This window comes from Lissotriton helveticus, chromosome 8, assembly GCF_964261635.1.
Source record: "Lissotriton helveticus chromosome 8, aLisHel1.1, whole genome shotgun sequence".
NCBI classification, from domain to species: Eukaryota; Metazoa; Chordata; class Amphibia; order Caudata; family Salamandridae; genus Lissotriton; species Lissotriton helveticus.
The window spans coordinates 239,647,974-239,720,062 of NC_136069.1; positions in this window are offsets into that span (position 1 = coordinate 239,647,974).

A 72,089-nucleotide genomic window follows, 5' to 3' on the forward strand; every position below is an offset into this window, starting at 1 on the left:
CCCGACGGCTGCAGACAGGCTCAGCTCATGCTAGAGCTCCATCTCACATAAAACCATGCACCCAGCCTCCAGGATTGGTGAGGCCTGACTATAGGAGTGGCTCACAGGTTTACATGTGTCCAGATATAGGTTTAGACATAGGTATACTATATCTAAGCAAGGGGTGTGTACACCACCTTACCCCAGCTGAGTGATCAGCCAGTTGTGTCAATTTAAGAACCAGCCAGGGGTGGCAAAAGATATGCTGCAGCCCCTGGTAGGCCTTAGTGGCTCCTGTGCCCTGTGCACCTATAGTGCATTCTACAGGGGCTGACAAGGAGTCCATTTCCAATTGGTATGTGCCTATAGCACATGTGTAATTAATTTAGTGAGAGAACAGCAGGCTGGGGGTCTGATTAGCAGGCCCACAGCCTCAGTTGTCGAAAACCAGTGAAGCAAAAAGCAAAAATTTGGGGTGACCATAGGATAGCAGACCCTACTCTCCTACACAACCCCCCCCCAAACGCAGGGACATTAAACTAACCTTGACCAGATAAGTCTTCATGTTCTAAGTGGAAGTACCTGGAGAGACCATCTGCATTACCATGGTCAGTCCCTGGGCGGTGCTCCACTGTAAAGTCCATCCCCTGTAGGGAAATGGACCACCTGAGTAGTTTGGGATTTTCACCCTTCATCTGATTAAGCCATAAGAGGGGCTTATGGTCTGTCTGCACCAGGAAGTGAGTTCCAAACAAGTAGGACCTCAACTTCTTTAATGCCCAAACCACAGCAAAGGCCTCCCTCTCAATGGCTGACCAACGTTTCTCTCTGGGAGTTAGCCTCCTGCTAATGAAAGCAATAGGCTGGTCTTGACCATCTTGATTAAGTTGTGAGAGCACAGCTCCCACCCCCAACTCAGAAGCATCTGTCTGAACAATGAACTGTTTGGAGTAGTCAGGACTCTTTAGGATAGGTGCAGAGCACATGGCCTTCTTCAGGTCTTCAAATGCCTTCTGACAGCTAACTGTCCACTGAACCTTTTTTGGCATCTTCTTGGATGTCAAGTCATTTAATGGTGTCACTATAGACCCATAGTTTTTCACAAACTTTCTGTAATACCCAGTCAGGCCCAAGAAGGCTCTGACTTGTGTCTGGGTAACTGGAGGAGCCCAGTCCTGTATGGCCTGGATTTTGCTTTCCAGTGGCTGAACCTGGCCCCCACCTACTAGGTGGCCCAGGTATACAACCTTACTCTGCCCTATCTGGCACTTTGTGGCCTTGATAGTTAGGCCTGCCTTTTGCAGGGCCTCCAAAACTTTCTTCAGGTGGATCAGGTGATCCTCCCAGGTGGAGCTAAAGACAGCAATATCATCTAGATAAGCTGCACAAAAGTCATCCAACCCAGTAAGGACTTGGTTCACCAACCTTTGGAAAGTGGCAGGTGCATTCTTCAAACCAAAGGGCATTACCACAAACTGATAATGTCCACTAGGGGTAGAGAATGCTGTTTTGGCTTTTGACTCCTCAGCTAGTCTGATTTGCCAGTAGCCAGCTGTCAGATCAAATGTGCTCAGAAACTTGGCAGAAGCCAATCTGTCAATGAGCTCATCTGCTCTTGGAATGGGGTGAGCATCTGTCCTAGTGACAGCATTGAGACCCCTGTAATCCACGCAAAACCTCATTTCTCTCTTACCATCTTGGGTATGAGGTTTTGGCACCAGGACTACTGGGCTGGCCCATGGGCTCTCTGATGGCTCAATCACTCCAAGCTCCAACATCTTTTGCACCTCAGCCTTGATGCAATCCCTGACATGATCAGGTTGCCTGTAGATCTTATTCTTGACAGGCAGACTGTCACCAGTGTCCACAACATGGGTACACCAGTCAGTTTGGCTGGGTGTGAGTGAAAACATTTGCCTGTGAGCCTGCAAAACTTGTCTGCAGTCCCTCTGTTGTTGGTCAGTGAGGCTGCCTGCCAAGGCTACTCCATCAACTGAACCATCATCAGGGTTCTGAGAAAGCAGGTCTGGGAGAGGGTCACTCTCTTCCTCCTGTTCCCCATCTGTGGCCATGAGCAAGCTCATGTCCTCCCTGTCCACAAATGCTTTCAAGCGGTTCACATGGATTACCCTGTGAGGGCTCCTGGGTGTTCCAAAGTCTACCAAGTAGGTGACTTCCCCTTTCTTTTCAATAATAGGATAGGGTCCACTCCATTTGTCTTGGAGTGCTGCTGGAGCCACTGGCTCCAGTACCCATACCTTCTGTCCTGGTTGGAACTCTACCAGTACAGCCTTTTGGTCATGCCAAGCTTTCTGTAATTCTTGGCTGGCCTCCAGGTTTTTGGATGCTCTTTCCATGTACTCAGCCATCCTGGAGCGGAGACCAAGTACATAGTCCACTATGTCTAGTTTGGGCTTTTTGAGAGGTAACTCCCATCCTTCCTTCACTAAACACAATGGACCTCTCACAGGGTGGCCAAACAAAAGTTCAAAAGGGCTGTAGCCAACCCCCTTCTGTGGGACCTCTCTGTAAGCAAAGAGCAGGCAGGGTAAAAGAATGTCCCATTTCCGCCTGAGCTTCTCTGGTAATCCTTTTATCATGCCTTTAAGGGTCTTGTTAAATCTCTCCACAAGCCCATTGCATTGTGGATGATATGGGGTGGTAAACTTGTAGTTTACTCCACATTCCTTCCACATTGCTTTTAGATAGCTGGACATAAAATTCGTCCCTCTATCTGATAGTACCTCCTTAGGAAAGCCCACTCTTGAGAAAACTGCAATGAGGGCTTTTGCCACCACAGGTGCTGTGGTGGTCCTTAGGGGAATAGCCTCTGGATACCTGGTGGCATGATCCACTACCACCAGTATGAATCTGTTCCCAGATGCTGTTTGGGGGTCCATTGGACCCACAATATCAATTCCAACTCTCTCAAAGGGGACCCCCACCACAGGTAGTGGTATTAGGGGGGGCCTTTGTTGTGCCACCTGACTTACCACTGGCTTGGCAAGTGACACAGGAGCGACAAAACTCCTTGACATCCTCTGACATGTGAGGCCAGTGAAAGTGTGGAACAAGCCTGTCCCACGTCTTGTTCTGACCTAAGTGTCCTGCAAGGGGAATATCATGGGCCAAGGTAAGAAGGAACCCCCTAAACTGCAGAGGTATGACCAACCTCCTGGTCATGCCAGGCTTGGGGTCTCTAGCCTCTGAGTAAAGGAGTCCCTCATCCCAATACACAGTATGGGTACCTTTAGCATCCCCAGCAGCCTCAGCAGCAGCCTGCTGTCTGAGGGGTTCAAGGGAAGGGCAATCTAATTGAGCCTGCCTCAGGTCTGCCCTTGAGGGTCCCCCTGTCCCCAGAAACTCAACCTGGTCAGGTTCAAGCTCCTCAGAGACAGTCTCCTCTTGGACTGCAGAATCAGTTTCCTCTGAAACTGGATCCTCAACCTGGGGCAAGGTGGAAGGCTGGGCCTTTCCTCTCTTGCTCCTTCTCTTGGGTTGTGGCTGGTCTATTGTTTCAAGATCCACCACTGGTTCAGGAAGGCACCTCTTAGCCTGAGCCCTTGTCATGGCAAGGACATGCTCTGAAATCCCTAGCATTTCTGCATGAGTCCTGTACTCCACTTCTGACCATGCTGAGCTTTCAAGGTCATTGCCTAACAGATAGTCTACTGGTAGGTCTGCACTCACCACAACTTTCTTTAGGCCATCAACCCCTCCCCAGGAGAAGTTCACAACTGCCACACTATGGGAGGTAGTGGAGTTGCTGGCGTTGGTTACTAGGTAGCTCTCTCCTAGTACAATCTGTCCAGGGTCCACAAAGTCAGGTGTCACCATGGTGACACTGGCACATGTGTCCCTGTATGCTTGAGCCAGTTTCTCATTAATTAAGGGAGTCTGCCTGTATTTGCCCAGGTTAGTGGGGCTTACTGCAGTGGGCAACTCAATGTCCACATCATACAGGAGAACTGCCTGTGTAGGGATTCTGACTAGGCCAGATCCTACTTCAATACCCAGGGTCAACCCAGCTACACCCTTGGACTGTGTTCCACCACTGCTTACTGTACTTGGGGTTGCAGTTGCTTTAGGAGCTGTAGTGGTGGGAACTGGATTTGCCTTGGTGCACTCACTGCCCCAGTGTGAAACTGATTTGCAGGTATTACACCAAGGTGTCTTTGGACCTTTGTTCTTCTTCTTCTTGTTACCATTTTGGGAACCACCCTCCTTACTATTAGTTTGGGGGCCTGAAGACTTCTGGTCTTTTTCTTTATCTTTCTGATTCTGGTTACCACCCTTCTGGTCTGTTTTCTTCTGGTCACCACCTTGGTTCTGGGGTTTCTGCTTAATCCTTGTTCTGACCCATTTGTCTGCCTTCTTTCCCAATTCTTGGGGAGAGGTCAGATCAGAGTCAATAAGGTATTGATGCAACAGCTGGTTTGTACAGTTATTAAGGATCTGTTCTCTCATCATAAGATTGTACAATCCTGTATAGTCTGAAACTTTACTTCCCTGCAACCAACCCTCCAAAGCCTTAGTGGCACACTCCACAAAATCAGTCCAGTCTTGAGTCTGTGCTTTTTGGGTGTCTCTGAACAACAACCTGTATTGCTCAGTGGTTAGGCCATACCCTTCAATAAGAGCACTCTTCAAAACAGAGTAGTTTTTGGCATCCTCAGGTCTAACTGTGAGGAGCCTGTCTCTCCCTTTCTCAGAAAAGGAGTACCACAAAATTGCAGCCCACTGATTCTCAGGAACCTGCTGTACCATGCAGGCTCTCTCAAGAGCAGTCATCCATTTGTGGATGTCATCCCCTTCTTTAAAGGGGGGCACAATTTTGGTCAGGTTTCTATTGTCATAGGCCCTGTCTTTTTCTCTTGGAAAATTGCTGCCACCAGTGACATCTAAGCCACTTAATTTCTGCTCTCTTGCCAAGGCAAGTTTAGCTTGAGCTAAGGTAAGCTTAGCTTGACTCAGGGCTACCTCCTCTCTCTCTATCTGGAGTCTGACAGCCCTCATTCTAGCCCTATGCTCAGCTTTCTGAGAAGCACTCATGCCTCTCTCTGATTCTCTGGAGGCACTAGAAATATGAGAGTCCCCTGAGGGAGATCTCACTCTTCTGTTGCCTGGGAGAATCACATGTTGGGTTCTGGGGAGGTGCTGGCCCTCTCCATTCCCCAGTAGGTCCAAGTTGGCCTGGCTAAGCCTACCAACTGGAACCTGGCTACCCTGATCCTGTACTTCTAAGTCCTCAACCTCTGAGTCCTCATCCATGTCATCATCATCCTCCTCTTCAGGGGGATCAACTGCAGGGGGGTTCCCTCCAGTTCCTGTGTCTAGGGAAGCTGCTTTTGCCTTCTCTAAGTCATCCTGTTCTAGGATTTCTACCAGGATTAGGCAGGTGGGGCTTCTGCCCCTTTTTAACCCTCTTGCTTTGCACAAGGCAATCAAGTCTCTGCGGGTTAGTTTGTCATATCCAAAAGTTGCCTGGGTAGGGTCAACTGTCACAGGACTAGACCCTGAGGCCTTTCCTGTGTCAGACATGGTTACTAGTGAGGTGTAAGTGGTGCACTTACCTACACTAAGTGTTTTCCTACTTTACCTTGCTAGTTAGTTGTAGTCAGGGTGTGCTAATCCCTTCAACCTACAACTACTAAGTTCAGTAGAACTTAATATGCTAAGCTTTTGATTTATATGTACCTAGAGGTACTTGATGTGATCTTTCAATTTGATATAAAGATTGCAATGGTAAAACAACAGCAAGCTCAAATCCGCACCGCTGCTCACCAATGTGAGAAGTTGGCCTGGTAGGGGATGTTTCCAATTCTGGAACCACCTACTACCTGACCAAACAATCCCTTATGGTGTCTGGTTGTAAGTCAACCTTATTAGACAAGCTATCCTAGGGGTAGCATGGACTAAGCAGCCTAAAGGCTTAACTTAAGAGGTCGTGTTAAGCGAGCTGTTTTACCCCATACAATCCTGTAATACCAAATGAAAGGACACCACACAAGTATATATTATAAAAATATATGTGTTTATTACTAAAAACAATCCCCAGTATTCTTTATGAATAAAGGGGCACAAGCGTTAAATCAAAAGCACTGTTTAAACATACAAGTTGCACAATTATGGATGAGGGCGGGTGGCCACTCAAACCATATACTAAACAAGTGGTATAAGAGAGGCCACTCGAACAGTGGTTAGGCCTAGGGCCTAGGGAATCGCTGGGAGCAGTCAGGACAAGCAATGCTGAAGTCGGGAATGGCCCTCGGGATTCGGGAGATGTGCGGAAAGCGCACGCATGCACCAATGTTAACCAATGGTGCGTAAAAGTCAAAGAGTTAAAGTTTAACGACACTTCCGCTGAACCTAGAGGAACAAAACTTAACACACAGACCCTAGAGGTGTGCACCAGTGTGGGAACACCGGCGGAGCAAAGTTACCTCACCCACAGGAAGTGGGTGCACAGGGTCGAAGTGGCGTCGGGTTTTGACACGCAGGCTCTTGGTGCTTGGAGCTGAAAGGGCTGCAGGCGGGTTAAAGATGAAGTGTCCGGTGGAGTCCAAGGGTGGACTCAAGTTGTAGAGTACCTGAAAGCAGAGGGGACAGAGTCTGGGTCACTCAGCAGTGACCAGGGTGGAACCAGGACGGAACCAGGCAATGTCGGGCGCAATCAGGTGGTCGTCGAGGAGCTTCTCTCCGCTGTCACGTGGGCTCTGGGGCATCTGCGACGTCCAGGAGCAGGTCACGATCTGTCCCACGCAGGCTCTCACCGTCGGTGCAGTCGGCTTCAAGTTTGGAGCAAACAAGCCTTGGTAAGAGCAATCCACGCGGGATCGGAAGATTGCTTCTCACTCGGACCAGGAAGGTCATAGTTGGGGCTCCTTTTCAGGGGAGCTGGTGTGGATCTGGAGCAACCAGAATCACAAGTCTTCTTAGGTAGTTCGTCGGCACAGGGACCACAAGCCAGCTGGCAAGTGACCGGGCCAACGCGTTGAGCCAAATCGTGCCAAAGGGCCCCACGCAGCACTCGTCGAGTGTGGAGGGCTGAACTTCGGCTCAGGAGTAGCTCAGGGTGGGGGCTTCTCAAACCCCGGTGCACAGCTTCGAGGGTCACTCGTGGGCTGCACGGTCAGCGTCTCGTGGTCAATTCAAGATGGCGTGCCCCACGCTTCCGGTCGCCTCCACGGGTCTCAGCTTTGCAGGGACTGTGGATCGGGCTGTTAGAAGCTGGGCAGGCTTGATCTCGTTGATCTCAGTCACTCGAGTTCTGGCGGGAACTGCAACTAAGTAGACGTCGAGGGCTGGATGGTGCCTGCTGCTGCAGGGTGGTCACTCCTTGACCACAAGGGAGATTCTTCGGGCTTCCACGGTGAAATGGAGGGCGAAGGGTCCAGAATATCATTTCAAATGTTTCTTCCAGAAAATCTGATGTGCATTGGCACTGCTCCCACTCTTATTCGAATCTGGTGGGCGTGATTACCTGCTAGGTCCCCTCCTATGGGTGGGACCCAGGAAGTGGGTGGATACACCCCCTTCCTTTGATCCAGGCCGCCCTGGCACGAGGGCTGGAGTGCCCCAGAACCGGTTTGGCCGGATTATGCAAGGGGCAGCCTTGTGCGCCCCAGGCAGTGTCTGGTTTCTTTCAAACCTCCCTGCTACAATACACTATCTCCTGTCTGGAGGGCGGTGACACCCTCCTGTGACAGGAAACCCTTTGTCCAGGACCCCCTTGACTGAGTTTCGGTCAGCTCCAGGGGTCCAGACATTTGTCTGTGGCAGAGGCATCCATTTTGTGGATCTTAAGGCCTTTGGAGAAATCAACCGCATTAAAGTGAAGTAACATGTCTTACCCCTCTAGAGGGGTGGAATGCCATCCCCGTCGCCAGAACTGGCGAGGGGATGGTATTCCAAAGCATATGACACCTTACACGACATGTTTTGATAAAGCCAAACCAGAGTTGCTAAATAACCGCGAGGATTATAAGGCACTTAATAGTATATGGTATGGCATTATCCTGAAACAGCTTAGGGATTTGTTCCCGACGGCTGCAGACAGGCTCAGCTCATGCTAGAGCTCCATCTCACATAAAACCATGCACCCAGCCTCCAGGATTGGTGAGGCCTGACTATAGGAGTGGCTCACAGGTTTACATGTGTCCAGATATAGGTTTAGACATAGGTATACTATATCTAAGCAAGGGGTGTGTACACCACCTTACCCCAGCTGAGTGATCAGCCAGTTGTGTCAATTTAAGAACCAGCCAGGGGTGGCAAAAGAAATGCTGCAGCCCCTGGTAGGCCTTAGTGGCTCCTGTGCCCTGTGCACCTATAGTGCATTCTACAGGGGCTGACAAGGAGTCCATTTCCAATTGGTATGTGCCTATAGCACATGTGTCATTAATTTAGTGAGAGAACAGCAGGCTGGGGGTCTGATTAGCAGGCCCACAGCCTCAGTTGTCGAAAACCAGTGAAGCAAAAAGCAAAAATTTGGGGTGACCATAGGATAGCAGACCCTACTCTCCTACAAGGGCAAAGACAGAAAGTATGGGGAGGAACCTGCAGAAAGGGCCAAGTCCAGAGGCAGACCATTTTCCTTACAAAAAGAAACGTTTTTTTTAACTCTAGGCAGTGGTAATCTTTAAAATGTTGTCTCTTGTGAATCAATTCCCTTTTGCAAATGGCTCTCCACTTCCTGTGTGTTGTGTGTAAAATATTAATGTGTTGCGACATGATTACTGTATAAAACAAATAGTTCATATTATATGGAATATATATTTGGAAGAAACACCCTAAAAAAGTCCCTTCCAAATAACATTTTGGTATGATTCAGAAAACCCTTTCTGATTCGTTAAATGGACTTTGTACTTTTAAAAAAGGGTTTTAGCCAATCAAAGGGTTTGGAATGCCCAAGCCCATTGTACATGATGTATATTTGTTTACTCTCGAAATCCATAGGTTTCAACGAACTGAACATAACTGAAAAGAACTGTATTTCTCTAATTAGAATATTGGAATGTTGGAAGCTCCATAGAAAACAATAGAGTGCTCCGGGCTTCTAATGGCCAGAAGCCTGGACCTCCAACATTCCAGTGTTGTCCATCACAGCTGTTGCTGTAAAGAAAGACCTCACAGAGCCTAATGGGATTTCAGTCCCCTCAGGCAACATGAGACCTTTGTTTTATTTGTTCAAACATTCTGCCCTCTAGTGGTGGAATGTTTTAATAGCCTTATTGCAGCTGGGATATACAAGCATTAAAGTCCGACTCCCTTGTTAAAGGTGCTCAGTGAGAGTGGGCCTTTAAAGACTGGTTTAGCCTGCTAATTTGGGCTATAGTGGCTTTCAGACATTTCTTCATTTTACTATGAAAACAGTCGCATTTGACTACGTTTGGATTTCTCTGACCTTTCTGGAACTCTAGCGCTCTGCACAAAATATCAAAGTAATTTTAAAAGCCGAGATGATTACATCTTCTTTGCTTCGCTTGAAAAAGCAATAAAATAGATCCTCTCAGTGTTTTGTGCTTCTGAGCAGCATGTCATTAAATTGAAACATTCACAGAACGGTCCTAAAAATAAGTGTTGTGATTACCAAACAGATATCCTAAAAGTCAAAAAGTGTTCTTTTAAAATGGACAGTAAATAGAGTTCAATTTTCAGAGAAAACACTATTTCAGTCCATTTAGCATTGTAAACATACCAAAACAGGTCTGAAGGCAGGTAATTCCCAGCTTCAATATCCTATAATAATTGAATGTGGAGGAAATGTGGAAGGTGCTATTCAGAACTGATTTTAAATTCAATTTTTTTTAAAGGTGTGAAAATGGAACTTCTCCCGAAGGAAAATAAGGACACTGCAATACACAGATAAAACTATGCGAACTATGTGAACTCTAGTGAACTTCAGAAGCCAGTGAATGTATGCTGTTTACAGTAGTTGACATCAAGTGCTTATGAAAGTCCAAAACTAACGAAATCGTTTAAGTTAGTTTTATTTACCTGTTTCAATAGTTGCAAAGTAAATTTATCTCGTAAATTGTTGAAACTCAACTACTTCTGACGCTACGCATTTAAATTAATATAATAACCCTGTTCGTGTTTCTGTTTCACTTTTTCGGCTGAACTCACCCTTGCATATTTATTCATGTCCACATCCAACAAATGGAGAGGAAGTTCGCATGTTGTAATCTGTGTCATTTCATATACAGAATTGTTGAAATACATTTATAAAAGTCATTTATGTGGATACTAGTGTAAGTAGAGATTTGCAGTAAATCAACGTGTACACATGCCTGGGCTTGGGACTAATTGGGATTTCATTGAATTGCATTTATCTGTATCAAAATAAATCGTTCAGCCACTATATCAATTACTTTATTTGACCAAGAAAGATCTGAAACCAACTAAGTGAAAGCTCAGATGGATATACTGTAATTAGTAAATACTTTTGATTATTAGAATGGCGCATTTATTTTCTTATCCCTTTTGCAATTATTTTTTGCTAATTTCTACCAGTTCATTAATAATGCATTTACTCCAAAATCTCATATTAATTAAAGGACAACTTTGCTCAATTAAGAGGCTGCATACATGCACAGGCAAGGCGAAATGTACAGTAAGAGTTGAGATATAATGTCAAGTGTGAGGATACACTCCACAAAAGCCTGTGAAGTGAGTTTGAATGGAATGGTAGTTACAGGTGTCTGTGTCCTTTTCCAGTGGAACGCGAATATCGTGGATTTCAGAAGATGGTACTAGGAATGTCTGTTCTGTATTTATACTGGCACACTTATGTGTTATTTAAGTGCCAAAGGCCAAAACTAAATGCAAGGCAGTCCTTAAACTGAGTAAAATCAAAATAGTTTACAGATGTTAGCAACATTTTAGAATTACCAAAGATTGAATGTGGCAATCTTTGTGATTTAGAGACTAATATATAGACTCGGCTTTCATGAGGAATATATACAATGAATATTCAACGTTAACATTAAGCTCTATTTTTGGATGAATAGTTTTACGATTGAGACCCTCAAAATGACTGTAATTTCAGAGATTAACACATGAGATAGATGTTACCCAATGTATACTGATTAAGCAACGATATCATTTAGCCTGCATGGCGAACTCTGCATATAAAAATGTAGGGAAGTTTTGTCTTTTTATGTGCGAAGTCTCTTTCACGATTGCAGAGTCTCGCAGTTGTAAAATTACTATTATTGAAGTTAAACTTGTAGTTCTAGAATACAAAAAAACTAGTAAACTTACATAAAAAATATCAGCCTTTACAAAGCCAATATTAGAACTGCACAGGCCAGCTTCTACGAGGGAAAAATCTTAGCTGCATCCAACTCGACGCGAGAGATCTTTAATGTTGTGAAAACCCTCTCAAAACCTCCCCCAAATCCTGCCCACCCCCACATTTCAGGAACCCAGTGTGACAAACTTGCTGAATTCTTTGTCACAAAAATCAACACTATTTTTTCCTCCTTTCCCCCTGTAAATAAAGACATTCCACTTACTCCCCCTGGTAACAGGCAGCCTGGCCTTGATTACATTCCGCCCTTGGAAAGGTCAAAACTGTTCCTCAAAGTTAAAAGTGGCTCTCCCAAAGACCCCGTTCCCATACGTAGGCTCACACAGGTAGCAGATGTAGTCCTTCCGGTAATCCTAGAATTAGTCAACACCTCACTCGCATCAGGAATGGTCCCCCCTGCCTGGAAGGAAGCCATGGTGAAGGCCCTGCCGAAGAAACCCTCCCTGGACCCGTCTGTTTTAGGAAACTACCAGCCCATTTCTCTTTTGCCAGGGATAAGTAAAATTACGGGAAAATAGGTGAACACGATTCTTTCCTCTTTCCTAGAGACCCACAATCTTCTCCCTCACACTCAGACGGGTTTCGGCCACCTTCAGGGAACAGAAACTGCCCTGATCTTGGTAGTAGAGGAAACCAGAAAAATAATTGACTCGGTGACACAACGGTAGTCCTGCTTCTTGATCTTAGCGCGGCTTTCCATACCGTCAATCACCACATTCTAATCCAAAGATTGAGCAACATAGGTATCTCCGGTGCCGCACTGGCTTGGCTCCAGTCGTTTCTAGATAATAGATCATTTCAAGTGTTCCCCAATGAAGTAGCCTCCAAAAAAAAAAAACTCCAATGCAGAGTACCCCAGGGCTCCTTCCTAAGCCCTACTCTTTTCAATGTATATACCCACACCCTCGCCGAAACAGTTCTCCCCTTCGGAGTCCATATTATCACCTATGCTGATGACACTCAGCTGGTGATTGGATTCAACAAAAAGAACAGTAAATCCCCAGGCCTAAACTCCTGTCTTCAAGAAATAGCCTCCTGGATGAGGGACTCCTTTTTGAAACTAAACAGGGATAAAAGTGAAATTATGGTCTTGGGAAATCGCTCCCCACTTGACATGAGAGAAATCTGGCCCACTGTCCTGGGTCCGGCCCCTATTCCCAAAACCCAGGTGAAGAGTTTGGGCGTTTGGGTGGACCAGTACCTATCCTTTAAGTCCCAGGCTCGGCAGACGGCCGCTACCTGCTACGGTCTCCTCCAAATCTCCCGCAAAATTCTCCCAATCCTGCCATTCAGGGCGAAAAAGATCATGGTACAGGCCCTTGTTTTGTCCAGGCTGGACTACGCAAACGTGCTTTATATGGGTACTCCGATGGCCACTATCGCGAGGCTTCAGACCGTCCAGAATCGGGATGCGAGATTACTGCTTAACATACCTAAAATGCAAACCACTAGACCAGCGTTGAAATCATTCCATTGGCTTCCCGTTGAGGAAAGAATCAAATTTAAATCACTTTGTATCGCCCATAAATCATTCCACAACCTAGGCCCCCCCATCCTCAAAAACGTCATCCAGCGCTACCAGCCCAACAGAGCCCTCCGATCCAAAATTCTTAACCTGGCATCCATTCCTAAAGTCAATAAAACCAGAAGTGGAGGCCGTCAATTCTCCCTGCACACTGGCAAACTCTGGAATTCACTCCCGCCCTATCTTCGTGCCGAACCCAACCATCTCTCCTTCCGCAGATCCCTAAAGACACTGCTGTTTCCTTAATGTGTTCTGGTCATCTGCTTCTGTCTATCGTAAGTGCTGGGATGCCTCCGGGTACCCATGCGCTATATAAATACCACTCAATGTCAATGTCAAAGGTGTTGATTTCCCTTTGTGAATCAGGCCCATGTTGTATCAATGACATTATCACATTTAGAAAGTTGTACAATAAAATGCCATTTAATCTGTCAAGGGATCTGCTGCAGATAAGTCTGGTAAGCGTGGAGTGGCTCTTGAAGGTCCCTGGGGTGGGATGCACATGGGAGCAAGAAACTATGGGGCTGATTATGAAAGTGACAGTTGGACCGCCGCCAGGCCATCGGTGGCAGTCCGACCGCTGACAGCCCTTCGGTTCCACTGCTGAAGTATAATACTGGCGGTCAGACCCACAGCTGTTGAATGTGAAACCTCTGCCTCCGCATGGATCATAGATCAAAACGGTTCGGTGGTAGGAGGAGTGTCCCAGAATGGTGGCGGTGCCAAGGCAGGCACCGCGTTTGGGATTTCAATATCCCTTTCCTATAGCCTTTACATGGCAGGACCACTGCTGTGAAAAGGTTGTCTGAAAGGAATCGGGCCCCCAATCAGGGCTCCCAGATGTCAGCGCCCACAGTAAAATGTGTATGGGGGCATATGTGGTGCCACTTCTCCTGGCATAGTAGGGTGTGCACTGTGTACCATGTCTGACATGCTGCATAGTGTGAAGGAAACAGGAGCGAAAACCCATCAACCTTGTTGGGATTGGGGTAAGAAGATATATACTAGAGACAATATCCCAACTGGTATTATTCATAGACAATTAATTAGGATATCTATACAGTATTATCCAAGGGAGACAAGGAGACTCGATTCAGTTATCATATGTATTCAAAACATCATTTATATCAGTTTATCAAAAAGGATTTAAATGGAAAACAAACGCAATTACAGTTAATAGCAGCACTGCAATTATTCAATAACAGATAACAGCCCAAGGTTGTACTAGGTGCACGAGTGCAAAGGTGGGTGGCACAAACCTGCCCCACGTCATCGAAACAATCCTCCTACCAATGGTTATTTAGATGTCAATTGAAGCCTCCGGTTGCCACAGCAACGCCGGGACAGCGCTTTATTCGCCGACTTGGATTCACAGCGGAAGGTAATCCGTTGTGCCGTACTTCCCAAACGGCTTGACCCGACCCAATTGTCCTTGATTTTAATTTCCGTTCCCTTCCCCACAGATTGACTCTCCGTTTACTTCGTGTTCACGCCCAGATTCGTTTCGACTACTTCGAGAACTACCGTATTCACTAACTTGGTGAGTTCCCCTTTTTGAGCCATGCTCTCAATACGAATGTGACCCGAGCACGTTTGTCTTTATCAGCTCCCCTATTGCTTTTTAAAACAGTTCTCATCCCCTTCTCCCAGACATCAAGGGATTCCAGGATGTTACCTGGTATTTCACCACCTACCTGCACCTGATTGCCCCATTGATTCTTACAACGTGGGCATAATCCAGCTGCCAGACGGTAAGCTTTTATTGTAAATACCAACCACCCCCCCAACCCCCCCTTCCCCCTCCCCCTCCCCCTTCCCTTGACACTTCCCTGATGCAATTCGTCCTTGCACTCCCCTCACACTCTGCCTTCCCTTTCCCGTACAGCACTGCGTCCAGCCCCACAGTCCTGATGATGATCCCAATTACCAGGGATCGAAACGCCGTCGACTTCCCAGCGATAATTTAGGCGCCCTTTATCCAGTGGCTGACAGAAAACAGAAAATTTGGAAATTGAACTGTTTGAATTTTATACTGTTTTCATGCACTGTATAGAATTCTTCACATTTCACTTTGCGCCGTCCACGCTGTTTGTTCACTGTCACTTGCGTCGCCGTAGTGCCACCCACCTTTGCACTCGTGCACCTAGTACCACCTTGGGCTGTTATCTGTTATTGAATAATTTTTTGATAAACTGATATAAATGATGTTTAACTGAATCGAGTCTCTTTGTCTCCCTTGGATAATACTGTATAGATATCCTAATTAATTGTCTATGAATAATACCAGTTGGGATATTGTCTCTAGTATATGACATGCTGCATGGCAGAAGGTGCACAGGTGTGTCAGATGCGCTGCATGGTAGCACTATCTGCAGCAGCCCTTTTCTATGGCCGCAGCATGCCCCACCATAGTACCGCCAACTTCTGACCCCAAACCTGGCGGTCGCATTGAAATACGGCACTCAGATCATCCGCATGCCTCCTGACCAACCAGCATTTTAATCAGGCCCCATATGTCTCAGAGTGACACGAACAGGTGGTTACGTTTCTCAGCCAGTTAGCAGACCTAGGATTATCAGCTTTCTGTCAAGACACAGCGATCCTTCCCTTGCCGAGTAATAGAGCTGTAGCCAAAACTGTACGGTACAGTTTAGCTATGTCTCTAACATAACCTAGCAGGGATATCACAGTCCTAAGTGATATACCAATGGCCAACATCCTTCCCAGTTCTTGGGAGAGTTTATTCCAGTAAGCATGTATTTGGCAGCAGTCTTAGGTCATATGTAAAAATTTGTGAGTGGGGGCATTGCATCTCCAGCAATTTTACTTCTCAGCTAGACCATTGCACATGTAAGCTTTTGGAACAGAAACCAATTTCTACATGTTTTAGACGCCAGAGCCAATACACTGGGCAATCGACAACAGTGTCCCAGTGTACACAGTGGTGACCTTGCAGAAAGAGGCACTTTCTTATAAGATGTGTTGTGTGTTTGAGTATATCTACATCAGTGCTGTTCTTAGTCCTATGCTCACTGTGATATCATCAATGCTCTTTGGATTACTTCAACTTGTGCCAGTTGAGAAAAACTCCTTGTACTATGGGACTGAGCGCATTAAAAGCTGAATGATGGTGGGAATGTGTTATGCACATGGCTTTGCAGGTCTATCTGTGTCTTCAGTAAATTTCAGAATATCAACTACAGAATTTTTGTGCTCCACTTATCAGAAGCTTAACACAACCAAAACTGAATTCCTAATATTTTCCAAGAAGAAAAAACAAAATACAGCACAAACCTGGTTCAATGACACAAACGTAGACAGATTTGAACCACCACTCTCACTGAATGGTAAAACACTTGTGTTTACAGTGGACACCGACCTCTTCCTCAAAGAACACATTGCCGAAACACAAAGGTGGCCTGGAACCACCTCTCTCTTCTAAAGAAAGTCTAACAGTTTATTTCAGAAGTGAACTTCAGAACTGCTTCTCAAGCTCTTATACATTTGCATCTGGATGCGGGTAATGCCCTACTCCATGGTCTTGCAGACTCCACACTGGCACCCCTTATAGGCACCCTACTTGCTGCAGCATGTCTTATCCAGGGCCTGAAAAATATGATCACATCACCACCATCCTCATAGAACTCCATAATCTATTTTTTGCTAGTCACCACTATCTTCAAAACCAGTTGAATCATTTACAAAGCAATCACAACCAGCACGCCCAATTATCTTTCAGACAAACTCACCATCTCTGGTGGTTCTTGTCTCACCGACAGCTAGGACACCATCAGAATGCAGACTAAGAAGGTTAAAAAAAGAAACAAGGCAGAAAGCCTTTCCATCCCCAATACTACTCCAATTTAGAAAAAAAAGTTGATGACTCACTTTAAAGAAAGAACAGTAGATCACAATGCATTAAATCCACATCTCAGCATTCTCTCCTATTACTCACTGGCTTTAGGTTCGCTTTTGACCATGTCCTGTGCTCGCTGCCTTTTGGCTAGAATCACGAGATACAGCATTTACAACACAGTCACATATATATCTTCACTCCAAGGGTCTTGTTCTATCAACAAACATTTGCATCTCAGCACACACTAATACGTTTCGACAAAAAGTCTTACTCAAGGTCAGTGAGTCCTTTCTCAGTTTCAACTGATAATTAAAGGTCCTTTGAAGTATAAATATATATTTAGATATAGTATATATGTATATTTACTGAAAAAAAACAAAGGTTACAGGGACGTTATAGTATGGCTCAGATTTCACTTGTACAAAAGTAGTGAAATTCACCAGTTGTTAGCTGAGCTAGCTGTAACTCGCTCCCCCAGAATGCACTGCTCATGATCTCACATATTACATCACTCATGACATGGTCAGTGACATCACTGATGACATCTCAAATTACATCACTGATGACATTATCCAGTGACTATGAGTGTTTTTAAATAGTGTATGTTAAATATATATACCAAGGTTTATTCGTGAATCAGTGGATGTATGAGGGCCTGTATGAGTGATTCAGTGGATATGTGACTGACACTATGAGTGAGTGATTAGGTGTCTCAGTGAATGTATGGATGAATGACTGGCTGTGTGATTGTCTGTATCAGTCTGCCAGTTGGTGTCTAAGTGGCTGCATGGGTGTGTGAGTAGGCGAGTCAGTGCCTGTATGAGCTAGTGAGTATGAGGGGCTTTATGGGTGAGTTTTTGTATGGCTGTGTGGGTGAGTAAGTGGATGTGTCAGTGATATATGGATGAATAACTGGGTATGTGAAAGGCAGTATAGGTGAGTGATGGGGTATAAGAGTGACTGTAAGCATGATTGAGTGAATTTGAAAGTGGATGCATGATTGATTGTGTGCTTGTGTCAGTGACGGTATAGGTGAGTGATTAAGTGTTATTGCCTGTGTGAGTAAGTGAGTGGGTGTGTGTGTATCTGTATGGGTAAGTGGCTGTTTAATTGACTGTATTGGTGAGTGATTAGGTGTGTGTGTAGCTCTATGGGTGACTGACAGTGTATGAGTGACTGTATGGGTGTATGAGTGGATATGTCAGAGTCTGTATTAGTGAGTGAGTGTATGAATGGCTGTATGGGTGAGTGAGTAGATGTTTGTGTAGATCTATGAATCAGTGAGTGAGTGTGTAAGTACTGGTATGGGTCTTTAAATGAGTTTGTGAATTGTTGTGTGGGAGTGAAGTGGCTGCATGAAAGGTTCTATGGGGTGTGAGTGGGTGCATCAGTGATCCTGTAGATGACGAGGGGCCAAGAAGCATGCTTGCAGTGTGGTGGAGAAAGGGGGTGTGGCTTCTGGCCACCTCCCAGCAATCCTGTTGTTTGGGACTTACTGGAGGTAACAAGAGGTCATGTTGGCCCCTCAGCAGCTAAGGGGACTTTATCAACCTAACCAGTAACGCACCAGGAGGTGTGTTTGCAGAGTGGTGGGGAAAGTGGGCAGGGCCTCCGGTGAGTTGCCAGTTTTTTTTTTCTTTTTCTAAAATATTTTAGGTCAGGGTCCAAGGGGTTTACCTCCCGGGGCAATTTTGGCCCAGGGATCTCATTCCCGGGCCGGCCCCCTTTTTTTATTAAAAAAAGGGAGGGGGGCCATGCATTCCCCTTTCCAGGACCATTTTTGAACCTGGTGCCCCCATCCCCCGGGGCTTTCCCCTTTAAAAAATGTTTTTTAAACAAGTGAAGGGGGGCCACGTTGCCCATCTCCTGGGCTGATTCTGGCCCCAGGGACCCCATCCCCCTACTCCCGGTCTCTACTCTGGGTGCCCTGGTCCCAGCCACCTAGAGGCCTAGGGGGACAGGGTGTTTCTACACTCCCCCCTTTTCTATTTAAAAAAAATGTTTTTCCATGTGACTCAGTTCAACCGAGTCACAAGATGGCTGCCCACACTTCCTGGTTCTCAGCACAAGATTGGAAGGGGCTATGGATCCTCCGTGTTCCCAGATATACACCTGACTTATTCGCACATTGTTACCAAGACTGTGCTTAACATTGAAGTACTGTCAGACTGCTTGCTGCCGTTTGTTTATGTAAGTAGTTTGTGCTTTTCCTTTTTTGTAAAGTAATATGACATGCATCCTTGCTATGTTTGCCACGCTTGTAGTAGGGGCTCTGGTGTTCACAGAAGGGGTCGTATGGGGCCTGGGGTTGCAGATGTGGGTTGATGGGAGGGGATAACATGCTGAAGTATACAATGGAGACAAACATATTGCACCATTGTTACTTCCTTCTTAAATCTAAGCATCCGCAATGCCACCAGGTCTGGCTTATGAATGAAAGTGCTGTTTGTGTCACTGATGGATGTAGACATTCAATAGGTCACCATACATGCACTCGGTCATACAACTTTGCACTCATGCTACTGTTCATCAATCACCTGACTCATCCTTACATTCACCCTCTGAACCAACTGAAATAAAATACACACTCTCAACAACTACAACAAGATAAATGAAAAGAATACAAGTATTAAAAAGAAAACATGCTGCCTTCCAATCGTGGCAGGCGGCATGGCGAGCATATGATTGCAATACCAAAATTGAGCCGAGCAGCAGGTGTTCATCATTCAAAGGTATTGTAAATAGTCTATCAATGTTTTAAAGTTTAAGCATGCCCTCCACATTTAAAACCAACATGTTGGCCAATTTGGACCTGTAAAAGAATGATAAGCAATAGGCAGTAGCATTCAATAATCTCCTGGTTTAGATGAAGGGGCTACATGATATGAACACAGCCAGGCCCTGAGCCAATTCTTTACCATGCACAGTGATGAACAACTTGATTTCTGTTAAAAACCGTAGAAATTCACACAAAAAAACAAAGCTCAAAGTGGCAATATAGTTAGGTGACTATGTCAGTTATGAAAATCCATTTAAACTAAAAATAACATCTGAAATTCACCAGTTATAGTTTTCTAAAGTACCTGCAACTCAGGACCTTAAATAGCTGTTGAGTTTCAACAAATGCTTTTTTTCATGATAAACAGAAATGACCCAATGGCAACATAATTGTTTTCATTAGTGACCCAATCAGATCTGTAGCTGTTATCAATGGCTTATCACCATAACCAACCGAGGCTTTCATCACTGAACACAAGTTTTCTCCCAAGGCAACTATCAGGCCTACAGTCACAAAAGTATACACTATACAGAATTACAGTTGGCAAAGCAAAATAATATTTCTCTTAAGAGGGTCTAACCAGATTTCTGCCAAAACAGATCTTCTGTATGCACGGTTTCTCATAGGGGATAATCAGCACCAAAATGCTTGCTTACTTTGGTAATCTGTAAGATATAGAGTAACAACAGTCTACCCTTATATGCCTATTGACTTTAACAAATGCTTTTTACAATCAATGTATTTGACATACTCCTTTTATTGTAACTTTTTATTAAAAAAATATAACCTTTATTATTGACTTCTCATTATAAGCAACTCAGACCAACTGTATCGGTTCATAAGTCTTTCCACAAGGCAACAGCTAGGTATACCGTAATAAAATTACAAATATGTACAAAATACAGTTGTCAAAGTCCCTATTAATAGAGCATAATACAGATTATTATAGTGCAATCATCTATCCCCATGGTTTGTTCTTGTGGTTCCTGTCTTTCGCAGTGATTTGAGAGATTCCACGTAACAAAATGTAACTGCCTACTAGTTTTTAATACAGTGTAATAACAATTAAGCCTTGAAAGCGGTTTGCCTTAAACATAAATGTTTCACAATAATTAACTAAGACCTACTTGATTATCAAATTGTTTCATTATAAACAAATCACACCTAAGGAATCAGATATAACTTTTCCTGGTGAACTGAAAATGCATCTGCCCTTTACTAATGGCTTCACATAGTAAAAAACCCTGGCCTACAGAAGTGTGCAGAAACTGGCAACCATCAGGCATACATTGATACTATTACAAATATGTACACAATTGCAGTTGGCAAAACAATATACATTCCCTTTCAAAAGGGCCTAACAAGAATCATCAAAGTGAAAGTCTAATCACAGGGTTTGTCAGAGTGGTTAGCAATGAATGAATGAATGAATGAAATATGATTTATAACCGCGCAACTTAGCCCAGTGGGCGTCAAGGCGCCTAGCTCAATATCTAGCTGAGTCAACAAGGTGACAGGAACTTACTGGTAGGCTTTACTGAAACACCAGGTTTTTAGAGCTTTCCTAAAGAGATCCAATGAGGGCTGTGATTTGATCTCCAACGGAAGTGTGTTCCATAATTGGGGTGCCAAGATGGAGAATGCCCTACTCCCCCATCTGACCTTCCTAAAATGAGGGACTACCCAATCAGATCTGTAGCTGTTATCAATGGCTTATCACCATAACCAACCGAGGCTTTCATCACTGAACACAAGTTTTCTCCCAAGGCAACTATCAGGCCTACAGTCACAAAAGTATACACTATACAGAATTACAGTTGGCAAAGCAAAATAATATTTCTCTTAAGAGGGTCTAACCAGATTTCTGCCAAAACAGATCTTCTGTATGCACGGTTTCTCATAGGGGATAATCAGCACCAAAATGCTTGCTTACTTTGGTAATCTGTAAGATATAGAGTAACAACAGTCTACCCTTATATGCCTATTGACTTTAACAAATGCTTTTTACAATCAATGTATTTGACATACTCCTTTTATTGTAACTTTTTATATAAAAAATATAACCTTTATTATTGACTTCTCATTATAAGCAACTCAGACCAACTGTATCGGTTCATAAGTCTTTCCACAAGGCAACAGCTAGGTATACCGTAATAAAATTACAAATATGTACAAAATACAGTTGTCAAAGTCCCTATTAATAGAGCATAATACAGATTATTATAGTGCAATCATCTATCCCCATGGTTTGTTCTTGTGGTTCCTGTCTTTCGCAGTGATTTGAGAGATTCCACGTAACAAAATGTAACTGCCTACTAGTTTTTAATACAGTGTAATAACAATTAAGCCTTGAAAGCGGTTTGCCTTAAACATAAATGTTTCACAATAATTAACTAAGACCTACTTGATTATCAAATTGTTTCATTATAAACAAATCACACCTAAGGAATCAGATATAACTTTTCCTGGTGAACTGAAAATGCATCTGCCCTTTACTAATGGCTTCACATAGTAAAGAACCCTGGCCTACAGAAGTGTGCAGAAACTGGCAACCATCAGGCATACATTGATACTATTACAAATATGTACACAATTGCAGTTGGCAAAACAATATACATTCCCTTTCAAAAGGGCCTAACAAGAATCATCAAAGTGAAAGTCTAATCACAGGGTTTGTCAGAGTGGTTAGCAATGAATGAATGAATTAATGAAATATGATTTATAACCGCGCAACTTAGCCCAGTGGGCGTCAAGGCGCCTAGCTCAATATCTAGCTGAGTCAACAAGGTGACAGGAACTTACTGGTAGGCTTTACTGAAACACCAGGTTTTTAGAGCTTTCCTAAAGAGATCCAATGAGGGCTGAGATTTGATCTCCAACGGAAGTGTGTTCCATAATTGGGGTGCCAAGATGGAGAATGCCCTACTCCCCCATCTGACCTTCCTAAAATGAGGGACTACCAGTTGATTCAGCTCTAGAGAGCGAAGACATCTGCTAGGCACATAGCGGGTAAGCAGAGACCCAAGAGCATCAGAAGGGCCTGCCATAAGGGCACTATAAGTGAGGCAAAGGAGTTTGAAAGAAACCCTAAAAGGAATAGGGAGCCAATGAAGGCTCTTCCTTGCCGTAGTAGCAGATGACAGCCATGGAAGGGCCAACACAAATCGCGCAGCAGCATTCTGCACCACCTGCAAGCGTTGCAGAAGGCACTTGTTGGCCCCAGCATTGAGTGAATTACAATAGTCAAGCCTGGAGCCAACAAGAGCGATCACGATCTGCCTGCGTGCCTGGGGGGAAAGGTAATGAAGGATTCTTTTAAGGGTCTTAATAACTCCCCAGCAGGTGGCAACTGTCCTATTTACCTGGAGCTCCATGGAGAGTGAGGTGTCGAAGATGACGCCGAGATTCCTGGCAGATTGGGCGGGAATGGGGCAGGTGCCAATAGATAAGGGCCACCATTCCCCCGACCACACGTCCTGGTCCTTACCAAAGACCAGGACCTCTGTTTTGTCACCGTTCAACTTTAGGGAGTTGAGGATCATCCACTCCGCAACAAGCTGCATGCAAGACCTAAAGTTGGACGCGGATGTACTCACAGAGTGGGCCAGGGACACCATAATCTGGGTGTCGTCGGCGTATGACACCACCTCCATCCCCTGTGATCTTACTAATCTCGCAAGGGGGGCCACGTAGATATTAAACAGGGTCGGGCTCAAGGCCGACCCCTGTGGCACCCCACATTGCAACGATTTAGCAGGGGAGAGGAAATCTCCGAGCATCACTCGCTGTTCTCTCTGATGCAAAAAAGAGTTCAGGAGACTCAAAGCCGACCCTGTTATCCCTGCCTCCCTTAACCGAGATGTTAAAGTAGAGGGAGACAGGGTATCAAACGCCGCCGTGAGGTCCAACAGCACTAGAATGGTAGTTTGGCCAAGATCTACTTTTCGGCGAATGTTATCTACCACCTTGACAAGAGCAGACTCAGTGCTGTGGAATTTCCTAAAGCCATGTTGGGAGCCATCCAAGAACCCAGAAGAATCCAGGAAGATGGATAAATGAGAGTTCATGTGAGCTTCCAACATCTTCAAATTCTTAAGAAGACCAGGGTCCAGAGAGGGCTTTTTAAGGAGAGGCTTTACTATCGCCTTCTTCCAAACCGTAGGAATGGTGCCCTGTTCCATAGCCCCATTCATTATTTCCAACATAGGGGGTAGAACAATATCCCTACATTCCTTAAGTATTTTCAAAGGAATTGGGTCCAAAGGGGAAGCTGATTTAGTTCTATCTAGCAGTCGATTAAGACCCTCCAGGAAAGCGCTGGAAAATGGGTAAGGGTATGGGTAGGATCTCCAGCCCAAGATTCAAAATGCGTAATTCCAGAGGAATCATTGTCATTCAGGGTATTCCTCTGGGATTGTAGAGCAAGATAGATATCAACTATTTTTTTGTAGGAGAAGTCCGAGATGTTGTTGCATAACTCTTGTGAGCTTACCACGGGGTCAGGTGCCTGGAGAGAGCAGAGAGAGTCCACGATCTTGAAAAGCTCTTTAGATGAGGTAAGAGACCTAGTCAGGCTGGTGAAATATTCCTGTTTTTCCTTAATAACTCTGCTTTTATATTCTCGCAGCTGGCAACACCATAATCCCTGACTACAATGGTAATCTGTGAAATTACACGTAACTAAACAACATTATACGGCCAATTACATAATGTTACACCAATCCACTGTTAGAGAACGCATGCTTTTTATAGAGATAAACCAGGCATACTGCCTTTGTAATACCTTTTCATTATAAGCTGGCTAGACCTATGGCATCAGGCAAAGCATTTCCCTGCACATCAATCAAGCCTGAAGTTGTTACCATTGGCTTGCCACAATAACCAACTCAGGCCTACTGTACTGAGCATAAGCTTTGATACAAGGCAACCATCAAGAATTAAATCATAAAATTGAAAATTTATATTAAACTGCTGGGACAGCAAAATAGTATCTTTCCTGAAGGTTATTTTCAAGGATTCTCGGAATTCAAATCTTGCAAACTCAAGGCTTGTCAGAGTCAAAATACGAAAAGCCTTGTCTACTAAGGTAATCTATGAGATTCCATGTAACAAAAAAATCTAGTGGTTTTCATTCAGAGTAATAACAATCTACCTTTAAATGCCTACGGAATTTAACATATTTTTTTCACAATCAATTAGTCAGGCCTACTTCGTTTATTGTTACTTTTCATAATAAACAATCAGGCATATTGACTTTATCATTGGCTTGCCACCATAACCAATTTAGGCCTATTGCAATGAGTGTAAGCTTTCCACAAAGACACCATTCGCAACAAAAATACAGTTGACAAAGTAAAATACTATCTCTCCTAAGAGATTCTAATAAGGATTGTTTTAGTTCATATCTTCTATCTCTACAGTTTGTTCAGGTAGATCGCCAACACCACAATCCTTGCCTACCACAGTAATCTTTGATATTCCATGTAACAAATTACCTACCTGTAGGCTTTAGCACAGCATAATAAGAGTGCATAACAATCAATCCTTCAAATCTATTGTCTTTAGTGCATTATTTCACGTGAAGCCATTATACTTTAACATTGGCTTTAGAGTTTTCCCAATACCAACCTATTCAAGTGCACATAAACAGGCAAACATCATGCATGCATATTATATTACAACATATGTAGAAAAATAAAACTTGTAAAACATACTCGAACCCCTCTCTCACCCCTCTCTAGGTCTATTATTCAGATTTTTCTCCTGTAATTCTGTTGTATAGTTTTATTGTGCCTAGCCGTATACTAGAGAATGTTCTGGTTTTCTGACACCAGCATTTGTATGACTTTCATGCTATGACATTTCACAGCTGTCTTCTGTGATATTTCTATGCTAGCACTAACTGTAAAAAATCTATGTGTAATTTTAAAGAAGGCTTCATAGAGTAGTTTGCTTATGCAACTGCCCGTAAATATGATAACATAGGTTTAAGTATATTTTCCAAATCATTCTGGAAATGGATGCGTTTGATTATGAGTCAGGGAGACAAATTTACTGATTCCATTTAATGTTGACCTGTATGTGAATTTAATATATAAGGTAACCATCTTTGCCCATCAACTGGTTAAAAGTAGTTGCAAATGCTCCTTATAGCTTCTAGGTACTATAGTGTGTGTCACACTCCAAACACAGCATTTAGTGCCAGATGTACGTAGGCTTCCGTTTGCAAATTCCTAATAGAAAATGTTTGTGATTCACAATTAAGAAATCGCAGCAGCTATGTTCAACAGTGTGATTTACACTGTCAATCAATCAATCATCATCATTTGTAAAGCGCGCTACTCACCCGGAACGGTCTCAAGGCGCTGGGGGAGTGGGGTACGTTACTGCATGAACAGCCAGGTCTTGAGTTGCTTCCTGAAGGAGAGGTGGTCCTGGGTCATCCGAAGGTGGATGGGGAGGGAATTCCAGGTCTTGGCAGCCAGGTAGGAGAAGGATCTTCCTCCGGCGGTGGCTCTGCGGATGCGTGGGACGGCGGCGAGGGCGAGGTTGGTCGATCGTAGCTGGCGGGTGGGCGCGTAGAAGGTCAGGCGGTCGTTGAGGTACTTGGGGCCCAGGTCGTGAAGTGCCTTGTGTGTGTGGGTGAGGAGCCTGAAAGTTTGTTTTTTCCAATGGGTTGTGAGGGACAGTGGCGGTGGGTCCATTGGGGGCGTTGGGGCGTTGCCCCCCCACCCGCACCCGCAGCTCCCTCGGTGTACTGCTGCTGTGAACTGAAGTAAACTGAGTTTACTTAAGTTCAAACTGACGCCGAGGCCGAGGGGACAATGCCTGTCAGTCAGCATGATGCAGGACCGCCCACCCCCTTCAGAGTCTGAAGGGGGTGGGCGGTCCTGTGTCATGTTGACTGACAGGCATTGTCAGGGGCAGGCAGCAGCACAGGTGCGCATGAGTGGGGACGGAGGCACATTTTTCAGCCTTGCCCACGCATGCGCACTTGTGCCTGCTCGCATGCCCATTAGAAGAGCGAAACCTCACTCTCCTAATGGGCAGGCGGGCAGAAAGCAACCATGCCCTGTGTCAATCCTGGCGCTGCCCCAGCGCCAGGATTGGATGAGGACGGAGGGCAGGATTTCCGCTACAGTGAAGGCGGCAAGGTAAGTTTTCCTGTTGCGCCCTTTCTTATTCCAAAAGTTAGTAATTAGCCGCTAATGCAGCCGCCTAATCAAAGATCAGCAGTGGCTGTAACCCAACCTGGCGGCAGATCCAGTTACCAGCTCTTATCGCGGAGACGGGGCCAATGTGTGTATACACCACGTATCCGCTGCACAAAGTCATTGAGTCACACTGTCACACGGTGAATTATTGATGGAGCCACGGGCTGAGGAGGTGTCTGGCAGGCCTCGCTGCACAGCTATGCTACACTGCCTGCCCCAGAACAGCACACAGCATGAGCATCTCCTGAGAGGCTTCGAGGGACCGCTCCTCATAATTACCGCAGCTTCCTCGGCGTGGGAGATGGACACCCAGTGACCCAGCCTGCCAAGGTACCTTTAATTAATTATTCCGTGGCTAATGCGTGGCGAGCGCCCAGAGAACGCCGATGCGCCTATGACAGCGACAGGAGTAGCGCCAGGTCTGCGGTAACGGGTTTTGCATGGAAAGAGTGTGGTTGATAATATTGATTTGGGTAGTGTGTTGCGCAAACGGTGTTTTTGTTAATGAACAGTTTAGTTTGTTAGTTTTAGTTTACCCTGCAGGTCGTTTATGTTTCAACTTGAAGTTACAGCAAAGTGAGACTGGAGGGTGACTGTCCGGTCAATATTCACAGACTTAAATATGTGTGCAGAGAAATCGGGATATGTTGAGAATCTGGCACCCCTTGAAAGGCTGTGGGGTTGGGGAAGAGTCAACAATGAAGCAGGCTGGTGTCTGCAGAGGCGGGACGGCGGAGAAGGAGCCAGTCACTTGTCATGTTCAGGCTGCTGCAGTTACCGGCAGGCCCGCGTTGCACTGGCTATGGAAGAACGGGTTCCACATAGCCCTGTACTTCCAAACTCCCGGTATGGATTGCGCGGACTCAGTCATTCGCATGTCTGTCAGTCCAATGTATATGAGCACGGTTATGGGCTGGCTGAGGCAGAGTTTTCATGCCAGGCCAGTATGCGCTACTAAGAGTAAGAGGCCAGTAGGGTTGGGTTAGAGTCAGTTCCATGTCAGGTCTAATCCTCAAAATGCAGGGGTCTAGAAGACTGGTTTACAGGAGCATAACATTTTATGGTGCAGCAGGTATAGTGGCACCGGGGACCAGAGGTGTGAGGGCCCATTTGTACCTCAATCACGGCCATCTTTTGCAGTTCAAGCAGAAGGCAGGTCGGCCCTGTTTAGGTGTTTACCTTAGGCAGCTTCTTCCTGCAGTTTGTTCTTACATCCATGCACACCACAACTTTGCCTTGCTTTGTTGTATTTTTGCATTGTTAATGTTCACATTTGTTCGCAATTCGCCATGTGCCTTTCGTTTCTGTCTCACTCTCTCCTGCCCCTTCCCTGTCTCGGCCTCTCCACTCTACCTCTGTTTCCGTCTCACTCTCTCCTGCCCCTTCCCTGTCTTGGCCTCTCCACTCTTCCACTGTTTCCGTCTCACTCTCTCCTGCCCCTTCACTGTCTTGGCCTCTCCACTCTTCCTCTTTCTGTTTCACTCTCTCCAGCCCCTTCAGTGTCTTGGCCTCTCCACTCTTTGTCTCACTCTCTCCTACCCCTTCACTGTCTTGGCCTCTCCACTCTTCCTCTATTTCTGTCTCACTCTCTCCTGCCCCTTCACTGTCTTGGCCTCTCCACTCTTCCTCTATTTCTGTCTCACTCTCTCCTGCCCCTTCACTGTCTTGGCCTCTCCACTCTTTGTCTCACTCTATCCTACACCTTCACTGTATTGGCCTCTCCACTCTTCCTCTATTTCTGTCTCACTCTCTCCTGCCCCTTCCCTGTCTTGACCTCTCCACTCTTCCTCTATTTCTGTCTCACTCTCTCCTGCCCCTTCCCTGTCTTGGCCTCTCCACTCTTCCTCTATTTCTGTCTCACTCTCTCCTGCCCCTTCACTGTCTTGTTTCAATATGTTATCCCCCGAGGCCCTGGAGGTTGTACGGGCTCACTTTCTACGCTCGCTTGCCCATGCGGGCCTGCAATAATTTGCCGGCTCACCACTTTCAAATGTCACCAGCGGCCACTGGTGAGGGACCTGCCTCACTAATATTTATGATGCAGGTTGCAATTTGCGACCCATTGGGAATGGCTAGCACTCATAGGGATATTGGTCTGCTAGGTTCAGCAGACCACCATGTATGTTACTCCTTGTTAAACAAAGCAGCTTTTTATTTTGAAATGCAGCACGTTTTCCATTAAGGAAAACGGGATGCATTTAAAAAAGAAAAATTAAAAGTTTCCTTTTTTAAGATTAGACAGGTGACCACGGGACTGCTGCCTACTCTTAAAAATTGTGGTGTAAGGCAGCGTGGCCAAGATGACGGGGGTGTGAGACGTGTTTCTCAGTCTCTCCTGCCCCGGTGCAGCCTCCCCGCGGACTCCTACAAGAAATCTTAAAGCTGAGTCACAAGTCAGCAGGGGTGTCTTTCCAGAGCACAGAAAGCGGTTCTGAGATGGCAAACAGTGCAGACGGGTGAGGAGTGCGATTTAGGCATGAGACGGAAGCGGTAGTGGCAGCTCGCTGGATCCGAATGCTGAGGGGACACCGGAGCAGCGGTTCCTGCTCATCACCACGTAGATGAAACACTGACAGGTGTGATTGGCAGCTCTGGGCAGTAAAGAGGAGGTCTCCCTAGGAGTCTGACCAGGGCGGGCCTCCTGGGAGCGATTCTGACACGGAGGCCGAGTGGCTTTTACCCATTTTAGGTACAGCAACGGGGACGGTCGCGTGAACGCAGCTTGGTGGAAAGGAGACGGGAGTGCCCTGCCTCAGAGAAGCAGACGCAGGAAGCAGAGGCCGGACTGGAGGAGAGGTGAGACCCCTTCAGCACTCACCCACTAAAGCACAGTCAACCCTGAAGTTGCCTTCTTTTGCCCCGGAGTGAGTGGCAGGGTTGCTGGGGTGGCGATCCAGCGTGCTGCACGGAGGGCTGGAATGCCAGGTGGCCCTCTGCTTCTACAGTGACAGAGCGAGGGAGCACGGAGCTCGATGCATAGAACCCGGTCCACTGAGAGATATTGGTCGGCCTGTCTGTCCCCCACGACCTGGCAATAGCTTAAACAGCGAGCTACACGATCCTTCCCGGTCACCCAGTGGAGCCACGAGGAGAATGGTGGCGGCGCCAGCAAGATCGGGCACTGTAGTAAGTCCCAACCCAGAGGCAGCTCGGTGGAAGGGCACAAAGGCATTGTGGTTTGCACAGGCAGTCCCTGGCCATATCACATGGCCCCTGAGATTGTGCAGTAAGCCACATCAGAAGGACAGTCTTGGCGCTAACATAGGCCCATTCCTGGAACACAGTGCTCTCCATGTCCCTCCATGTCGGATATGGTCAAAGCTAACAAAGCTCGAAGGCTCCTAGTGAAACGAAGTAGGATCCTACAAGGGGGTGCTGAGGGACCGTAGGTGCACTTCTCACCTGATTCCCGATCCAGGAAGTAGCGGCTAGAGGGAAAGGAGACCTCAGAGAGCGGTATTGGGAGCTAACCCTATCAGAAACAGTATGGGAAATGGAACCAGCAGCAAGAGGGCTGAATGAGCAGAGAGGCAGGGGTAGAACTAGACCTACATCAGATCCATGTCCAATCCTCCTTCTGGGACCCTACCGGAGCCAAGTGGATGGCATTGGCAAGAGCAAAGAAAGGGAACACCTTCAAAGACATGCTCACGAGGCCCCAGGAGGGGGAGCTCAGGAGAGGCTCGAGCTGAGCGGCCTCACCATCGGGTGAGGACACAGAGGCCCTGGTTACATGCCCATATCTGAAGGCTCTATTCTCAGCATTTTGTGGAAATCTCCTAGCTGTCATGAAAGACCTCACGAGCGAACTGCAAACAGTACCTAAAGCAGGGGGTGGAATAGCTATTATTCTTAGGTCCCATTGGAAAATAGCTTCAAGAAAATTAGACAATCTGGGACCCATAGAAGCAATGTACTTTAGTATCTCGGAGGCAGCGCGGTCGATCTGCGCAGGGGTTCTTATCTATAACCCTCCCAGCACCCCTCCTACTCATATGGCAGATCTACTCACGCTCCTAGCTGACCTCTCTTTGAATCACCCTCACTTCACTGTCCTGGGGGATTTTAATGTACATGCCGATGACAGGGATTGCGCAAAGGCGTGCTCTCTGTTAGAAACGATGGAGGGCATCAATCTCTGCCAGAAAGTCGTGGGTCCTACACATACGGCCGGTCACACGCTAGACCTTATTTTTTCCAATCTTCCTTGTCTCGCCACTTTGACCCCTCTCCCCGTGACCTGGTCGGACCACTTCATTATTCCTTTTAATCTTAGTTTCCCACCTATGGCAACCCCGGTCTGTAGGATGGAGAGGACGGGAAGAAAGTGGTTTAAAGTAACTCTGGAGGAGTTCGAACCTGCCCTAGCCAAACTTAATTGGCAACCCTCTACGAACATTAATGAGGATGTTGCCAATTTGAATCAATTCTTGACTGTGGCCATTGAAAACATCGCCCCCCTCACTGTTCTCTCCTCAGCCAGAACTAAACCGTCTGCCCCCTGGTTCTCCCAGCTGTTGAGGGAAGAAAAAAGTAAATGCAAAAGACTTGAACGCCTCTGGCGTCGCTCCTATGACCTAGCCGCCAAAATAACGTACAGAGGGGCATTGAAAAAGTTTTACAAACTCAAACAAACAACTATGAGGGACTATTTTTCCGACAAAATCAAATCTGCAGACAACTCGGCCAAGGTACTGTTTCAAGTTGTGAAAGACTTCACCAATCCCGCAGCCCTTCTGCACAAAACAGAACCCTGCCAAGAACTGTGCGATAAACTGTCTAATTATTTTCATGAGAAAATTGCCCTAATCTATGCTTCATTTAATGTAGCAAATAACTTAGACACAGCTGGCCTACCCCCCAGCGATCTTACGCCCAAGGTCACTAGGCTGGGGGCGTTCAAACCCATCACCTCTGACACGGCAATGAAGAAACTTCAACTATGCAAATCAGGTTCTCCCTTAGACCCCATGCCTGCTCAAGTCTTTTCTACAGTCGCTCCTGCAATTGTACAGCCCCTCCTATCAATATGGAACTCCTCTCTTGCTTCAGGCCAGTTTCCAGAGACCTGGAAGCAGGCAATTCTTATTCCTCTTTTAAAAAAATCTGATGCAGACCCTGCTGTGCTCAGCAACTACCGTCCGATATCTCTGCTACCCAAACCGGCCAAAATCTTGGAAAAAATTGTGCAAGAACAACTTTCGGACTATGTTGAAAGCAATGGCCTGTTACATGACTCACAATCCGGCTTTAGGACCGGTTATAGCACGGAGACGGCCCTTCTGGAGGTGGCGGAGACCGTGCGTGGGACTGTGGACAGGGGAGAGGTAGCCATGCTTGTGCTCCTCGACCTGTCCGCAGCCTTTGACACGGTCTCCCATGCCATCCTCCTGAGCAGACTTCGAGAGCTGGGAATCGGTGGCTCCCCTCTGGCCTGGATTTCCTCCTTTCTTACAGATCGCACACAACAAGTCTGGTGCCGACCTTTTTGGTCTAAGGACAGGAAACCTCTAGGCTGCGGGGTGCCCCAAGGATCCGCCCTCAGCCCCCTTTTTTTTAACATTTACGTCGCACCTCTGGCAAAGGTGATTGTGTCTCCGGGGGTCAGAGTGATATCTTACGCTGACGATACGCAGCTCATTGTCTCCCTTAGAGATAACTCGCTGTCTGGCTCTGAAAATTTCAAAACCTGTCTCTCCAATATTGTGGCCTGGATGACCTCAAACACGCTAAAACTTAATACGGACAAGACGGAGGTGTTGTTCTTTAATCAAACTGTTCCCCTGTCGCCCACCACCTGGTGGCCAAAGGAACTCAACCCTCCACCTACTCCGGTAAAAGTGGCCCGCAATCTTGGAGTCCAGTTTGATAATGATTTATCTTTTAAAACACACATCCAGAAAGTTACCTCGCCATGTTTCGGGAAACTCCGCATGATAAAAAAAAATTCCCCCTTCCTTCCCACGGAAGCACTGAAGACAGTGACACATGCCCTGATCACTTCGCATTTGGACTATGCGAACTGCCTGTATGTGGGACTACCGGCTTACCTCCTCCATAGGCTGCAGATTGTGCAGAACGCCGCTGCTAGGCTGATCTGCAAAGTCCCCTATCGTCACTCGATTTCCCCCCACTTAAGGAAATTACATTGGCTCCCGATTACGGCCCGTGTCAAATTTAAGGCCCTGGTCCTAGCTTTCAGGGCCCTCAACGGAAAAGGCCCAAAATACCTGAGACATAGACTAAAACCAGTCCAATCCTCCCTTAATCTCAGGTCTAACCATCTTCGCCTCCTGCTCACCCCTAGATTCCGCTTAGCAAGAAAGGGTGGCAGAGCGTTTTCAGTGGTAGTGTCAAAACTCTGGAACTCCCTACCCATCAGCCTTCGGCTCATTGACATCGAGTCTCAATTCAGGGGCAAACTGAAAACTTTCCTATTTTCGGGTCAGTAAATTCCCTCTCCCCTTGATCTGCATTCCTCAGCGCCGGGACACCCCCGTTGGGGGTAGCTGTGCGCTTAATAAATGTCTTAAATAAATAAATAATAAATACAGAGGGAGAGGACGGACATGGGCGACAGGGTCGATGACGTAGAATGTCAGAATCCTCACGAGACAAGGAAAGCGAATAGCTACAATAGGAAATCATTCGCCTTTCAGATCAGCAGTTGGACTTATAGGCCATGCAGAGGACTTTGAAAATCGCTCTAGGTGAAATAACATCAGATTAAGGGGCCCCTCCCGGGATGCAGCGGGGGAGACATAGAGGCCTATGTGACAGCCCTGTTCACCCAGGTACTGGGAGACACACCAGCAGCTGAGATCCGGTTGGACCTAACCCACAGAGTGGGTCGATGGGGCCCTGGCTCATCCCTCTCCTGGACATTTTAACCTGCGTCCATAGCTTCCCTCTTAAAGAGCAGATCCTAAGAGAGGCCAGGGCGCTGCCAGTAGTTGGTTTCCAGAGTCAGACCCTTCATCTATACCAAGACCTGGTGGCTTCCACACTACAGAAACAGCAAGAATTTCGCTACGTCACAAACTGCCTGCATGGGAAAAAATTGCCTACTCTTGGGGTCATCCCTTCAGGTTGATTTTCCGCTGGCAACACCGGCTCCATCAAATCTGCTCAGTGAAAGAAGCATGCGATCTGCTACAGATAGAGCGCTAGGAGGAGGAAGGGCCAAAGACACAAAATGGAATGCTCAAAACGATAGGCCGGCCAAGATGGCATCGGGTTCTGGCAGGCAGCAGGGGCGCCGGGCCAGATAGGCGACTATGGCATGAGAAAGAAAGGCTCTCATAGGCAAGCTTTCAGAGGATGCAGCATCTAATGACTCTACCTGAGGGACTACAGGTAGGCTTGGGGATGTTTTGGGGTGGCCGGGCGACTGTGGTGGGGGCAACCGAGGTTGTCGTCATGGAATTGGCCATTGTTAAGCACAGAGACTCAACCACTGGTACGGGGACTGACTACTCGTCTTTTTCCCAGCTCCAGCGACTTTTGAAGTTTACTGGTCAGGTTTAGGTTATTTTTATTGGGTGCTAGTCACAATGCCTGACAACAAGCTTATTTCCACAAAACGTCCAGATGCAGCTACGGAATGTCCAGGGGGAGGGATCTGGGTTAGGGCCCGGAAAGCGCATCAGAAAAATGTGCCTTGTGAAGAGTTTTCTCATTTCTTTCTAGAAGATGGGAAAATAATATAGTAATAGGTCCTCCCTTTCCACTAGTGTAAAGAGCCATGTGGTTGCAGTACCTCCTAAATATAAAAGTACATGTTCTGTGTCAAGGGACAATCATAATCACACCTGGGAAATTTTCGTTGGCCTGAGGCAACACTGGGATTGCAACTTTCTAACGTGGATTGAGAAATTAGTCGGACAGTGTCCAACAAGTGTCTGAACCCACCCAGGATAAAATAGAGTTTTCAATGTAACAATAATATGTTAGCTTTTACCGACAGGGTTTTAGATGGGTTCCCTTTTACCTTTCTCTCAATAGAACACAGAGAATCAATATGAAGCTTTATTTTATAATGCTTTGTTTGAGGCCAATCTAATGCATAAGCATATGTAAACCTGTTAGAGCAGATATTAAAATGTAGAAATAGGTAAATATTAAAACGCAAATAAGATCACGTAATAATTGAAACCATTTGCATTCAATGCTGGTTAATGGTAATTAGCCTTGAAAAAGTTTGCTGTTTTGACGATAGCACAGCATTAGACTCAATGCGAATGTTGAAAGCAAACAGCCTGGAGCTGTCTGAAACGACAGTGTTATTGAAGAAAAGTCAGAGTGTTATCAACCTGCAGTGGTGATAGAAAGATAACAAGGCCCCAAGTGGTGGTATGTTCCACTCTGAATCTGCTGCTTTTAAGTTGATTTTCAAAACCATTATGAGAAAAATATTGACATTGTGATATTAAAGTTAAAGAAAAGGTAGCATACGATTTTTGTGTCGTCTGATGTTTGGACTTAAATGCGCTGCTGCTTGCGTGGTTTTGGATCACGTTAAGGAAATTAGGCAGATTAGGTGCAATGGTGTTATTGATATCAAAATCTACCGCAGCAGGAGTAGTGGGTACTCCAAGCCCCAGAAGTCTTTGCTGCTGACAAGGAGTAGGGGCTGTCCAATGCACTTAAAGGAGCCAACGTCCTCCTGCTGTGCGGGATACCAAAATCTACCACGGCGGGTGTAGTGGGGACTCCAAGCCCCAGAAGTCTTTGATGCTGACCAGGAGGAGGAGTTGTCCAACACGCTTAAAAGCTCCAACGTCCTCCCATGATGAGAGATGTGTGCGGGCCGCGCCCAGGCCCAGGGCGGGCCAGTCCCTGCCCATCACTGCCAGGAAGAGGCAGGGCAGGGCCAATATTCTTGTTTTTTTGATCCTGGCAAATCTTGGACCAATTGATCTCAAGCTACCAATCTGTGAGTTGCTGCAAGCCTTCCTTGTACTTTTTTGGGCCCGTTCAGACTGTTTGTGCCTTGCTCTTCCAGTGACTCCTGATGAAATTAAGGTCTGTGCCTCTGTAGCTGGCTGTTGCTATCATTTGACTTCATTCTAAATGTTTGCACTAAGATCTTGTTACCAGCCCAACTGCTAACTGGTGGTGGGGATGGGGGCTTGAGGCTTATTGGGTCTCTGGTGCATTAGTGATTGTTGGTCATGCAGATTGGCAGTGTGGTCACATGTAACCCTGGTGACCTCGTCCTCAAATCCTTTAATATTTTATTTACTTAGTACCCTTCCAGCAATTGTGGGTAAAAGGCTGCAGTAGTGACAGACAGTGGGAGCGGGGAGGCTCGGTCCAAAAACAATAAAGCTAAAGTAGGCAGGAAGCAATTGCGTCGTTGACTGGATTGATGATCTCATAGTTGAATGTGAAGATATACCTGTTCCTCCAACCATTTCAGATTTGCCCCAACCTACCGCTCCTCCAAATAACCCAAAATTGAGATTGCAAAAGAGTTTAATAAACCCATTACACTTAGTATAAACAAGTCTTCCATTAGTCATGCACTAGTGTTACCCATTGTAAATGTCACTGACTTTGAATTGCTTGCACCTTCTTTTACTACTTCAGTTTCAGGTCCTCCAAATACTGATTTTATTCTAACTAATCGATTTTCACCACTTTTGAATCTAGATTCTACCCAAGCATGAGTAAAGGGTCTGGAGAAGGGTGTAGTTGCTTTGGGGAATGGGGAGATGATGAGTCAAGGGTTGATTTAGGTGATGTGGTCTCTCCAGAGCGACTAGCTAACATCAATGGTGCTGCATCTAGAATTATTCAAAAAGGGGGGTGGTGATGGACAGAGTATCTGAATTAAGCAGAACACTCCTACCCAGTCAAAAGATCAGGGCTTGATCCATCACCGTTTTTTAGCTCACTGCACCATCCCAGTTCAGAACCTGGCTATATGCAAATTAGTCTGTCCCTGGCCCAGTGCATCATGGGAACAGGGCAGACCAAACTACCAAGCCAATTCTTTACTGGAAAGGAAACAAGCTTCCGGGGACCGGTTTCTGGCATTACAGCCGTCTTCGGCCCGGCTTGCTTGAATCCTGATGGTGCAGTGAGCAAGGGACTCACATCTGAGCATACCCTTCCACACTTGTGGTGGCCAAAATGATTCAAAAAGGGGGGTGGTGATGGACAGAGTATCTGAATTAAGCAGAACACTCCTACCCAGTCAAAAGATCAGGGCTTGATCCATCACCGTTTTTTAGCTCACTGCACCATCCCAGTTCAGAACCTGGCTACATGCAAATTAGTCTGTCCCTGGCCCAGTGCATCATGGGAACAGGGCAGACCAAACTACCAAGCCAATTCTTTACTGGAAAGGAAACAAGCTTCCGGGGACCGGTTTCTGGCATTACAGCCGTCTTCGGCCCGGCTTGCTTGAATCCTGATGGTGCAGTGAGCAAGGGACTCACATCTGAGCATACCCTTCCACACTTGTGGTGGCCAAAACGATTCAAAAAGGGGGGTGGTGATGGACAGAGTATCTGAATTAAGCAGAACACTCCTACCCAGTCAAAAGATCAGGGCTTGATCCATCACCGTTTTTTAGCTCACTGCACCATCCCAGTTCAGAACCTGGCTACATGCAAATTAGTCTGTCCCTGGCCCAGTGCATCATGGGAACAGGGCAGACCAAACTACCAAGCCAATTCTTTACTGGAAAGGAAACAAGCTTCCGGGGACCGGTTCCTGGCATTACAGCCGTCTTCGGCCAGGCTTGCTTGAATCCTGATGGTGCAGTGAGCAAGGGACTCACATCTGAGCATACCCTTCCACACTTGTGGTGGCCAAAACGATTCAAAAAGGGGGGTGGTGATGGACAGAGTATCTGAATTAAGCAGAACACTCCTACCCAGTCAAAAGATCAGGGCTTGATCCATCACCGTTTTTTAGCTCACTGCATGAGTCCCTTGCTCATTGCACCATCAGGATTCAAGCAAGCCGGGCCGAAGACGGCTGGGATGGTGCAGTGAGCTAAAAACGGTGATGGATCAAGCCCTGATCTCTTGACTGGGTAGGAGTGTTCTGATTAACTCAGATACTCTGTCCATCACCACCCCCTTTTTGAAAGCATCTAGAATTATAGCAGACCTTATGACGTAGGTTAAATTGCTGAAATCTGCTGTCCAAGTTCTTACCAAACAGGTCACTTCTCATCTAACTAAAGGTGACCAAGAAGCCCATTCTCCGAAGCAAATCCCTATCCTGCACTTACAATTAACCTTGCTTACCTATAACCCACATCCTCCGGTCATAGACCCACACCTACAATTGTGTCAACAACCTTTAAATGTCACTACCAAATATACTCCTGGGATACCAGACTTCCATGCGTGCCCCAAGAGGATACATAATACACAGGCACAAGTTACTAATGGCAGACCACCCCATTAGGGCTTTGCTTTATCCACTGACCACCTCTTGCTATCCTCTAGAATTGTTAGAGTCACAACATATTTCACAGATTGGCGTGAACAGACTCGGTTGCCCCTAATTATATTTATTTGACCATCGTGCCCAAAGTTCCTTCTCATACTAAATACAAAGTTGAAGATTCACTAATCAATATAACCATACACTGGATCCGCCATGTAAGGGGTTGCCGCTCAGTCATACGGGGAGACATTGCAAGCCAAAAGGCTAATCCACCCTAACATCCAAACAGATTGTATAGAATTACTTTTGGTTAATGGAAATGTGGCCCACAACTTGATAGCTCTAGAAGTAAGAGTGAGCTCCCTGAATCCTAATGGCATTCAGCTAAATTATCGATCCCCTCAACCTTCATTGCTGCTCATTTCACATCTTACACTTGCCCGCCTAGGCACCAACTCAACCTTAGCAATAAATGATTGACTCAACCAGTGATACTCTTGGATTGGGGCTAAGATGGCGACCGAGTGAAAGTCAGTCGTAGGTGGCTCCCTTGGGATGGCGTGACAGGAGTTAAAATAAGGATGAAAAGTGGACCTGAATGGCGTGTTTTCAAGCTGGAATTATAGTAGTGGAGAAGCAAGCTGTGATAGAACTGATCTTACCAGGAATCAGGGGTGGGGCTTCTGTGCTGTTAGAGATTGCGGAGCAGTTGATTGCAGGCTGCCAGGGTCTCGAGCGTGAAGTGGCCAGGATACCAAAATGGAGCGGCGGTTGCAGCTTAGCTTCTAACGCTAACATTATGGCTCCTAAGACTGGAACAAAGGGAAAAGGTGGTACAAATCAAGCGGCTCCCCCGGAGTCCCCGCAGCAGAACTCGGCGGACTCAGATAAAGTATCGGCTCCCGTGGTTCAAGGGAGATGGCAGTGGGTGCGGCCGGAGAATCCCCTGGATGTGAAGGGAAGGGGTGCGGGTGCACAGCCCCAACCACCTCTGCCCACACCAATCATCGATCTGTTCCTGGGCGCAGGGACTGAATCTGCCTTCAGCCTGCCAAGGGGGCAGCATGTCAGCATGGACCAGACGAAGGGAGATGGTCAGAATATTAGTAAGCCACTGTTGGGCTTTGGGGAAAATTCTGAACATGGGAACACGGAGGCAGGAAAGGTATATGCTCAGCGGGCCAAGGAGGACATTCTGGGTCAAGCACTTCAAGAGGGACAAATGTATGACACTGCTCCGGTTAACAATGGGAGTGAGGGCTTGAGAGAGACTGGCCTAGCTATTGCCTCTGAGGACGCTGAGCTTTTGGAAAAAGAGATGCAACAGGAGGAAGGCCCCAGGCAGCACCTCAGTGGTCAAAAATCAATGGGGAAGTGGAGTGAACGTAAAGGTCCCCAAAGCCCCGTAGGATACTAAAGGAAGGTAGGGAGAGGTATATTTACTCGGAGGCAAATGACTTTTATTCTCTCTCAGATGCCACTTGGTCCAGGCTGGACTCAGACCATGGGTCCAATTAGGAAACAAGTGAGGAAGAAAGTATTTCTGGAACTGATGCAAGAGGTCGGGATAGGATCACTCTTAACAGGAAAACATTTCCCCGGATAGGGGGAGCGGACAACCAAAAGCAAACTGATCTCAGATGGTATTACTTATTGGGAGATCAATTGGTGGGGGTTTGTAACCACCCTAACCTGGAAGAGGTTGCAGTAGTGTCCCCGGTTCCTACCCTAGAGTCTATATTGAAGTGTGTAATGGCGCATAGGGAAGAAGCCCGCCTGGAAAGTAAACGTTTCTTGAACGCCACCCGGAAACTCCAGTGCAGTAAGAAAAATAGCAAAAACCTACAATGATATATGCGACCGGATGACGGAACTAGAAACAAGGAAGGCCCCATTGGAAGTGGATGTAGTTGGCTCAAGGAAGCAAGTTAATGCGCATGAGGACCAACTCACGGATATTCAGTGGAAACTAGAGGAAGGCAAAAATCGACAAAGACAGAATAACCTACGCTTTCTCGGTATTCCAGAGGGGAAGGAGGAGTCCGTCGCACGCCTCTTTATGGTCCAGCTCCTGGAGAAATCCTTCCCAGAGCTGGTCGGATGGAACTGGGCACAGGAAATACAAAGGGTGCCTTGAGTCCTCTTCAATATCCGACAGCCAGTTTGCCTAGATGCCAACCCCGGGCATTCCTGGTCTATTTTGGCAATTTTTTATTGAGACAAAATGTGTTTGCGAAGGCAAGACCTGAGGCACAACGGCTGGGAGATGGATTTACTTTTTTGACTAGGTCAGACTTTTGCCACACTACGGTGGAGCGAAGATGGCAGCTGTGGCAAATGATTACCCAGTTCCAGAAGAAGCGAGCGCAGGCCTTCCTCCTCAATCCGGCTCGATTGAAAGTAATTTGGCAGGACCAAACTCGTTTTTCAACATCTGCAAATTAAGGCCAAGGAGTTTTTAAATACCCGGGGTGCTGACATTTTTTTGCTTCTTTTCTTTTTTTCTCTCCTTTCAATCAAGCCAGATGAACCAGAGCAAGACTTCCAGCACCGGGATTAATTGTTTGGATTAGTTTATTCTCTCCTTTGTATACAGTTTCTTTTGATCATATGGGTCCAGATATTACACATAGGTGATTGTAAAGCACAAATTGGTTAAACTTGTCACCTTAGGGGAGTGAGCCACCACTCATCACCCACAGACCTAGGAGGGTCTGTTGCTTCACCTAGCAGGGAGGGGGGTGCAAAGGAAGTAGGGGGCAGGGGTGTGAAGGATAGGTGGAGTGTGAGGGGGGCGAGGAGGTGTGGGTGGGGGGGGGAAATTGCAGAAAATCTAGGAAAGCAGCCTACAGGGCAGGCAAAGAGATGCACCAGAAACAGTACTAATACCAGAAGCAGGCTAAGGGAGTGGGTTAAAGGGCAATACAGGAACCAAGGTAGCCACAAATATAGGTAGGCTGATTATTTCTACAATTAACATTGGGGGCCTGAATGACAGGGGTAAAAGAAGCAGGGCTGGGGAGTCGTTGTGAGCACTAGGGGCAGATATTATCTGTCAGCAAGAGACCCACATCCCCTGGGATAAAAGAGGGCTCAATATTATTCCAGGGTATTCCCAAGTCATTTGCTCTTCTCAGTCCACCAATACTAGAGGGGTGGCCATACATGTTTTGCATCGATTTTTACCCATTAAGCAAGTCAAGTCAGATAAATGGGGTCGGTGGGCCATTGCTTTCATTCCAAATCTGCTTAATATTTGTACAGTATATGGCTCAAATATCCACGATGCGGAAGTGTTGTCAGAATTGGAGATCAAACTAGCCTCTTGGCCAATGCCCTTAATTATTTGTGGGGACTTCAATATACATTTATATTCGGGCGATTGGGATAAGGGAGGGTATACGGGTAGGAAACATCTAGTTTTTAAAGCTTTGAAGGCACTTATGGCTAGTCATGGTCTGGCAGATATATGGTCATGTAAAAAAATCGGGGATCCAGGTTTTACTTATTTTTCGTGTCCACACAGGAAATACGTCAGACTTGATTATTTTTTTGCCTCAGTCTCTCTTTTAGAGGGAGCACAGATTAAACGACTCCCAAAGGCCCTGTCGGACCATAATCCACTGGTAATGAGCATTGAGGTCCCGACATATGCAAAGGCATATACAAAATGGACATTTGATAAAAAACTGTTAGTTATAGAAGGATTCATTGAGCATATTAGGGGGACTCGACAATTTTTTTAAATGAATAGATACAGCACATAAAGAGAAAATGTTTGCGAGGCATTAAAAGCAGGGCTTAGGGGGGAAATAACCAGCTTTGGGGCATTTCATAGGAAACAACAGAGGGATGAGATAGAGGCACTTACAGAGGAGCTGAGTTGTTATGAGAAACAACATATGGTAGTCATAGGACAAAAACAGACAGACATACAAGATAGTCTAGAGCTTAAAGTAATCAGGACTAAGGCCAGAATTAATGGAATTTATAATAAAAAAGTGGCCGAAAGATTTCAAACAGGGACACGGGATAACTACGAATATGGAGAAATGATGGGCAAGCATTTGGCATTACGACTTAAACAAAGGGTGGAGGCAAATAACATCTGTAAATTAAGAGGGAAGGAAGGTCAGATAGTTACAGATCTCGCAGGTATATTAAAAATACTTACAACGTTTTATCAAGATCTGTATCGCTCCAAGGACGCTCCACCAGGTACAAATGGGGTAGCAACTGGGAATGGGCCTCCTCAGTTGCTGGAACTTGAAGCTGATTTCTCACTGAATGAGGTCTAAGAGGCATTACGGACAATGGCCCTGGGAAAGGCATCGGGCCCAGACAGAATTCCGATGGAGATATATAAAGCCTTACAGGCAGAGCTGGCCCCCCTCCTGGTTGATTTGTTTTTGTCAGTTCAACAGAAGGGGACTCCGCCACAGTCTTGGCAGGAAACTAACATAGTGAGCTTTTTAAAGAAAGGGAAGAAGTCAGAAAACCCTGCCTCATACAGACCAATCTCATTAATTAACACTGACGAGAAATTATATTCCAAGATTCTGGCGCTAAGACTATCTAGATAATAGGGTCTCTAGTGAGCCCATGGCAACATGGCTTCATCCCAGGCAGAAGCACAACGAACCAGGTCCGAAGGGTAATCTCGCTTTTTGACATAGCCGAAGCCACTGGTACACAGATGTCTCTCATACTATTGGACGCGCAAAAAGCATTTTGCCAAGTAGAATGGACATATTTGTGGCAGAATTTAAGATCTAAGGGCTTCGGCCCGCGTATTGTAACTGCGATTCAAGCAATGTATTGTGAAGCACATGCAAAGATACAGGTTATGGGGAAGGAGTCAGGTAGGATCAGGATCACTCGTGGTACGAGGCAGGGGTGTCCCTGCTCCCCTATTCTCTTCACGCTGTATATAGACCCCTTAGTTAGATCTATACTGAACGACCCTGTAATCAAACCGATCGAGGCTATGGGCTACAACACTAAGGTGTTGGCCTACGCCAATGACATCGCGGTCGTCACCCCTGATCCGCAAGCTGCAATTGAAAGGATTGAAAAGCTGGCTGCAGAATTTGTAAAACAGTCGGGATATAGCTTGAATACCGACAAAACATAAATTGTCTTTACTAAGACCACACAATTTCAGGATCCTCGAAGGAAGGAGTCAGCTACCTATTTAGGGATTTCTATTACAGCGAAGGTAGATGCAACATGGGAAATTAATTTGGCTCCTCTTCTAAAGAAAATGGAGGGCGATTTAAATAGACTGGATAATTTACACCTATCCATCATCGGAAGGGCAAATGTAAGTAAAATGACAATGTTCCCTAAACTGTTTTATCTATTTCGGTGTATACCTTTGGAACCAGCAACTCTGGTGAGCAAAAAGGCAGAAGGGTTGTTCTCTCAGTTTATATGAGGGTATAAGAAGACCAAGAGATCATTTAAATTAATGAATTTACCGCAACATCGAGGGGGGGTTGGCAGCTCCTAATCTCCTATAATATATCTGGGCTGTAATGCTGCATCATATGAGTATCTTATTTAGCCAAAAGCTTGGGATCCGGCTGGGACACCGGATCTGGACAAGAAAACCCCCCCACTCAATCTACGATTTAGCCATCGGCAACCTAGCATCAGGGCTCGTTTTAAGGCAGCTGGAGGGTAGCTATTATAAAAAAAACAGGCTTTAAGACCTTGAGAGCGGCATTTATGGCATGGAATGTATGGCAGAAGGTTAGTAAAAATTTGGAAATACCCAGAATGCAGAGATATGTGTCTTTATGGCGCTCCTCTGTCTTTCTGGCTCTAGTATATGATAATATAAGTATAAATTAGGAAAAGGCAGGAGACAAAATTATACGATATATTATCGACCAGAATGGGGTGGTTTCATTTGAAGAACTTCAGAAAAGATATGGGCTAGATCCTAACACCTTTTTTAAATATATCCAATTAAGGGAGATAATAAAAACGTTGGGTGTACAACCTATCAACTTTGTTTGCATCCCGCTTTTAGAACACTTAACGAAAAAACAGCTTCGAGTAAAGGATTTTTATTCAATGCTGATGGAGGCTATTCCAGATGATATGGCCAGGGTAGAAAGTGGGTGGGCGAGTAAACTGGACAACCCGGATGTAGATATGTGTAGATGTTTAGAGTTAGCTAAAAAAAACTTTCTATCAGCAAATCTTAAAGCCCAAATCTTTAAAACAATATTTAGACTCTATTTCACCCCAGCCAAACTCTGTGCATGGGGGAAAAGGGAAAACAACAAATGCCCTAGATGTGGTCAGGGTCCGGCGGACATAGTCCACATGTTTTCTGACTGCTGTAAACTGGATTCATTGAAGGGAGGTATTGAACTGTTTCTATGTCAGTATTTTGGGCAGGCTGGCTCTCTAGCGTCTACCATGTTGATATTTGGATGTGATGAAAGCCTACAGCTAGAACGGTCTCAAGTCTATTTACATTTTATGGCTATCGCCATTTATCGTATAATGATTGCTTCTAAATGGAAGGATGAAGACCCTCCAACTTATCAGGCATGGTATGCCAGACTTTTTCACATATTTCATTTGGAGATGGCATTGTATAAATGCAAAGGCAGAAGCTGGAGAGCAAGGGGTCGACGGATCTGGGGGCCTTTGATGGAACAGTGGGGGGGATCGGAGGAGAATGTGCCTGAATATCTCATGTTGTCGTCAGTATCCTCTTTTTTGTTTTGTGTTTCTCTCCCATTAAATGCTTTCATGGTAGGAAGTCTATCCTCTGTTGGTTTATGTAAAAAAAAACTATTGGTATGTGTTATAGTAATGTATGTAATTACTGCTTCCTGGAAATAAAATAAATTTTAAAAAAAGTATTGACTCAATCAGCAAGACATCCTTGCATGCACTAAGCCACATGAGGCAAGTTCGTATTACACAGTAACAACAGCAACACATGATAGCCATCACATAGACACCTCTTTGCAAGTCGTTCTTGGAAATATAAATGGATTGTTCTCCATAGAGGAAAGGTTTGGGGAACAGTCTCCGCGTCCACCATTAATTCGGGCTGGGGCACAACTAAGGGTGGTAATTACTAGCACGCATCTTACCCCCAAAAATGAGTTAGCGAATTCCAGTAGTTTCAATCTGGTTTCATGGAATGTGGCAGCGGTGAGGCCAAAAATGTCCCCCATGCATTGAATCCAATTCATCAAGATGTTTGATATTTGTATCCTGCAGGAAACCTTGACCACCACCCTTGTTTATATCCCTGGTTACCGTACGCTCTATCACCCCGCATGCCCCAACAAATTAGGTCGTCCATTTGGGGGTTGCTGATTTGGGTGAAAATCGTGCTCCAATGTAGGGTACGGGAGCTTATGTCTAACAGTCCTGACATTTTAGCCATTCAAATTAGAGGAACGAATGGCACAGCAATTGACCTCTTTATGTTTATGCACAAGGAACCAGAGCAGGCAGAAGGTCAATTACCCTCTAAGAGTTGGAAGAATTACTGGGTAACAGGGTCCCACAGTCTCTACTGGTTGTAGCTGGCGACTATATGCTACCTTTGAACCCCTAGAGAAGGAGGCCATTTGTGAGGGTAGAGAGGAAGAAGAGATGTGGCGTGTTAACCTCGTGATCTACCACTAATCAAAAAATGGTTGCGAGTTGCGCACTTACTCTTGATATACCTTTTTGAATCTCTCTAACATTACCCTTATGTCTAGGGAGGTCTTTCCACCGAATGATAGTAGGCGGCTAAAATGGTTGCAAGTAGTTGTGGATAAAGATAAACTTAAAATAATCAAGTCTAATCTTTTGGAAAGCACTGCCGACTTACATAGATTGTCCATCCATCAGGAAGGTCTGGGCAAGATCCCTGCCTGCCATGACCTTTTATTTAATCAACTGGCTGCCTGCTTTAAAGAACCAAGACGTCACCAGCAAAAATGCAAGAATCCCAGGTGGCAGTTCGCCTGGTTCAACAAAGAGTGCAGGAGCCTTAGTTAACAATTAGCCCACGACATCAGCACTAACAATTTGATGCAAACACAGGAAGTGAGGAAAGCTTATAAGCTAGCTCGGGCGAGGGCGAAAAGGGAATGGGACCAGAATAAATAGGAGCAAGTTAGTGAGGTCTGCGAGAAAAAAGATTCTAAGCATTTCTGGCTTCTAGTAACTAAGGAGGATGTCAGTAGACCCCTGCCGCCGACCAACAATATCTCAACGTCAGCTTGGTTTGACCACTTCTCGTTACTCTATTCTGGGTCCTGTGTTCCAGAGAAGGTTGACTTCAACAATGGTAGAGTCCATCTTACTGCCATTTATTTCTTCGAGAGAGATAAAATCACGTCCAGTATTAACTCCATTGTTGGGGCTAGAGCACTCGGCCCGGAAGGTATTCCAGACAATGTCTTTGTTAATGCCCCCGAGAATTGGGCACCTTACATCTTGGCCCTAGCTAAGGGGATTGTAGCAGGGGTTAAAATACCATCTTCATGGAAGGGAGCGGAGGTAATTCCTGTATACAAGAAGGGTGATAGATCTGCACCTTCCATTTACAGGCCTATTAGCCTCATTGATTTTGTACAGAAGGTCTTCGCAAACGCACTCCTTCTGAAAATACAGGCCTGGATCACCAACCATAATATTTTGCCTGTACATCAAGCTAAATTTCAGGCAAAAAACAAGTACTATTGGCCAGGCAGTTTGTTTCCTTTTATTGACCTGGAAAACTGTGGTAATTGGACATGAAAGCCTCTATGTAGCTTTCATTGATCTAAGGTCTGCTTTTGACCTAGTAGTTCCAAGAGATAAGCTTTGAACTGCCCTCAAGGAGATGTGAAATCCTCCCATGGTTTTAACACTTATCATGCGCCTTCATGAGTCTAACTATGCAAGGGTTCACTGGGGCAATCAAGGGCAGCTTAGTGATCAAATTAAAGTCAACAAGGGGAATCCAGCAAGGTTTTGTACTGACACCCACACTCTTTTTGTTATATATAAATGGAGAAGTCCAGTACCTCTCTGAGGTCCCCGCAGACGTCCCCATCCTAGGAGGTGACAAAGTGGTTGCTTTGCTGTTCGCTCATGATACTTTGTTAGTCTCCAAAACGCCTAGAGGATTACAACTGCTTCTAGACTAATTCAAGGCCTTTTGCGACTCTCAGGGCTTGCAGGTTAACACTTCCAAGAGAAAGCCTCTAATGTTAATCCCACATAAGTCATATAAAGGGAAGTTAACATTGGGTGGGGTCTCGCTGGAAAGAGTAAGTACCATTGATTATCTGGGGATCACTCTCTTCAACAACATGTCCTGGAAGCCCCAGATACTGAAGCGCACACTGCAACATAAACAGATAACTGGGGCCTAGTTCAATGAGCACAGGTCCTCCCATAGTAAACCGGAAGCAGCTCCTCTCCACATATATGACTGTAAGGCAATAAGCTCAGTGTTGTATGGAGCGGAATTGTGGGGATTCGAGAAGATGGAAGGTCTGCTGACTACACAGAACATGTTTCTGAGGGCCTTAGTTTCGCTCTCACAGGGTACCCCTATTCACCCACTAAGGCTGGACATAGGACGAGCTACCATTACCGTGAAGGCCATGTTATGCCTCTTGGTATTTTGGCTCTGTTTAAAATCAACCCCAGAGCTGTCTTCTTATGTTGCTGCTCTCTATAAGTGCAAAAGACAGACAATTGATGGAGGGAATGCAGAACAAATCAAAACATTCACCCCTAGTCAAGAGATCTGCGTTATATCCATCAATCTTTTTCTCACAATGCCACCCCAGTTTAGACCTGGCCATATGCATATCAGTCTTGACCCTGTGCCTCATGGGAATAGTCCAGCCCGTACTGCCAGGCCCGGATCATCCCTGGACCGGAAACAGGCAACCTAGGACCGGTTTCTGTGTTTCACCCCTCATCAGCTAGGATAGCTTAAATCCAGTGGCACAGTGAGCCCAGGACTCACTTCTAGGCATACCCGGCGCACTTAAGGCAAGGAAGAAAAAGACACACAATTGATGGACAGAATGCAGAACAAATCAAAACATTCACCCCCAGTCAAGAGATATGTGTTAAATCCACATTCTGTTGCTCACCATGCCACCCCAGTTTAGACCTGGCCATATGCAAATCAGTCTTGACCCTGTGCCTCTTGGAAACAGTGCATTCCGAACTGCCAAGCCAGGCCCTCCCTGAACCGGAAACATGCATCCTAGGACCGGTTTCAGGGTTTCACCCCTCATCAGCCAGGATAGCTTGATACTCGGGCACAGTGAGCCCGGGACCCATGTCTGGGAATACCCAGCACACTCAGGGCAAGGAAGCAAAAGACCCACAATTGATGGACGGAATGCAAAACAAATCAAAACATTCACCCCCAGTCAAGAGATATGGGTTAAATCCATCATTCTTTTGCTCACCATGCCACTCCAGTTTAGACCTGGCCATATGCAAATTAGTCTTAATCCTGTGTCTCATGGGAACAGTCCAGCCGAACTGCCAAGTCAGGTCCTCCCTGGAGTGGAAACAAGCACCCTAAGACCGGATTTGGGGTTTCACCCATCATCAGCCAGGATAGCTTGATTCCAGTGACACAGTGAGCCTGGGACCCACGTCTGGGCATACCCGGCGCACTTAAGGCAAGGAAGCAAAAGATACACAATTTGTGGACGGAATGCAAAGCAAATCAAAACATTCACCCTTAGTCAGGTGATCTAGGTTAAATCCATCAATCTTTTCCTCACCATGCTAACCCAGTTTAGGCTTGGCCAAATGCAAATCAGTCTTGACCCTGTGCCTCATGGGAACAGTCCATTCCGAACTGCCAAGCCAGGTCCTCCCTGGACCGGAAACGAGCATCCTAGGACCGGTTTCAGGTTTTCACCCCTCATCAGCCAGTATAGCTTGATTCCAGTGGCACAGTGAGCCCGGGACCCACGTCTGGGCATACCCAGCCCACTTAGGGCAAGGAAGCAAAAGACACTCAATTGATGGGCGGATGCAAAACAAATCAAAATATTCACCCCCAGTCAAGAGATATGGGTTAAATCCATCATTCTTTTGCTCACCATGCCACCCCAGTTTAGACCTGGCCATATGCAAATCGCTCTTGACCGTGTGCCTCATGAGGACAGTCCAGTCCGAACTGCCAAGTCAGGTCCTCCCTGGAACAGAACCAAGCATCCTAGGACCGGTTTCAGAGTTTCACCCCTCCTCAGCCAGGATAGCTTGATACTAGGGCACAGTGAGCCCGGGACCCACGTCTGGGAAAACCCAGAGCACTCAGGGCAAGGAAGAAAAAGACACTCAATTGATGGACGGAATGCAAAACAAATAAAAACATTCACCCTCAGTCAAGAGATCTGGTTTAAATCCATCATTCTTTCGCACACCATGTGTCCCCAGTTTAGACCTGGTCATATGCAAATCAGTCTTGACCCTGTGCCTCGTGGGAAAAGTCCAGCCGAACTGCCAAGTCAGGTCCTTCCTGGAGCGCAAACAAGCATCCTAGGACCGAATTTGGGGTTTCACCTCTCATCAGCCAGGATAGCTTGATTCCAGTGACACAGTGAGCCCGGGACCTGCGTCTGGGCACACTCGGCGCACTTAAGACAAGGAAGCAAAAGACACACAATTTGTGGACGGAATGCAGAGCAAATCAAAGCATTAACCCCTAGTCATGATGATATGGGTTAAATCCATCAATCTTTTGCTCACCATGCCAACCCAGTTTAGACCTGGCCATATGCACATAAGCCTTGACCCTGTGCCTCATGGGAACAGTCCAGCCCGAACTGCCAAGCCAGGTCCTCAATGGACCGAAAACAAGCATCCTAGGACCGGTTTCAGGGTTTCACCCCTCATCAGCGAGGATAGCTTGATTCCAGTGGCACAGTGAGCACGAGACCCACGTCTGGGAATACCCAGCGCACTTAGGGCAAGGAAGCAAAAAAAACACAATTGATGGACGGAATGCAGAACAAATTAAAACACTCACCCACAGTCAAGAGTGTTCTGGGTTAAATCCATCATTATTTTGCTCACCATGCCACCCCAGTTTAGACCTGGCCATATGCAAATCAGTCTTGACCCTGTGCCCCTTGGGAACAGTGCAGCCCAAACTAACAAACCAGGTCCTCCCTGGACCGGAAACAGGCATCCTAGGAGCAGTTTCAGGGTTTCACCCCTCATCAGCCAGGATAGCTTGATTACAGTGGGACAGTGAGCCCGGGACCAACATCTGGGAATACCCAGCGCACTTAGGGCAAGAAAGCAAAAGACACACAATTGATGGACGGAATGTAAAACAAATCAAAACATTCACCGCCAGTCAAGAGATATGGGTTAAATCCATCATTCTTTTGCTCACAATGCCACCCCAGTTTAGACCTTGCAATATGCAAATCATTCTTGACCCAGTGCCTCATGAAACAGTCCAGCCTGAACTGCCAAGCCAGGTCCTCCCTGGACCGGAAACTAGCATCCCAGGATCAGTTTCGGGGTTTCACCCCCTCATCAGCCAGGATAGCTTGATTACAGTGGGACAGTGAGCCCGGGACCAACGTCTGGGCATACACAGCGCACTTAGGGCAGAAGCAAGAGACACACAATTGATGGACAGAATGCAGAACAAATCAAAACATTCACCCCCATACAAGAGATATGGGTTAAATCCACCATTCTTTTGCTCACCATGCCATATGCAAATCAGTCTTGACCCTGTGCCCCTTGGGAACAGTGCAGCCCAAACTAACAAGCCAGGTCCTCCCTGGACCGGAAACAAGCATCCTAGGAGCAGTTTCAGGGTTTCACCCCTCATCAGCCAGGATAGCTTGATTACAGTGGGACAGTGAGCCCGGGACCAACGTCTGGGCATACACAGCGCACTTAGGGCAGAAGCAAGAGACACACAATTGATGGACAGATTGCAGAACAAATCAAAACATTCACCCCCATACAAGAGATATGGGTTAAATCCACCATTCTTTTGCTCACCATGCCATATGCAAATCAGTCTTGACCCTGTGCCCCTTGGGAACAGTGCAGCCCAAACTAACAAGCCAGGTCCTCCCTGGACCGGAAACTAGCATCCCAGGAGCAGTTTCGGGGTTTCACCCCCTCATCAGACAGGTAGCTTGATTACAGTGGGACAGTGAGCCCGGGACCAACGTCTGGGCATACACAGCGCACTTAGGGCAGAAGTAAGAGACACACAATTGATGGACAGAATGCAGAACAAATCAAAACATTCACCCCCATACAAGAGATATGGGTTAAGTCCACCATTCTTTTGCTCACCATGCCACCCCAGTTTAGACCTGGCCATATGCAAATCATTCTTGACCCTGTGCCTCATGACACAGTCCAGCCTGTAATGCCAAGCCAGGTCTTCCCTGGACTAGAAACAAGCATCCTAGGACCGGTTTTAGGGTTTCACCCCTCATCAGCCAGGATATCTTGATTCCAGTGGCACAGTGAGCATGTCTGGCCATACCAGGCGCACTTAGGGAAAGGAAGCAAAAAAAACACAATTGATGGAAGGAATGCAGAACAAATCAAAACATTCACCCCCAGTCAAGAGATCTGGGTTAAATCCATCATTATTTTGCTCGCCATGCCAACCCAGTTTAGACCTGGCCATATGCAAATCTGTCTTGACCCTGTGCCTCATGGGAATAGTCCATATCAAAAACAACAAGGGCGCCCAACGAGTCAGCACAGGACCTTGGGAAACGTATTTTTTCTGACAACAGTGGTCCCATGCACAGTTAAATACACGAAAACTAATAAATATAGACACAATAGAGCTATATTGAGTAACGTGATTTGTCCAGCCGGACAGAGATCACAATTTTTACTATAAAGTGAATTCAACAGGAAAGTTCTTACATTCACAAAGAGTGGGACACAAGCCTGTGCCCTCACGCTAATGAATTGGCAAAATAAGACAGTAGAAAAGAAAGAGGAGAAATATTTAGGCAGAGAGTGAATGATTTCTGAATAATGAAGAATAACAGAAATTCAATTACATCATTATATGCATATCACATTCAGTATACTTTTACATATATGATGTTACAACAAGTCGACGGTGTTTCGATCCCTTAACCACAATATGTGGGATCATCATCAGGACAAAAAGGTATATGCCTAAGAAGTAAATAATGGCCTAAGGAAAGAAGGAAAAATTGGAATATATCAGCAGAGAACAATACACAGTAAAAATTATCAAGTGACATCAGGTGAAAAACGTGAGTGAAGAATCCTTAAGGGAACATCTAAAATCCGCATGCGTGAAATGGCGGTCACATAGAGGTACGATGAGTGTCTGAGGGGGTGATCAAACACAGGCATTTGTACGTCATACCAAGGATATACATGGACAGACTTGTGCATTGATTGACTGGTGAATTGAATAAAATAATTTGAAAACACATGCAACACTTCCTTGGTGGCAAGAATACCCAGTATTAGTGACCAAAGGGTCGTGGGTTCCGTGCATAGCTACCCCGTGAGTATGAAGGACATAAGGGATGTACGGGCTACCTGTTTGAAACGGCTACATGAGTCAATTGGTGTTCGAGGCTTGCTTAGGATATACGGAAGCCGTTAATCGGAATAATGCCCAGTATTTCGTCATGCGTGTCCACTGCTGGAGAACGAAGAAGATATTAATTCTGTACCAACTGTGGATCTAAGGAGACTGGGGTACAGGCCGTAGGACTTACCCGAGTAGGCACCAAGGGGGGATAAGAAGATATAACGGCTGCTCGGCAGCTCCAGTGCAGTACTGTTAGCCGAATCCGTGTAGGGGATTAATTACAGAACCTAAGGGATGAATTCGGAAGGACGGGTGAATAATTCATGAAATAACGGAGTGGTGTGACAGGGGGAAGCAATACGATCTCGGCTCACCTAAAATTAGTTCGCATTAGGAAAATGGTTCCACAGGATGCCCGCAATGGGGATATCTCATCCAACGCCAACGATAAGGCGCATGACCACGAGCCTGAAACAAAGGGGCAAAGGCTGTCTGGTCAGGAATTGACCGCGATGGGGAGTTGTAGCCAATATACCATAACAATCGTGGGACTTACCAAGGGTAGAGGCTTCGTGTCCGAGCCCGGCTCTGTCCCTTGTCGACAGGCAGCCAGGAAGTTAAGTTCAAGGTTTGGGACTGATAGGTGGAGCCGGTTGTGCGGGTCATAAAAAAAAATAACGGACTAACGGCGGCCATCTCGAGTGAGTGAGTTAAGGAACCAGGAAGTTAGGTTCACAGGTTGGAATCAATAGGTGAAAATTAATGGACTAAGAGCGGCCATACTGAGTGAGTTAAGGAACTCAGCAATGAAATGGAGGCAGTGGGTTGTAGCTTGGTTAGTCATGGAATTAAGGAGGGGGAGGGGGTGGCCATCTTAAGTAGGTGAATAAAAGCATGCAAGAAGGCTACATAGGCATGCAAATAAAGAACTGCTTGTATGCAGAGTGATTAAAAACATGGTGTCGACACAGATACAGATACTACAAGACTTGGAATTTGTAATAGACCCAATTACAATAAGCTTGTCCATTCCTCCTGCAAATTTAGACCTGTATTTAAACTGTCAGTTCTTAGTATCCATTTAAGTTCTTCTTTATTGAGCAGTCTGGATAGGTCACCTCCTCTTGGTGGTACAATGACCTGGCTGATTACAGTCCATTTGATTTGATCCTCTGAATGTCCTTTGTCTACAAAATGTTCAACGAGTGGGGCATTGGCAGTTTTGCACCTGATTCTGCTCCGATGTTGCGATATCCTCAATTTAATCTTTTGCTTCGTTTGGCCTACATAGATCATATTGCAGGGGCACAGAATAGCATAGATTAAATTGCAGCTGTTACAATTAGTGAAGGTATTCAGAACATTTTTGACATTATGAAAAACAAATTCTTTACTTTCAATGCAATAATCACATACTACACATGTTCCACATTTAGAATGCCCCCTCACTGGGGGAAGGGACCAATGAACATGTAAGGTGGTTTTGATCATTTTGGGTGAGGGCAATGCTGCTCTAGCCAGTTGATCTTTCAAGTTTTTATTGCGTTTGAAGGCAAACAGAGGTATTTCCAGGGAGAGATTCCCAGAGTTAATGATATGCCAGTTTTTTTTGATACTTTTCTTAATTTGGCTGGATGCAGAGGAAAAAGTAGTGACACAGACCAGTTTGTTAGAATCTTTTTTGGTCTTGGGTTCAAGTAATGTCTCACGAGGGCAGTACCATGCCCTCTTCATTGCGTTCCTTACCAGGCGTCTGGGGTACCCTCTGAGTCTAAGTTTGGTAGCCAAGGTGTTTGCTTCACAAAAATAGTCAGATTTTTGGAAGCAGTTTCTGCGAAGTCTCAAGAACTGTGAATAAGGGAGACTGTCCCTGAGGGCTCGAGGGTGGCAGCTATCATAACTAAGAAGTGTATTTCTCTCAGTTGGCTTACGGAACAAAGAGGTGAATAATAGGCCATCTTTGTGTTGGATACATAGATCCAAGAATGGAATACTACTTTTGCTATGATCTATGGTGAAAGTCAATCCATTGCAGTTGCTATTAAGCCAATGCACGAAGGTGGGAAGGATTTCCACCGGGCCCCTCCATATCATGAAGACATCGTCTATGTAGCGTCTCCACATGAGGAGACCCTGATGGAAAGGATTCGTGACTGGGAGGATGGTGGTGCATTCTAGCCAGTCCATGTAAAGAATAGCCAACGTAGGAGCAAAAATAGCCCCCATTGAGGTACCCTTGTTCTGTTGAAAAAATTCTTCTCCAAACATAAAGTAGTTACGGGTCAGACAGATCTCTAGAAGCTGAATTATGAATAAGGTTGGCACAGGGTGCGGACGTGGACGTCTGTTCAATATTTCTTCCATCACAACTAAGGAGTCTCTTTGGGGGATGTTAGTGTAAAGTGACTGGACGTCTAATGTGCACAAGGTTTCTGAGTCTGGGTCAAAGGGATGATTTTCAATCAAATTTATCATGTTCATACTATCCCTAATGTAACAAGTTGTGACAGGGACAAAATCTTTTAAGAAAAAAATGGCATAATGTCCAAGCGGTTCCAATACCGAGCCGCATCCTGATACTATTGGGCGGCCAGGTGGATCAATTAGACGTTTATGGATTTTCGGCAGTGTGTAAATAACCGGAATCCGAGGATGATTAGTATTAAGGAAATTGAATTCATGTTTGGAAATGAAACCTGATTCTAGGTGCAAAACTGCCAATACCCCACTCGTTGAACATTTTGTAGACAAAGGACATTCAGAGGATCAAATCAAATGGACTGTAATCAGCCAGGTCATTGTACCACCAAGAGGAGGTGACCTATCCAGACTGCTCAATAAAGAAGAACTTAAATGGATACTAAGAACTGACAGTTTAAATACAGGTCTAAATTTGCAGGAGGAATGGACAAGCTTATTGTAATTGGGTCTATTACAAATTCCAAGTCTTGTAGTATCTGTATCTGTGTCGACACCATGTTTTTAATCACTCTGCATACAAGCAGTTCTTTATTTGCATGCCTATGTAGCCTTCTTGCATGCTTTTATTCACCTACTTAAGATGGCCGCCCCCTCCCCCTCCTTAATTCCATGACTAACCAAGCTACAACCCACTGCCTCCATTTCATTGCCGAGTTCCTTAACTCACTCAGTATGGCCGCTCTTAGTCCATTAATTTTCACCTATTGATACCAACCTGTGAACCTAACTTCCTGGTTCCTTAAGTCACTCACTCGAGATGGCCGCCGTTAGTCCGTTATTTATTTTTATGACCCACACAACCGGCTCCACCTATCAGTCCCAACCCTTGAACTTAACTTCCTGGCTGCCAGTCGACTAGGGACAGAGCCGGGCTTGGACACGAAGCCTCTACCCTTGGTAAGTCCCACGATTGTTATGATATATTGGCTACAACTCCCCGTCGTGGTCAATTCCTGACCAGACAGCCTCTGCCTCTTTGTTTCAGGCTCGTGGTCACGCGCCTTATCGTTGGCGTTGGATGAGATATCCCCATTGCGGGCATCCTTTGGAACCATTTTCCTAATGCAAACTAATTTTAGGTGAGCCGAGATCGTATTGCTTCCCCCTGTCACACCACTCCGTTATTTCATGAATTATTCACCCGTCCTTCCGAATTCATCCCTTAGGTTCTGTAATTAATCCCCTACACGGATTCGGCTAACAGTACTGCACTGGAGCTGCAGAGCGGCCGTTATATCTTCTTATCCCCCCTTGGTGCCTACTCGGGTAAGTCCTACGGCCTGTACCCCAGTCTCCTTAGATCCACAGTTGGTACAGAATTAATATCTTCTTCGTTCTCCAGCAGTGGACACGCATGACGAAATACTGGGCATTATTCCGATTAACGGCTTCCGTATATCCTAAGCAAGTCTCGAACACCAATTGACTCACGTAGCTGTTTCAAACAGGTAGCCCGTACATCCCTTATGTCCTTCATACTCACGGGGTAGCTATGCACGGAACCCACGACCCTTTGGTCACTAATACTGGGTATTCTTGCCACCAAGGAAGTGTTGCATGTGTTTTCAAATTATTTTATTCAATTCACCAGTCAATCAATGCACAAGTCTGTCCATGTATATCCTTGGTATGACGTACAAATGCCTGTGTTTGATCACCCCCTCAGACACTCATCGTACCTCTATGTGACCGCCATTTCACGCATGCGGATTTTAGATGTTCCCTTAAGGATTCTTCACTCACGTTTTTCACCTGATGTCACTCGATAATTTTTACTGTGTATTGTTCTCTGCTGATATATTCCAATTTTTCCTTCTTTCCTTAGGCCATTATTTACTTCTTAGGCATATAACTTTTTGTCCTGATGATGATCCCACATATTGTGGTTAAGGGATCGAAACGCCGTCGACTTGTTGTAACATCATATATGTAAAAGTATACTGAATGTGATATGCATATAATGATGTAATTGAATTTCTGTTATTCTTCATTATTCAGAAATCATTCACTCTCTGCCTAAATATTTCTCCTCTTTCTTTTCTACTGTCTTATTTTGCCAATTCATTAGCGTGAGGGCACAGGCTTGTGTATCACTCTTTGTGAATGTAAGAATTTTCCTGTTGAATTCACTTTATAGTAAAAATTGTGATCTCTGTCCGGCTGGACAAATCACGTTACTCAATATAGCTCTATTGTGTCTATATTTATTAGTTTTCGTGTATTTAACTGTGCATGGGACCACTGTTGTCAGAAAAAATCATGGGAATAGTCCAGCCCGAACTGCCAAGCCAGGTCCTCCCTGGACCGGAAAAAAGCATCCTAGGACCGGTTTCAGGCTTTCACCCCTCATCAGCCAGGATAGCTTGATTCCAGGTCACAGTGAGCCCGGGACCCACATCTGGGCATGCCCAGGGCACTTAGGGCAAGGAAGCAAAAGACACTCAATTGATGAACGGAATGCAGAACAAATTAAAACATCCGCCCCCAGTCAAGAGATATGGGTTAAATCCATCATTCTTTTGCTCATCATGCCACCCCAGTTTAGACCGGGCCATATGCAAATCAGTCTTGACCCTGTGCCTCTTGGGAACAGTCCAGCCCGAACTGCCAAGCCAGGTACACCCTGGACCGGAAACAGGAATCCTAGGACCAGTTTCAGGGTTTTACCCCTCATAGGCTAGGATAGCTTGATTCCAGTGGCACAATGAGTCCAGGACCCACATCTGGGCATACCCAGCACACTTAGGGCAAGGAAGCAAAAGACACAAAATTGTTTTACAGAATGCAAAACAAATCAAAAAATTCAGCCCCAGTCAAGAGATCTGGGTTAAATCCATGATTCTCTGCTTGATATGCCACCCCAGTTTAGACCTGGCCATATGAAAATCAGTCTTGGCCCTGTGGCTCATGGGAACTGTCCAGCCCGAACTGCCAAGTCAGGTCCTCCCTGGAGCAGAAACAAGCATCCTAGAACCAGTTTTGGGGTTTCACCCCTCATTAGCCAGGATAGTTTGATTACAGTGGCACAGTGATCCCGGGACCCACGTCTGGGCATACCCAGCGCACTATAGGGCACTGAAGCAAAGACACACAATTGACGGACGTAATGCAGAACAAATAAAAACATTCACCCCTAGTCAAGAGATATGGGCTAAGTCCATTATTCTTTTGCTCACCGTGCCACCCCAGTTTAGACCTGGCCATATGTAAATCAGTCTTGACCCAGTGCCTCATGGGAACAGTGTAGCCTGAACTGCCAGGCCAGGTCCTCCCTTGAGCGGAAACAAGCATCCTAGGACCAGTTTCGGGGTTTCACCCCATATCAGCCAGGAAAGCTTGATTCCAGTGCCACAGTGAGCCAGGGATCCACGTCTGGACATACCCGGCGCACTTAGGGCAAGGAAGCAATAAACACACTATTGATGGGCAGAATGCAGAACAAATCAAAACATTCACCCCTAGTCAAGAGATCTTGTTTAAATCCATTATTCTTTTGCTCAACATGCAACCCCAATTTAGACCTGGCCATAAGCAAATCAGTCTTGACCATGTGCCTCATGGGAACAGTCCAGCCCGAACTGCCAAACCAGGACCTCCCTTGACCGGAAACAAGCATCCTAGGACCGGTTTCTGGGGTTCACCCCTCATCAGCCAGGATAGCTTGATTATTGTGGCACAATGAGCCCGGGACCCACGTCTGGGCATACCCGGCGCACTTAGGGCAAGGAAGCAAAAGACACACAATTGATGGGCAGAATGCAGAATAAATCAAAACAATAACCCCTACTGATTCTAAACATCATTGCGCTAGCGCTGGGTGAGAACTCTCATTGCTGCTAGGGATTTTAACCTCGTTGCATTTTAAAAACTGTTTGTATTCTCCAGCATATTGTGCGCTGACTCCCCGGTCCACCGCAGCAATTCATGCTGTTTGTTGCGGAGGGAGAACAGAGCGCCTTCACTTCCTGGTGGTGCCATTGCGGGCGGCCATCTTAGTAGGGTGACGCTCTAGTCTTCCCTCAGCCCTGACTATTTAAGAGCCTAGCGCCTACGCGCACGATCAAAACTGATTCTTAACATCATTGCGCTAGCGCTGGGTGAGAACTCTTATTGCTGCTAGGGATTTTAACCTCGTTGCATTTTAAAAACTGTTTGTATTCTCGAGCATATTGTGCGCTGGCTCCCCGGTCCACCGCAGCAATTCATGCTGTTTGTTGTGGAGGGAGAACAGAGCGCCTTCACTTCCTGATGGTGCCATTGCGGGCGGCCATCTCAGTAGGGTAACGCTCTAGTCTTCCCTCAGCCCTGACTATTTAAGAGCCTAGCGCCTACGCGCACGATCAAAACTGATTCTAAACATCATTGCGCTAGCGCTGGGTGAGAACTCTCATTGCTGCTAGGGATTTTAACCCCGTTGCATTTTAAAAACTGTTTGTATTCTCGAGCATATTGTGCGCTGACTCCCCGGTCCACCGCAGCAATTCATGCTGTTTGTTGTGGAGGGAGAACAGAGCGCCTTCACTTCCTGGTGGTGCCATTGCGGGCGGCCATCTTAGTAGGGTGACGCTCTATTCTTCCCTCAGCCCAATCTATTTAACCCCCTGTCTTTATCGCACAGCGGTTACGCGCAGCGGGAGCGCCGTAGACGCGCCGAAGAGGTGCCTAAGAGAAGCCAGTCTGCGCCAGTCCGCGTCCATCTGCTCCCAGATCCCACGATCTCTGGAATTATGGTGGGCAATCCGATTACTTACGATTTCCAATGTTTACATGCCCTAGGATTAGTTACTAACCCCCACTGTCTGCACTCAGTACGCCCCATAGGTAGCAAGAGCCGCTGTAAATACTGCGACTGGAAAGCATCCCTTAATACCACAGGGAACCACACTACCTATCGCAGCTGGAAGCTGCTTCTTCTTAATTGCAGATCTATGCCTAAACACCATATAGAGCTGGCCATGTTAATAGAAGATCTTAAACCTGATGCCCTTTTCTTAACGGAAACTTGGCTCCAACTGGAAGCCGATCCTACTACAATTTGGGCTACCCCACAGGGCTATACAATGAAGAGATCCGATCGCAATACGGGTAGAGGAGGAGGGTTAGCCATTATTTATAAAGAACAATATAAGTGTCGCACCACCCCCTCTACCACGTCAGCTTGCGAGAGCTTAATGTTCACCTTAGAACTATCCCCTACCAACACCATCTCAGGCCTCCTGGTCTATCGACCGCCTGGAACGATCGGCCAGTTTGTTTCGAATATGACTGATCTAGCTGCCAACTTAGTGATTACATCGGCTAATTTTACTGTGCTGGGCGATTTAAATCTCCACTTAGATGACCTGCTCGACTCAGCAGCTAACAGTCTTCGATTGAATCTTCAAGCTATTGGCCTGGCTCAAAAGGGATTTCTTCCTACTCATACTAAAGGTCATCCATTAGATCATATTTATAGTACCCTCGACAATTTAAATATTGGATCGCCTGTTCCATTGCCTTGGACCGATCATTATTGGATACCTGTCTCATGGACTACTACCAATTCTCTCCCTTTACAAGACCTAAAAAAATATTGGGGTAGGAAGTGGGCTACACTCACCCTCTCTAAATGGGAAACAGCACTTGTTGAATCTAAACATCCAGAGGTCACAAATCCTAATTTAGCCAACACTATTTTCAATAACTGGATTACTAGCTCCCTTAATTTAGTACTCCCGAAAGTACCTTTGCACTCCATAAAGAGGCAAAAAGTAGCCCCCTGGTACACTCCGAGATTAAGAGAAATGAAACTATCTTGTCGCAAACTTGAAAGAGCATGGAGACAAGATCGCTCTCAAATTAGGAAATCTGATTACAGAGCCGCAATTAGGCTATACAAAAAGGAAATTAAATCTGCCCAAGCCCAGTTTTATGATTTAAAGATTAATCTGGCAGCCAATGCTCCCAAAGAAATCTTTAAAATAGCTAAACCTTTGATCTCCCTTCCTCCCGAGCGAATGACATCAGATGGGGCATTAGTTCGCTGTAATAATCTAGCAACCTTCTTCTTCCAGAAGATTCAGACCATCTACTCTTCCTTTTCCACCGATGAAATTGAATTGGAGGTTGCCACTACAGCTGGCCTAATCACCCAAGCCCCCTGTATGCTGGAAAGTTTCACCCCTTGGACTCCACCTCCATAAAGGAAATATTTTCTAAAGTTAGATCAGGTTCTCCTAGTGACCCAGCACCCCCCCAGTTTTTTACTCTGGCCATCGATGTCATTCGACCAGTTCTTCTCGACGTCCTTAACACCTCAATTGCCACGAGCATAGTTCCGACTGGGTGGAAGTGTGCAATGGCTGGGCTCTTTTTAAAAAAAAACACCGCTAGACCAAAACAATCAAGCCAACTTCCGCCCTATCTCCCTGTTACCCTGGACGAGTAAACTGCTATAAAAACATATTAACAACATCCTAGTAGACTACCTAGAGTCCAATAGTCTGCTAAGCGTCTCTCAGACGGGATTCCGTCCCCAACATGGGGCTGAGACAGCTTTGCTAGCAGTTACCGAAGAAACAAGAACGGTGCTGGACCAGGGAGGGAAAGCGGCCATCATATTATTAGACCTCAGCGCCGCGTTCGACACGGTTAACCATGCTACCCTATTACATCACTTGAAGGGCATGGGCGTGTCGGGCACGGCCCTGGCATGGCTTGCCTCCTTCCTGGACGAACGCTTCTTCCAGGTGTTTGAGGGCGAGGCTGTATCCATCAAACAGCCACTCAAGTGTGGGGTTCCTCAGGGCTCTGCCCTGAGCCCCACACTTTTTAACATCTACATGAGGCCCCTAGCAGAGATAGTTCATCCATTTGGCGTCCGTATTGTCTCCTACGCAGACGACACTCAGCTGGTGGTCTCATTAGACCACTCTGAGGGGTCGTCTAGCACACTGAGCTCATGCTTAGAAGCAGTGGCCACATGGATGAAATCTTCTTGCCTCAGATTGAATGGAGAGAAGACGGAGGTCATGTTACTGGGCAACCCTCCACCTACCAGTCTGACCTCCTTCTGGCCCACTTGTTTGGGCCCCTGTCCCCTCCCTAAATCTGAGATAAAAAGCTTGGGAGTTTGGCTCGATAAATCGCTGGATTTTACTTTTCAGGCCACCAAAACTGCATCTATCTGTTTCGGGCTGATGAGAATGCTCCGGAAGGTACTCCCCCTGCTCCCATTCCAGGCAAGGAGAGTCATGATCCAGGCCCTGATACTCTCACGCCTGGATTATGGTAATGCTCTCTATCTGGGAGCCCCGGTGGCAGTGATAAAAAAACTCCAGGTCACCCAAAACTGTGCGGCCCGGCTGCTTTTCCAAATTCCTCGCTTGCAGTCGGACAAAAATGCCTTAAAAAAGTTACATTGGCTCCCTGTGGCAGCAAGGGTACAATTTAAGGCTATGTGTCTTGTGCAGAAAGCAATCCGCAAAACTGGTCCAGCCATAATGCTACCCCCTACCTTCCCCTCAGAGCATTGCGCTCAAGTTCATTGCAACTAGCCACCACGACCAAGATAAACAAGGCTCGCTGGGGCGGCCGCTCATTCTCACACAACGCTGCGAGAATATGGAATTCTCTTCCGCTTATCCTTAGAGAAAACAATAACCGGATGGCATTTAGGAGGCTTTTAAAGACCCACCTGTTCAGTAATGCCTGTTAATCATCCTAGCTAGCCGCCTTGGATTTCAGTCAAAAGCGCTGCGAGGCCTACGGGTAGTCTGTGCGCTTTATAAATGTAATTTTTCATTTCATTAGTCAAGAGATCTTGGTTAAATCTGTCAATATTTTGCTCACCATGACACCCCAGTTTAGACCTGGCCATATGCAAATCAGTCTTGACCCTGTGCCTCATGGGAAAAGTCCATCCGAACTGGAGAGTCAGGTTCTCCCTGGAGCGGAAACAAGCATCCTAGAACCGGTAGCTTGATTCCAGTGGCACAGTGATCCCGGTACCCACGTCTGGGCATACCTGGCGCACTTAGGGCAAGGAAGCAAAAAACACACAATTGATGGATGGAATGCAGAACAAATCAAAACATTCACCCCTTGTCAAGAGATCTGGGTTAAATCCATCATTCTTTTGCTCATCATGAAATCCCAGTTTAGACCTGGCCATATGCAAATCAGTCTTGACCCTGTGCCTCATGGCAACAGTCCAGCCCGAACTGCCAATTCAGGTCGTCTCGGGAGGAGAAAAAAGCCTCCTAGGACCGGTTTCAGGGTTTCACACCTCATTGACCTGGATAGCTTGATTCCAGTGGCACAGTGAGCCCAGGACCCACGTCTTGGCATACCCAGCGCACTTAGGACAAGGAAGCAAAAGACATACACTTGATGGATGGAATGCAAAACAAATCAAAACATTCATCCCCAGTCAAGAGAGCTGGGTTAAATCCATCATTCTTTTGCTCACCATGCCACCCTAGTTTAGACCTGGCCATATGCAAATCAGTCTTGACCCTGTGCCTCATGAGAAGAGTGCAGCCCGAACTGCCAAGCCAGGTCCTCCCTGGACCGGAAACAAGCATACTAGGACCTATTTCAGGGTTTCACCCCTCATCAGCCAGGATAGCTTGGTTCTAGGGCACAGTGAGCCTTGGACCCACATCTGGGCATACCCAGTGCAGTTAGGGCAAGGAAGCAAAGGCACACAATTGATGGACAGAATGCCAAACAAATCAAAACATTCACCCAAAGTCAAGAGATCTGGGTTACAACCATCATCTTCTGCTCACCATTCCACCCCAGTTTAGACCTGGCCATATGCAAATCAGTCTTGACCATTTGCCTCATGGAAACATTTCAGTCTGAACTACCCAGCCAGGTCTTCCCTGGACTGGAAACAAGCATCCTAGGACCGGTTTCAGGGTTTCACCCCTCATCAGCCAGGATAGCTTGATTGCAGTGGCACAGTGAGCCTGGGGCCCATGTCTGGGCATTCCAGGCGCACTTAGGGCAAGGAAGCAAAAGACACACAATTTATGGACGGAATGCAGAACAAATCAAAAAATGCACCCCCAGTCAATAGAGCTGGGTTAAATCCATAATTCTTTTGCCACCATGCCATCCCAGTTGAGACCTGGCCATATGTAAATCAGTCTTGACCCTGTGCCTTATGGGAACAGTCCAGCCCGAACTGCCAAGTCAGGTCCTCCCTGGAGCAGAAACAAGATCTTAGGACAGTTTTTGCGGTTTCACCCCTCATCAGCCAGGATAGTTTGATTAAAGTGGCACAGTGAGCCCGGGACCAACGCCTGGGCATACCCAGCGAACTTAGGGCAAGGATGCAAAAGACACCCAATTGATTTGACGGGATGCAGAACAAATCAAAATATTCACCCCCAGTCAAGAGATATGGGTTAAGTCCATCATTCTTTTGCTCACCATGCCACCCCAGTTTAGACCTGGCCATATGCAAATCAGTCTTGACCCAGTGCCTCATGGGAACAGTGTGGCCTGAACTGCCAGGCCAGGTTTTCCCTGGACCGGAAACAAGCATCCGAGGACCCGTTTCGGGGTTTCATCCTCATCAGCCAGGATAGCTTGATTACAGTGGCACAGTGAGCCCGGAACCAACGTCTGGGCATACCCAGCGTACTTAGGGCAAGGAAGCAAAAGACACACAATTGATGGACGGAATGCAGAACAAATCAAAACATTCACCCGAAGTCAAGAGATATGCGGTAAATCCTTCATTCTTTTGCTCACCATGCCACCCCAGTTTAGACCTGGCCATATGCAAATCAGTCTTGACCCTGGGCCTCAAGGGATTAGTCCAGCCCGAACTGCCAAGTCAGGTCCTCCCTGGAACAGAAACAAGCATCCTAGGACCGGATTTGGGGTTTCACCCCTCATCGGCCAGAAAAGCTTAATTCCAGTGGCACAGTGAGCCCGGGATACACGTCTGGACATACCCGGCGCACTTACGGCAAGGAAGCAAAAGATGCACAATTGATGGACGGAATGCAAAACAAATCAAAACATTCACCCCCAATCAAGAGATCTGGGTTACAACCATCATTCATTTGCTCACCATGCCACCCCAGTTTAGCCCTGGCCATATGCAAATCAGTCTTGACCCTGTGCCTCATGGGAACAGTCCAGCCGAACTGCCAAGTTAGGTCCTCCCTGGAACAGAAACAAGCATCCTAGGACCGGATTCGGGGTTTCACCCCTCATCGGCCAGGAAAGCTTAATTCCAGTGGCACAGTGAGCCCGGGATACACGTCTGGACATACCCAGCGCACTTACGGCAAGGAAGCAATATACACACAATTGATGGACGGAATGCAGAACAAATCAAAACATTCACCCCTAGTCAATAGATCTGGCCTAAATCCATCATTCTTTTGCTCAACATGCAACCCCAATTTAGACCTGGCAATGAGCAAATCAGGCTTGACCGCGTGCCTCATGGGAACAGTCCAGCCCGAACAGCCAAGCCAGGTCCTCCCTGAACAGGAAACAAGCATCCTAGAACCGGTTTCAGGGTTTCACCCCTCATCAGCCAGTATGGCTTGATCCCAGGGCACAGTGAGGCCGAGACCCACGTGTGGGCATACCCAGCGCACTTAGGGCAAGGATGCAAAAGACACACAATTGATGGACGGAATGCAAAACAGATCAAAACATTCACCTTCAGTCAAGAGATCCGGGTTAAATCCATCATTATTTCCTCACCATGCCACCCCAGTTTAGACCTCGCCATATGCAAATCAGTCTTGACCCAGTGCCTCATGTGAACAGTGTAGCCTGAACTGCCAGAACAGGTCCTCCCTGGACCAGAAACAAGCATCCTAGGACCAGTTTTGGGGTTTCGCCCATCATTAGCCAGGATAGTTTGATTACAGTGGCACAGTGAGCCCGAGACCAACGTCTGGGCATACCCGGCTCATTAAAGGGCAAGGAAGCAAAAGACACACAATTGATGGACGTAATGCAGAACAAATAAAAACATTCACCCCCAGTCAAGAGATATGGGTTAAGTTCATCATTTTTTTGCTCACCATGCCACCCCAGTTTATACCTGGCCATATGGAAATCAGTCTTGACCCAGTGCCTCATGGGAACAGTGTAGCCTGAACTACCAGTTCAGATCCTCCCTGGACCGGAAACAAGCATCCTAGGACCAGTTTCAGGGTTTCACCCCTAATCAGCCAGGATAGCTGACTCAAGTGGCACATTGAGCCCGGGACCCACGTCTGGGCATACCTAGCGCACTTAGGGCAAGGAAGCAAAAGACACACAATTGATGGACGGAATGCAAAACACATAAAAAGATTTCACCCCCAGTCAAGAGATCTGGGTTAAATCCATCATTCTTTTGCTCACCATGCCACCCTGGTTTAGACGTGGCCATTTGCAAATCAGTCTTGACTCTTTGCCTCATGGGACCAGTCCAGCCCAAACTGCCAAGTCAGGTTTTCCCTGGACTGGAAACAAGCATCCTAGGACCGGTTTCAGGCTTTCACCCCTCATCAGCCAGGAAAGCTTGACTCCAGTGGCACAGTGAGCCCGTTGCCCATGTCTCGGCATACCCGGCGCACTCAGGTCAAGAAAGCAAAAGACACACAATTGAAGGACGGAATGCAGAACAAATCAAAACATTCACCCCCCAGTCAAGGGCTCTGGGTTAAATCTATCATTATTTTGCTCACCTTGCCACCCCAGTTTAGACCTCGCCATATGCAAATCAGTCTTGACCCTGTGCCTCATGGGAACTGTCCAGCCGAACTGCCAAGTCAGGTCCTCCCTGGAGTGGAAATAAGCATCCTAGGACCGGTTTCGGGGGTTCACCCCTCATCAGCCAGTATAGCTTGATTACAGTGGCACAGTGAGCTTTGGACCTACGTCTAGGCATACCCGGTGCACTTAGGGCAAGGAAGCAAAAGACACACATTGATGGACGGAATGCAGAACAAATCAAAACATTCACCCCTAGTCTAGAGTTCTGGGTTAAATCCATCATTCTTTTGCTAACCATGCCACCCCAGTTTGGACCTGACCATATGCAAATCAATATTGACCCTGTGCCTCATGGGAACAGTCCAGCCCGAACTGCCAAGCCAGGTCCTCTCTGGAACGGAAACAAGCATCCAGGGACCAGTTTCGGGATTTCACCCCTCATCAGCCAGGATAGCTTGAATCCAGTGGCACAGTGAGCCCGGGCTCAACGTCTGGGCATACCCAGCGCTTTTTAGGGCAAGGAAGCAAAAGACACACAATTGATGGACGGAATGCTGAACAAATCAAAACATTCACCCCCGTCAAAAGATCGGGGGTAAATCCATCATTCTTTTGCTCACCACGCAACCCCAGTTTAGACCTGACCATATGCAAATCAGTCTTGATCCTGTGCCTCATGGGAACATTCCAGCCCGAACTGCTAAGCCAGGTCCTCCCTGGACTGGAAACAAGCATCCTAGGACCGGTTTTGGGGTTTCTCCCCTTATCAGCCAGGATAGCTTGATTCCAGTGGCACAGTGAGCCCGGGAGCCTTGTCTGGGCATACCCAGCCTTGTAGCTCCTCGGAAATGCCACTACTTGACACATCTTTATTTTGAATCGCACAAAGCTCCACAAGCAGCATTTATGGTACTATTATTCAGCAGGCCTAACTTGGTTCCTTTATCCGAACCACGCTCATCCTTGGTTGGCCTAAACTTTGTCACGGTCTGGTGTGACCAGATGACCACAGTTGGCATTTCATGATTTTAGGCACTATTTCACCTTCCATCAATCAATCAATCAATCAGGAGTTTGTATAGCATGGCTACTCACACGTGAGGGGCCCAAGGCACTGGGGGGAGGGCAGCTGATCGGTCTGGGCATGGAGGTTCAGTCAAAGAGCCAGGTCTTGGGGTTCTTTCTGAATTGGGTCAGTTACCGGTATTGCTTGAAGTCGAGGGGAAGGGTTTTGTTGGTCTTGGCGGTGAGGTAGGAGAAGGATCTTCCTCTGGTTCTGCTCTTGTGAATCCATGGGACGGTGGCTAGGGCAAGTTGGGCAGAGCAAAGTTGTCTGGGGGTGCTTGGAATGCAAGGTAGTGATTCGGACATGCTGGTCCTGCGTCGTGGAGAGCTTTGTAGGCATGAGTGAGAAGCTGAAATGTGATTATATTGTTGATTGGGAGCCAGTGGAGTTGTTAGAGGTGTTGTGTTAAGTGGCTGTGGCGGGGGATGTCGAGGGCCAGTCTGGCTGCGGCATTTTTGACGTTCTGTGGTTTCCTGAGCTCTTTCTGGGTGATGCTGGTGTAGAGTGCGGTGCCATAGTCAAGTCTGCTGGTGATAAGTGCATGGGTGACTGTCTTTCTGGATTCTGTGGGGATTCATATAAATATCTTTCGAAACAGGCAGAGTGTGGCCAAGCAGAATGAGGATACAGCGTTGATTTGGCAGTTCAATGTGAGCGAGGAGTCCAGCATGATGCTGAGGTTGCGTCCTTAGACCTTAGGGGTGGGAGTGGTTCTTAGTGTGGCAGGCTCCCAGGAGTCATCCCAGGCTGAGGGGCCGGGTCTTTGAGTTGAGTTTGTGGCAGCTGTCTTTCATCCAGGTGGCAACACCTTCATCTCTCTGTAAAAGTTGATTCTAGCCGCTTTGGGTTAGTTGGTGAGGGAGAGGATCAGTTGGGTGTAGTCGGTGTAAGAGATGATGTTGAGTCTGTGGTTTCTGATGATGGCCGCGAGGGGGGCCATGTAGATGTAGAAGAGCGTGGGTCTCAGGGAGGAGCCCTGCGGCCCTCCACAGCTGATCTCTATAGGCTCTGAGAGGAACGGGGGTAGTGTGACTCACTAAGTTCGGCCGGTAAGGAAGAAGTGGATCCAGTCCAGTGCCTTGTCATAGATGCCATCATTGTGGAGTCTGATGATTAGGGTACTAAGGGAGATGGTGTTGGAGGCAGCCGAGAGGTCCAGTATTTATTTATTTATGTGTTTTTATATAGCGCGGACTTTACCCGAAGGCGTCAGAGCGCTTCACAATAGAAACAGTAATGATACATGAGGAGAAAATTACAAGTGAGCAAATTACAAAAGCAAACATTAAATTACTTGAGGTAAAAGTGACAATTGTGAGCAAACAAAATACATGAGGTAGCAAACGGTGCAATACAGGAGGAGAAAGTGACACTCAAGCACAAGAACAAACGTTACATAGGTAATGGTGGCACTTGTGCAAGTATCGAAAGCAAACAAAATGTGAGAGGTAGCAAACAGTGTGTTACCAGAGAAAAGTGGCCTGTGCATTTTACAAAAGAGTTCCAAACACAGGTACAAGGATAATACTGCAATAAACGGCCGACACTCCAACCATAAGAACACACTGGGAAGGCACTTCCATAGTCATGGAGAATAGAATTTCCTACATTGAAGGGTCTTCCTTCAGATAATAGAGAGGGCGTAAGTTAAATTTGGAAGTGTCTCTAGAGGAGGAGAACTTTGAGGTCCGTTTTGAAGGCCTGGGAGGAGGTGGTGGTCCGGAGCTGAGGCGGAAGTGAGTTCCAGATTCTCACTGCGTTGCCTGAAAAGGATTGGGCCATCGATCTCTTCTTCTTGAAAGTGGGAGGTACAAGCAGTACATTTTCCGCATTACGTGATGGTCTAGAGCCTCCGGAGAGTTTTCAGTTTATTCGCCAGGTAGGGTGGAGAGTAGGAGTGCAAGGCTTTTTGGGTGATACAGGCAGTCTTGTAGATAGCTCTAGCTTCGATGGAAAGCAAGCGGAGGGTGGATAGCATCAGTTTGATGTGGTCGCTTCTTTTGGCCCCATAAATAAAACGAGCTGCTGAATGGAGAACAGATTTAAGGGGGGACAGGTGTGATCTGGGGAGGCCAGTAAGAAGAGAATTGCAGTAGTCCAGTCTGGAGAGGAACAGCGATTGCACCAGGGTTTTAAGGTCTTGCTCCGGGAAAAAGCAACGAATTCCCCAAAGAAGGCGCAGTTGGTATCGAGCAGACTTTGTAGTGGAATTGATGTGGTTGATTAGATTGAGTTTTTTGTCGAGTATGACACCAAGGGATTTTGCACTGTCGACAATAATGGGTTTATTGTTAAGTAGATTCATCTGATCCATCCATGAACTGGGGCAAGAGAGAGTGAGGAGGAGAGGAGGAGGAATTCAGTTTTGGAGAGAATTGCGGTTTTGACCCACTCGAAGAGGGAGAGGAAGTTTTCAGGGGCGGAGAGGAGTGTGGTCTCAGGCTGTGGCTGCTTCAGAAGCCAGATTGGGTGCTGTCCACAACATGGTTCTCTTCAATAAACTTGGAGAGTTGGCCATTAATGGCCTTTTCGATGACTTCGGCTGGAAAGGGGAAGGAGCTAAGTCTGAACTTTTTTAGGTCTGTCAGGTCTGCATACAGCTTCTTCAGCAGGGGGTTGAGCTCGGCGTGTTTCCAGTCATCGGGGAAGGTGGCAGTTTCGATGGAGCAGTTGATGGTCTCGCGACGCTCAAGAGTGATGGAGGTGGCAGCTCTATGGAAGATGTGATAAGGGTGAGGATCCAATGTTGCTCCAGAGTGGATGCTCTTCATGGTCTTGAGTTTGTCATCTGTGGTGAGTGGAGTCCAGTTGTATACGATCTGTATGAGGTGCGGCGTGGTTGAGTGTGGTGGTGGCAGGCGGTATGGCAGGGTCTCAGGTGTCAAAGCTGTCATAGATCTGCATGATCTTGTGGTGGAAGAAGGTACAGAGTTTGTTGCACAGGTCTTGGGAGAGTGGGATGTCTGTGGTCTCGCTGTTGGGCCTGGCGAACACCTTGGCAATGGTGAAGAGTTCTTTGCTCTTGTATGCGTTGGCATTGATTCTGTCTTATTTGATTGAAAAGATTTAATTGAATTTTAAATTGTTGTATGTATATATGTGCTTTTATGGTGATTTTTAATCATCGAATAAAGAATTCTTGACTTGACTTGACTTGACTTGATTCTGTCTTTGAGGGCCATTTTAATTGTGGTTTTGAGGCGAAGGTGGTGTGCTTTGATAGGGTTTTTTTTAACGTTGCGTGGGTTTTCGGGGGAGATTTGTTGTTCCTCCATCTCTTCTCAAGTCATCTGCAGGTGCTTCTGGACTTGTGGAGGGAAGGAGTGAACCAGTTGACTTTCTTGGAGTGTTGTTTACCTGGTGTCGTCTTGAGGGGTGCCAGAGTGTCGGTGCAGTTGGAGATCCATTGGTGAAGGTTGCGTGCTGCGGTGTTCCTGAGAAAGTCGACAAGATGTTCTTCGGTATCCTTGTTCCAGCTATGGCAGGGGGGGCCATGAGGGTGGTGATGATGGTGAACAGTGGGAGTGACAAAGACAATGTGCACGCAATGGCGGTCGGTTCAGAGGAGTTCTTTGGCGGGGCAGCAGGTGATGTTGCCACTGCCGTAGAAGACGGGGTTGAGCATGTGTCGGGATGTGTGGATCGGTGCAGCGACTAGCTGCTTGGGTCGGATGTTGGTGAGGTTCTCTAGTAGGGAAGCAGTGTTCTGTTCAGTGGGGTTGTCCAGATGGAAGTTGAGGTCTCGGAATAGGATGCAATCAGTGGATCCGAGAGCCGTGGTGCGATGAGGTCTACGATGGTGTCGGTGAAGGGCAGGCGGAGACCGTGTCGTGTTTTGGCAGTTCCTGAGTTAGCGTTTAGCACAGCTACACGGTCTTTTCTGTTAACTTGACCAAAACGAACGGGGGCCATTTTGAATCCCTCTGACTTCCGAGTTCTATGAACACGCTGCCTCGTGGTCAGTGTGCCCTTTTTTTCCTTTCTCGATACCCATGGTCCCTATTCTGCTCGGCAACAGGCTATTTTTAGTACTGGTCAAGCGCACATGCGCACTATGCATCAACTGGTCACTCTTTAGGAATATTAGCACTAACTGACCAGTGCTGTTGAACTCCTCCCACATGCTGGCTGTGTTCCAAAAATGACCTTATATGTACCTAAAATGTGTAACTTGTA